Source organism: Nelumbo lutea, chromosome 2 (assembly GCF_056320005.1).
Source record: "Nelumbo lutea isolate HS-2025 chromosome 2, American lotus-T2T, whole genome shotgun sequence".
NCBI lineage: Eukaryota > Viridiplantae > Streptophyta > Magnoliopsida > Proteales > Nelumbonaceae > Nelumbo > Nelumbo lutea.
The window spans coordinates 14,784,278-14,854,895 of record NC_142685.1 but is presented as its reverse complement, the minus strand read 5'-3'; the positions used below and the strand labels follow the sequence as shown (position 1 = coordinate 14,854,895).

The window sequence follows — 70,618 nt, the reverse complement described above, 5'->3', positions numbered from 1 at the left end:
TTGGTCATTGAGTGTCCAACACGACTCCTAATCTGTTCACGTTCTAACATTGCCTTAGTCCTTGCATGGCTTGCAACTACCATTCCCTTGATGGCATTAGATAGCTCACCATTACACCTTTTTCTCAACTCACATTGATTTTGGTTTCCTTTGACATGCTCATCTCTATCCATATCTTCACCAAAATCTGATATTACCCCAACTTGAGTTGGACTAGGCTCCACTAGTGTATCAAGTGTAGAGGGTTTATTAAGAGCCTCTTCATCATCAGTGCTCACCACACCCCTTTTGGCAAATGATGATGCTACAGCTTGGGCAGTGGTGTCACCAAAAATAATGCATAAACTATTATACTTGGGACACTCTACCTTGTGGAACCTTTTTGCTTCAGGATTGGTCTATTGAAAAGAAAACTTGTTTCTAATAGTAATATAAAATGGTTGGAAGAATAAAGAGCCTGTAGGGAAAAGAAGCACATTGATATAGTCTTCCATACATCATTTGTAGTTGTCATTGTCTGAAGTTTGCTATCCCACCCTACCGAGGTTGGGATATCCCTAAGTTTTTAAACGTACAATATCATGTCCTTAGGCCTTTGAACTTATTTCTAAATTGTTTGAGGTCATATTTCAACTTTGTTTGGAGATAATACTCCAAAGAGATTGATTTCCATGCAATTCTAGTAAAGGTAGTGGTATTTCTATCTCCCTTCTTCACTTGATCTATCATAATATCAACATAAATATTCTTTAGCTCAATAGTCCAATTGACTTGACTAGTAGGTGCCTCATCAATATCAAAGTTTTAAAAGGCTAAAGGCGTAATGGCCAAAAAGGTGAGGCATAAGACTCAAGGCAGTAATCCTCAAAAATTAAATAAAGTTTATAAATGATAAAAAAAAAAACATATAATATATCAATTTAGAATGATAGAAGGTACACATCCATAAGATCCTCTCTGCAGCTTCAAAGTGAGTTGTCCTAGGATTGTGCATGAACTGATTAAGGACACCCACTGCATAAGCAATATCGGGCCTAGTCATAAACAAATACAGGAGTCTCCCTATAAGTCTCTGGAACTTTTTCACATCTTTCAAAAACTCTCCCCGACTGTCTCCCAGATGATGATTAGATTCAATTGGTGAGCATATTTCCGTTGGAAAATAAAGATGCCCTTATGAGAGCGAACAACTTCAATCCAAAGGAAATAACGTAAGGGACCTAGATGTTTCACCTCAAATTAAGTGGCTTTTGCTTTTTGGACTTTGGCAGAAACAACCACTACCAATCAAACAAATCAAATTTTGTTGCTTTAGGACTTTCCAAAGCCGAAAATCCAAAAGCAAAAGCTTATCCAAATACCAATTAATGCTTCAATTCCTATACCCTTAATTCGATAGAAAGTCAAAGATATGATAAATTCACATTGCTTTTTCCAAGTAACTCAACATGAACAATAAAGATTTGATGAAGTCCAGTACTAGCTTATCATCGCCATTGTCCCATAAAAAAATGGATTTTCGGTGCAAACAAAGCATGTTTGGGCCTTCATCAATTCAAAAATCGAAGTTTTGTTAAAGAAACCATTACATTTCACAACAACGCAATGAAATTAAAGATCATTCCATATTTAGAATATACCTTGAAATCCCTAATATAAAGTAAAATAACAAAAGAGGAAGAAGTAACAATCAGCCCAGCTCAGAATTTCACGGGCAGTATGTGGTTTACAGGGGGGAGAGGGCTAGTTGTAGGAGGGGCCGGAGGTCAGAATATTTCCGTATTTCTTCAATTTTCAATTGCTCAAAGCAAAGTACGGGAGAAACGAACCCCAATAAGCCAATTTGGCGCCCTCAGTTGAAACTCACTCGCTATCCGTTGGTCTTCAACAACAGACAATGTATGTGATTAGAACGATAAAAAATGGAGTAATAAAATGCCATCGCGAGGGCTTATTGGTAATTCTAAAATATTTTACTCCTAAAGCGTGAAAGGCTGAAACCGGAGTCCGGAGAGAGGGTCTCGATTCCATCATGCTGCAAAGCTTCTGAAAAAAGCAAGCAAAGGTTGAAGTCATTGATTTTAGATATTTGTTGGGTCTAGACTGATTATTCCATCTGTCATCTATGTTCATAAACCAATTTAACGGCTCTGATGAGTTAAGGACTTCAACGGTCAACGCCAACGAAATGTAACGATGCGGTCGGGATAACATCATAACACTACTACTTCTACTTGTCTAGCGCTCTCTCTAGCAGTCTAGCTGGGCCGGAGGGGCTGTCCTTTGAGAGAGTCGAGTGTGTGTAGATTCCTGACACGTGCCCCTTAACTCCTATAAACGGATGCAAACCTATTTATATTCCCCTCTTTATTCTCCTTCTCTCGTCCGCGCCTCCTCTTCTTCATCTGCTTCTTTCGAGTGCCACTTGAGAACCGAACCCTAGTCGCAGACCTGCAATTATCACTCTCTACGCCTCTTTCGTCCCAATCTTTTTTGAATTGCTTATCCGATTCTTTCTTCTGATGATTTCTTATCGTCTTTGTCGCTGAAAAGTCCACTTTCAGGAGAGCCATTTTTTATTATTTATTTAATTAGCAAATATGTCTTCCACGACGAGCCAAGTTTACATCCAGGTCATAGAAGACGTCATCGACAAGGTTCGGAACGATTTTATCAATGGAGGCCCTGGTGAGGGTGTTCTCGATGAGCTTCAAGCGGTAATTCCTAAAATTCTTTGTTTTGTTATGTTATCTAATAAGGGTTTTCCTTGAAGCCATTAGTTTCAGTTTCTTTTCCTCTGAAAATTTAGATATCTTACTTGAATTCCTTGAATTATAGGCTTTTATGGTCCTACTATCTCGAAGGTTTTGATTGTTTTCTTCCGGACTGTATGAATTTATCGGACTTTTTTTTATGTTATAATTCCTTCTTTCCAGTTTATTTTAGATTCTTTTTTGTCATCGAGTTTTTCTAAACTTTTTTGGTTTTTTTATTCCAGCTCTGGGAAATGAAAATGATGCAATTTGGTGCTATATGTGGTCCTATAGAGAGGTCATCTCTACCTAAGGCGGCTACCGGTGGTGCCATAACTCCAGTTCATGATCTTAATATGCCCTACGAAGGGACTGAGGAGTACGAAACTCCTACAGCCGATATGCTTTTTCCACCTGTGAGTTTCTCCTATATATGCCGATTTTGAAGAAATTTCGTGGTTTAACAATTTTGTTGGGTTTTCCAATGCAGACTCCTTTACAGACTCCCATTCAAACTCCTTTACCTGGAACTGTAGATAACACTGTGTATAACCTTCCTGGACCAAATGACTATCCTACTCCACATGATACTGGCGGTGCCACTGACGTCAAAGTTGGAAGACCTAGTCCTTACATGGTAAGCCTCATTATAATGTTTCCTTTTTCAGCTTCTAGGTTCCTACTTAGCTCTTTTTTTTTTCGGCATTACATATTATACATTCCAAAGGGGATTAAGGGGTGGGGACAGAGCAGGGTGCACGGGAGGTCCGCTGACCTTACCATGGAGAGCTTGCAGTTATGTAGGTTTGATCCCACACCTCCATATTGGGAGGGATGTTGATTGCTGAATGACCATCTTAGCTACTGGGTCATCGGCTAGGGTTCTATTTTAGCTCAATGATGGCTTGCAGATGACCCAAGAAAATGGGAACGAAGATGAACTAAAGAGTCGGCTAAATAGAACACATTTCTCGACTTTTCATTTATGGCTTATTATGCATCTAATTATCCTTATTGTAGATTGGTTCTGTTATACGTATGATGGCTTCTGGTTCATTTCATTGTAAAATAAATAACAACTCTTCACTCTTGTTGATGCAGCAACCACCTTCTCCCTGGATGAATCAAAGACCTCTTGGTGTGGATGTTAATGTTGGTAAGTATAATAGTGCCCCTTTGCTCACTACCTTCATCGACTCTATTAATTAATATTGTTTCTATATTGCAGCTTATGTTGAAGGGCGGGATGAAGCGGAAAGAGGAAATTCACACCAGCCAATGACACAGGTATCCCTGTTCTTCTTTGTGGAACATGTTTGCGTTCCTTCTATTGTGAACCTTCCCTAGTTTTCCCTGGTTGATGAACTAGTAGCATATATCTGAAACTGATGAAGTGATACCACTAAACTTAATTACTAGTCCTGACTTTGGGGTCAAATCCAGGACTTCTTTATATCTTCAGGAAAGCGGAAACGTGAGGATTTTGCTCCACATTTTCACACTGGTCCATACATACCACAACAAGATGGAGCTGGAGATGTGAAGATGGAGGGTTCTCAAGCAGAAGTACTGTTTCATCCCATAGATTAAATTAGTTTGCTGCTATGGTTTTAACTGATTGCTAGTATCTTTTCTGACTATCTTATTACTTGCAAATCACAGTACTGGTCTATTATTTACATTAAGCATTGTGGGCTGAGCTTGCCTTTGCTAATAGGAAATACCTATCATTGTTTGATTGACTGGCATGCTTACCCCTGTCTGCGTGAAAGTGATGGTAGTAAAGAGGTGGAAATTTAATAATATAATTTGCAGAAGCTATAAGTTATTGCATTTTATGGTGCACTTCAATGACTTGATAAGAATGATTTTAGAAGGTTGTGGAAATAAGCTGCTAAATGAATGATAAAGAAATCACATTATAATCTTAAGGTTTCTTTTACCCGTAAAATCCTAGGGTGTTTTGAGACCCCTTAGGCCATTGCTTTTTTGGAGAGAACAAAGCACATGGCCTTTTCATTCCCCTATTGTGTTTACTCTTTTCCTGTAATTCTTGAGAAAATTATTGCATGGCTAATTAGGTAAAGTTTAATGTCTCTATTCCCTTGGTGATTATTTTATATATCTATGAAACTCTTGAGTGTTTTTCTCCATTTCCTAGATGACACTGGATATATTAGAAAACTTGTGCACCAATGAAGTTGTATCTTTGTTTTAATACCTCCATGCAATTTGCAAGGGGTGTTAGATGGATATATGTAATACGCATTTAACACTTGAGGAAAATAACCTTATGTAGACCTCTTTCTTTATTGTGTAGTTAGGTTATTCTGTGCTACATTCTTTTTTTTTTTGTTAAACTATTGATACTTAAAAAATTGATTTATTTATTTTAATAATAAACAAGTAAAAAACATTACAAAAATAAAAAGAGAAGGTCATGGAAATTTCTTGAACTTAACATTAAATTTTTACCAAATTGAATGATCATTACTGATTTAATTTTTAGAAAGGTTATGTTGTTTTGTAAGAATGGCCTAATAATAGTTGAACCTCAACACTGATATTGTTATAAGAATGGTCTATTAGGGTATTGCACATTTGTTGGCACCTTATAACATAGATGTTGTGAGGTGTATTTTACTCTATATATTTTGATGTAGGGGGGTATTCTTGTCCTTTTACCTAATTTTATATTCTCTTTAATATAATAGGGTTTTGTGGGCATTTCCATTTACCCAAGACAAATTCCTCTTCATCTCTCTTTCTCTGGTTCTCTTCTTTCTTCTTTTCCTCCATTTCTCTTACTAGATCTTCTCTGATAGGTTTCATGGTATCAGAGTTGTTTGATGAAGTGGTCTAGTGTTTGATCCCCATTGCCTCTATTATAATTAATTAAATTTCAGTACAAGGTATGGGTGGGCCTGTGCTCGTCCACTCTTCAAGCTTGGTGGGCTTTCATGTGAAGGGGTGTGTTAGAGAGAGTAAAAACTATTCAAGGGGTGTGTTGAACAGTTCCCTAACTTGTTAGAGAAAGTGCATACTTGACTTACTCAGGGATACCAAAAAGATGGGATGTAAACTAGCCAAGGATCAAAGTTTTGATACAATACGCCCCGTATCGGGCATATCGTATCGTATCTTTTGGGTTCCGAAACACCTATTTTAGAGGTGTTTTGGGAACCCTTTCTTTTTTAATAAAAAATACATAAAAACCTATATAAAAACCAATTTTTGAAAGTCCATGGTTTTTAGTACCAATACACCTCTGGCGATATACAGAGGTGTATTGATACTTTGAACCTTGAAACTAGCAAGCACTCCTATCGACTTAAATCTTAAACTTTGAAACTATGAGAGGGAGACATTATTAGGTGTTCAGCAATGTCAGAGAACTATTGGGAAGCTTCTATACATTTATATATAACTCAGCCACATTTGCAATTGGTGTCTTGAGCCAGCATATGCTTATGCACTCGCCAAAGTCGTCTCATCTCAAGGCTGCAAAATGAGTTCTTTCCTACTTGAAGAGACATCCTGGTAGGGGCCTTCTCTTCACCAAACAAAGCCATGCTCCGGTGGAGGGTTTTATTGATGCTGATTGGGTAGACTATTGATAATGGGAAGTCCACCACCAGTTGTTGTACCTTTGTAGGGGGCAGCTTGGTTACTTGGAAGAGTAATAAGCAAATTGTGGTAGCAAAGTCAAGTGCAGAAGCAGGGTATATTGCCATGTCTCAAGGAGTAACTAAAATTTTAAGAACCTTCTTACAAAGTTGGGATTTTGGAATTTTGAACTTATGTATTTGTAGTTTTGTACCATGACAACAAGGTTTCCATCAGTATCGCTCATAACCTGGTTCTCCATGAGGACCAAACATATTGAAGTTGGCAAACACTTGTTTTGTTAAAGGGTTGAAAGGGGTGAAATATGTGTACCTTTCGTTGGCTCAAAAGAGCAAGTGGCTGATGCTTTTACAAAGAGTGTGTCTACCATGTGCCATGAAGAGTTATGTAACAAGTTGGGTATGCCGGTATGCATGATATATACAGCCCAACTTGAGGGGGAGTGTTATGAAGTGTATTTTATTCTATGTATTTTGGTGCAGGGGTATTCTTGTTATTTTACCTTTTTATATTCTCTTTTATATAATAGGTTGTTGTGGGCGTTACCACTTACCCAAACAGATTCTTCTCAAATCTCTAACTTTCTCTGGTTCTCTTCTCTTCTCCTCTATTTATCTTACTAGATCTTCTTTGACAGATTACAATGGAGAAACAAAAAACAGTCAGTGATTGTTAGGATGCCTCATCCCTACTATATGGGGCCGGCTACATGAATCCTGTTTTGCCATTACATTCTGTTTAGCGTCATATCCTTTTTTACCACTTCAACCCATGTCCTTTGTTTCTTTACCCACCCCGTCCAAAAGGAGGTTGTTAGGATGAATGCTGAACTAAATATAGAGAAATGGCTAATGTGACATGCTAATTTCTCTAGTTGTAGTAGGGGTGATTATTTCTAGCCCAGCCTTGCTTAACCCACAATTTTCCAGGCTTGGGCCTAGATTTTGTGTCCAGGCCTAGGCTTCCATCAGGCCTGAAAATATGCAGCCAGGCCTGGAGGCATGGATGCCTCTGAGCAATGCTACTGCTACCATAGAGGAGGCATACATCTCCTTGTGCTCAGGAGGCTTATGCCTCTTGCACGAACTACACCTCATGACTTCAAGTAGTGAAAAACTTCATGTCATGCCTCCACATTTTAGAACGTTGCACATAATATATATTATATGTAATATTTCATATTTTATAAAATATAACATATATTTATGCATATATTATATATCTTATAATATAAAACCACCCTAGGTTGAAGGCTTTGGAAATCTGGGTGTTCTGTAGAAGGATTCATACACTTATTTATGTATAAGAAGAATTGTGATAATAAAGCTTTCATTATTGATCAAAAAAAAAAAAACAAAGCTTTCATTAGTATCCTTCTTATTCCTAAACAAGATGACTGAATTGAAGGTATGGAAGTGAAACATTTCATTCAAGAGAATCTTGTCTCAAAGAAGATCTGTTTATTGTGTTTGTGAACACATCAATTTGTCAATGTATTAACTGAAGCATTTAGGAAGCCTCAATTGACCAATGGTCTCTGTAATATGGGTATGTGTGATATCTAGATACGGAAGCGAACAAAGAACACAAACACAGATAAGGGAAATGGGGATACAACTGTCCATTTCCTAAAATCTTGAAGATGACTATGGGTACAGTTATCCCATGTAATATGTTAACATCATGCATTTATATCTAGTTTTTGAAACTAAATGTCATTACTCAAGACTAATGTCTTGCGAAATTTAGTTAAAGTTCAAATGAGTGCAGATTTTTTGTAATATGATTTGTTAAAGCATACCATTTTACATATTTTAAAAATGGTAACACACGTATAGGCATATGGAGATCATAGTGTGTATGTGTGAGTGAGAGTTGTATTGGTACTATTGTATATTCATGTCTTACGAAATAAAAGAAAGGAATATAATATATTAGAGATGCTCCCTATTCTTTGACTTTTTTCCTCTTTTTTTTTTCCTCTACTTTCTCTTCTTTATAATTTTATCAATTTCATCTCCAAATTTCTATTGTGAAAAAAAGATGTGTCAGTTTATGCCCTCACTTCGAGGAGAGGTTTTGTATTTATTATTTGGTTCTTTATTTTGGATATAGGGGACTATAGACCATAAAATGGATAATTTTTCCATTTTTTTACATCCTTAATAGAGGTTTTTCATTACTCATTCAAAAAAAGTATATACAATAAACACAAGTCTTGGTCAACTTGTATCACCACATAAAGTAGGCCCTCCTTGACTAACATGTTTGACCATCTAACCACTCCAAGGACATAAAGCAAAATGGTATTTAGCCTACATCTCTTAAAAAACAATACCTGGCAAGCACTGGGCAAGCTAGCTGCATCACGAAGTCAGTTTTACTGTTGAGATGCCAAGAGTAATGGTGATGTATCAATAGTGATAAAAAAGCCATTACCCGATATTAGTCCCAACTATCTGGGGTTTTGGGAGGGGTAGACTGGATATGGACCTATCCTTTGTTTTTTTTTTGTCAGCACAAAGTGGCCAGTTTTAGACTCAAACCTGGCTTCTCAGCCTTGTCAGACTTAGATGTTACCATTACACCAAACAATGGCACCTTGACATATCGATGGTCACTAAGATACAAAAGTTGTATATATGCTAGAAAAGAGACAATAAAAATACCAACTGCATCTCTAAAGGGGATTAATAGGACTTAACTAATTGAACTAAAACAAGAAGTTGAGGTGGGGATCCATGTTCTGAAGGGCAATTACCTAATGCCTGTCCCAATACTCCCAACTATGGAGGAATAGACTGGATATAGACCTAACTTTTGACAAATTTTGCACATATGGCCGCTCTCATACTTAAAGCCATGTTCTCATGCTTGTCAGCCCAAGATTACATCAATGCACCAAACAATTGTCCCTAGGTGGGGATCTATGTTCTCTTGTCAGTAAATGTAGAGAAGTTGGGATAATGGTGGCAAAGCATTGAACAGGTTTCAACACTCTTGCCCAAAGAGAAGGCATGCTAGTATGTTCCATCATTGAATCAGATGAAAAAACATCCAGCAATTTATCCTTTGTCTAATCAAAGAAAAACAGCAAAAGAAAGAGAGAATCAGTGTTAAGAGGAAGAGAGAAGAAGAGGGAGAAGGAGAGGAGTAAATCTTACTATTCTCTCCAGCCCCTAATTACTTTTATTAACATAATTTGAAATTAATGAGTTAATTTACAAGATTACCCTCTATAGGGCATCTACTTATAAACTCAAGGAGAAAAAGGCTAACAGGCCCACAAGATTAGAGGCCTATTAACTCAAAAACTAATAACCAAAAGAACATAAAGGAACTATGGCCCATCCGGCCCAATATTTCTACCTTCATGTATGGCCATATGGGAGATGGACATCACCTTAAAATGAATTCCAAACTTGGTCAAGTTTGATCTACTTTTAACCTTCAGATAACATGTATTAACATGATTGTTTGCTCCATTTTGTTTTTAATTTTGTGCTTCATTATTACAACTATGGTTCCTTGGTGGAACTCCATTAGATTTAGGCTATATTATGTTGATGTTTGGTATCATAAGCATAAATTCATAAAATAGTTCTGCTATGCAACTTGTTTTATCATTTAATGTGCAGTGGATATTCTTGAAATCTACTCTGCTTGCATGTTGAAAGTTGTTGTGTCTGCCTATTGCTGAAATTTTTTGTTTGATAAAACTTCTACATAATCTTATGGGTACATCATTGGGTTTCAGGCAGGTCAGGTGAGAAATTCACCAAATAGATTTGGCAAAGTGATGGCAAATGGTTTGCTATTAAGTCAAATTATGACAGCTTCAAAGATTCCACAATATGATGGGCCAACTCCAGATGGATATGAGTACATTGTAACCACACCAGGGGTAAGCTATGCTTTTCCACCTCTCTATGCTTGTATCTGCATATGGATGTATGTATTCATGCTTTTTTACCTGCAGAACTACAAACCAGTGTATTCTCAAGCAACAAATGTTACATGTATGCATCATGGTGACCTTACCTGTTGTTCCAGCCACAACTCTAAAATGTCCCTTTTTGTGGACAGTTTTTAAATAAAAGGTTGTAATATTGCATAGTCAATTTATTTGGGGATAGTGTCAATACAAGGTGGATAGCTGGTGAAGTATGTACATTAAGTTCTTGCTGACCTGGGATTGAATCCAGCCTTCACCCTCACCTTTCTCTAGAGTTGTCAATTAGGGGCAGGTTAATCAGGTAAAGTACTCTGCCCCTATTAGGACAGGTTTGGTGTGAATTGTATCAGGTTTTGGTTAGATTTGGGTTGTGAAATGTTAACCAGTCACTTGTTCAGATTGAGGTGTAGATATCAAATTGTCTTATCTTTCATTGCCTATTATTTTTATTCATGTTTTCATAATTTTATCTTGCCCTGTGTTATCCCCTAGGCCCTGATAACACCATAGCATGCTCCTTTCATGGGACATGTTTTTGGAAACTCTTTTAGGGTACATATATATGCATGTATATATGTAACATATGTGAGGGAGGTTGGAGACGGTTGGACCTATCTCATTCCTGTTTATACAACCAGACCCAATAGGAACCGTTACCCAACCCAAGCCCACCCATTTAAGCTTGACCCAGTGGTTGTCAACCCATATCTGATATGCTGAATGAAGCTGCCACATCCACCTCTACTTATAAGTGGGTTGTTGAACAGGTTGGGTCAGGAATTGCATAGGTAACCTAGAATTTGTGGTTAGGTTCCAAAGCACTTCCACAGAATCTCACATCATGGATGTGAACCAAACTAATATGATCCATGCTTATCAGTTCAAGTTTTGAAGTCTTTGAGGGTTCAAGGCAGTATGCATGCTGGTTGAACCCTAACAAATGAGAAAAATAATAAAAAGAAACTAGTATTTTAACTTAAACTGAATAGTTTAGTTTGATAGTGTCTATTTTATTATTATAATCTTAAGAATAAAAAAGTATCCAAGGGCACCATGTAAAAAACATCTTGGCAATTAAGCGAGGCGACCCTCCACGAGCGCCTTGTTGCGTAGGCGTCACCTTGGCGGCTATGATCTGAAATGGAATAAAAAGGAAAACATGTGCTGTAGTAGTTGAGAGAAAGTGAGAGGGTCAGGAGGGTGGGGGAGATGAGTTCACAAATCTGGGTAGTGCTGCTCACAGTTGGGTTGTCTCTCTTGGCTAGTGCCATCATTCTCAAAGAGATGTCTGAGATGAGAATGAATAGTTGAATAAGTTATTAGGGTTTGTAGAATGTGAGATTTTTTTGGTAATATACACAAACAAATTGGATCAGATTGGCCTATATCTGAATTCAATCTGATAACATAATGGATCATATTTCTTAATCCAATTCATTTAGATTAAGTGGAAATCCAAATCTGGCAATAGTTGGATAGGATTTGAATTCAAATCAGATCAGGTCCAACTCATTTGCAGCCATAAGATAATTAGAGAGGAGAAAAGATAATTAGTAGGTAAAGGTCTGTCAATTAATCAGGTCATACTGGGTCGGACCCAATAAGCCTGATTAATTTAGCATCAGTTCTAGGTCTATTACTTACAAACCCTATAAGGTCTGGTTGTTTTCTAATTGGTTTGGGACTAGGTCTAGCTGACCCTGACTGACCTGACCCATTAACCACGCTAATTAGGACTGGTGGTTGTTTGAATGACCAGGTAAAGAAATAACCTGATGTTTAGACAGTTAAAGTTGATAAGCATGGTTTTGTTATACAACTTTTGGATCGTTGTCCTTTGATCATGCATATAATGCCATTGGTTGGATGAGATATTCAGCTTCAACTTTGGATTTTAGCCCCACCTTTTATGTAGTTGAGCATTTGATTTTTGGGTCATTAGCCACTTGTTTTGTGAGTTCATTCCCTTTCTTACCTTGCTGAAATATCTTTTTGACTTGAAGTTATACCCTTATCAAGGAGTCGCAAGTGAAGACTACAATACAGTGAACACACCATCTCTCCATGGTAAACACTTTTTTTTTTTTTTGGATATATCTCCCTCTGGAATTCATATCATATTGACGTATTAGCTATGAGACTACTAGTTTTTTGGGAAGCAAGTAATCGAAGGTTATCTTTGTTGCACATGTTTAGATATACAAGTAGGTACGCCGGCTGTTGGTGCACAAAATGAAGGTGGGGATGGTGATGATGATGATGATGAGCCACCCTTAAATGAAAATGATGATGATGATGATTTGGATGATGTGGATCAAGGAGAGGAACCAAACATGCAGCAGTTGGTTCTGGCTCAATTTGAAAAGGTAAACTTTTCAGTTTATATTATTACTAGCAAGTAAACCCATGCAATGCATAGGGTTGATTAGAAATTTGGTTAGGTTTAAGTTGGCAAATTTGGGTTTTTGACATCAGTTAGGTTTGAGGCTCGGTTCCATGTTTATATTAAGAGAGTCAAAAGGGGTCAAGAGAGGTTTAAGAGGAAACAAGGGATTTAATGGGGGAGGGAGATGTTACAAACATTGGGGGGGTAGTTTTAAGAATGATTTTATTAGAGAGAATAATGTTGAATCTTATTAGAGAAAATTAAGACCTAAGAGTTTTTATTGTGATTTCTTGTATTTTAATTTAATAATTCAATCCAAAAGTAGATAACCATGTATGTGAGAAATGAGAGGAGGTTCGTGTGAGATCTATGGTGACAGGACCCCTCACCTCCCATCTTTCCCCTTTCTAATATAGATATAGAAGTAAAAATTACTGGAAGTGATGACTGCGGTTTAATGGATCATATAACAACAACATATCTGGGTTGGTAGGTGACACGGACAAAAAGCAAGTGGAAATGCACACTCAAGGATGGCGTTATGCACATAAAGGATAAGGATATCCTCTTCAACAAGGTGCACTTTCTGGATGTATTCTATATCCTGTTTACTGTTCTCTTGCTTGTGGGTACTTTTATCTGGTGCTAAATTTTTGCAGGCAACTGGAGAATTTGACTTCTGAGTTATTTTGGCACGAAGAGGAATCCACCAAGCAGTTGCGATTTTGGAGGTTTGCATTCTTGTCGTCAGTTGACTGAAGAGAGATGTCCGAAGGGAAAATTGATGCCTACAGGAGTTGAAGGTTGGCTGGATGTTTGTACACAAGGAAAAGCCTTTTTCAATAGTTTAAGGAACGACTATGCTTCGGTTTATTATTCCTGTCGTTAAATGCGTATTGCCATATGCGTTGTATATTTGGAGTTTTTTCTTTTTCCTAGTAAAATTATAACGAACTCCCCACGCGCACACATTCTGTTTCTGAATTGTTTTGGTTGCGATATGATGCCGCATGTCTTGTTTATCATCTACTGAACTTTATTGTGCTGTTGTAGCTGTGTGTTTTCTTGAAAATTGAAAGTAGGGATGCAAGATAAGATGACGACGCCTAAAAACTAAAAAGAACCAGATGAAAACAATTTGGACTGCTACGGTTCTATCCTCTGTCAACTGTTAACTGCTCAACTTTTTTTTTTTTTTTGTTGTTGTAAAACAGAATATATTAAGTAAAGAAGTCTGAGTATAACTGAAAACCAGCTCCAAAACCTCAGCTTGGACGGCAGAAGACAACAAAGTAGGTCCAAAATAAGCTGCTAAGCAAGTCCTCGTAGAATCCCTGACTACAGCTCCAAAACTACTAAAATTAGTCTTCTAAAGCCTCCGTCCACGTTCACCTTGATAACCCTTTCCTCAAATTCTGTCATGGGCTGCAATTGCCTGTTAACATTTGATAAATTATATGCAAAGACGAATTAGCCTAAAAAAAATGCAAGCGTTCATAACTTTTCAGAAAAAAAAAGGAACAAATTAAAAATCCAAGTTACAAAAGAAATGTTACTTGGGTAGCAGTAGCAGTCCATGCAAGCATCGAAAGTGCTGGCATACGCATACCACAGCTTGCTTGCTTAACTACAGTTACAGATGGCATGGGAAGCAACAGTATTCACACAACCTGCATACATCTGAACTTACCACTGATCTTCTCTACAGGGAGTTTCCACTTTCCACATGAAATATTTCTTTGTAATGATGTTAGGCTGGTTAGTGTGATCATTTTCCTTGGACACCAAAGATCTTGCAACATGGCACGCTGATCTGAATCTGATCTTACGCTAAATTTCCTTTTGCCATCGAGCACCGGGAGGCGGGAGAAGGGTCCTTAGACACATTTCACGTTCACGTTCTGCTTAGGGAAACAGGGTCCGCAGTGTTATCATCCATGAACCAATCCTATATGATAACTCAAACTGTGTCTAAAATTAATTTCATATGCTTTTTCTTGTTTTTATTGTGACAACTGGCTGTCACTCAAAATAAGTCCATATAGACATCTACAACTAGAGGGCTAGAAATCATCTAATTAGCTAATTTTTACTGGAGATTCTGCTTCTGGTAAAAGAAAGCATCCGTTATTGAAGACTAAGACCAAGAAATCCTTTTTACGTTGATTGTAGGGGGAATGATTTAGCAGAATCAGATACTGTTAAAACAAGAATTTCATGACTGCCCTTTATCGCTAGTTGTTCATAGCTGACACCCTCTACAGCGTGTTCACCTCCGCTCCTTCCTTACATAGCCCATGTTATCATGTTAAGCACTCATACAATATGGATGACGTGGTTTTGTTATCCACGATGGAAGGAGCATTTCCCTCCATGAAAGTGCTGAAGTTGATGAATCCTGAACCATTCAAAAAGTTTTAGTTGAGAGCAAGACGATTGCGCCTGCATATCTTGGTTCGGATGACCCTTAGATCTTAGTATTACACATGCAAATTCAGGTTGTGATGGCTTAAACATGTTCGCCCCATATCTTTGGACACAGTCAGTTGCAACCAAAATTAAAATAATAAAAACTCAAAAAGAAACTTCAACATATAAATATTTATTATAGACTTTGGATTGCTTTCTTTCTGAAATCCAACTTCAAACTGCTTTTATGCCAAGGTTGATTTCATTTAAACCTTTTAATCAAATTGTTTTTTTTTATTATTTATTATAATGATTATTAACTTTTTAAAATTAGAAAAGGTATGGAATTTGGTAGCTTTACTTTTACTTGATCAAATCTTTATATATTTCCAATTGGTTCCATAGTTTTTATTTGAATGGGGTAAATTTTGAAAAGAAAAGAATTTAAATCTAATATGAATTGTGAATAACCCTTTGAGGACTTTAGAAAATAAGTGGATTAAATTGTTCATCCACATTGTAGTTATGGTCCTTTAACAAATCATAACTCACAAGTGGTAGCTCTGAAGTCCTCTTTTTACTTAGGCTCTGTTTGGTTTGTGGGATTAGGGGTCTAGAATTGGAATTAGTTGGATGGAATCGGAATTTCATTCCCATTCCTTCTGGAATGGCATTCTCCCATTTGAAAGAATGATCATTTCCTGCCCCTCCCTTAGGAATGAAATTTCATTCCTACTGATTTCAATTCTTATTCCCATTCCTGTCTGAATCAAACAGACTATGTGAATGGATCATTCTGATTCTGATTCTGATTCTGATTCCAATTCCAACTATGAATCAATTGGATACTTTCATTTAGATTACCCAAAAGACATGATAAAAAAATCTTGATTCGTAAAAGTGGTAACCAATAAAGTAGTATTTATTAAAATTCACATGAGATTTTGATTGGTCAAAGATCTTTTAGTTACATTATAGGTTTTCCCTCTACTTAGAACAGTTTCAGCTTAAAAATGCTACCACCTTGTACTTAGGCGGTGGTGATACTTAGCCCCTCAAATTTTGTTTTGCAACAAAAAACAGCCTAGCTATTCTCAGTTTCAGTTTGAATTCTGGGTTTTCAATTTTTCACAACCACCCTATTTGATGGCGCAAGAGCAAAAGCTATAAGAATGATGGAAATCCGAAAATGGATATGCTTAATCACAAATTCACAATATCTCTTTGCCAAGGGTTTGGAAGCACTGTAACCAAATTCAAAAGAGATTATATTTTAAAAATGACCTTCTTCATTGTTTTGATGGCTTTTCTTTCAGTCCATAGAACTTAAATGAACAATTTAGTAATTTTACCTTTATCATCAACTCTCTTAACAGAACGCTGAAATCCAAAAAATTTCATGGGGGTGGGGTGCAACCGGACTGGACACAGAACCGTTTTAGGGACCAGCTCTCGGATCAAACAGTCCAATCATCTGGTTCAAATAGATGGCCTGTTCTAATTTAAAAAATAAAAAATAATAATAATAATTAAATTAAAAAAAGGTCAAAAATTGTTATTTGGGTTGACGATTTTACTGCATGAGTAAACATTGATCAAATCAATGGTTTTAGGGTGAAACAGAATCAGTTGCCTGACCAGTTCCCGGATCAACCGGTCTAACCATTCTGTCCAGTCCGATTTTCAAAACTATGTTGTGACCAAGCAATTTTGGGGGCTAAGTGTCATCAGCCTTAAGAACAGGGTGGCAGTCTGTAATTTATTCTAAATATTTACCATAGTATATTGATACTCTGTATTGTTTTCCATTCTAGACAAATGTCTAGAAATTTTCTTTACCAAAAACAAAAATCTTATGAGGCCTTCTTACTGGAAAATAAATTAGAGGAAACCAAAGAAAGAGAAGAAGCAAAATAGCATATAAATGGGCGTCAAGACATGGCGAAATTTCCTCATATTCCAAGAACAATATCAAAATTGATCGTTGGTTGCATCCTTGACTCAATTAATGCTAGGCAAAAAAGAGGAGGAGAGGAAAAAAGTTCCAAACTACTACCACAACATAACACTAATAAAGCTTGAAATTAAAGGAGAAACAAGAGAAAATGAAAATGAAGCTAGGCTGATCAGGGTTGATGCGCAACCACACATTGTGAGTTGAAGAGATGAAGAAGAGAAGCAGGTTCTGGCAAGGGAGTGATAGCCGGATGTTGCCACCCGCCAGGCGGTGTAGGCACATATTTGTGTTCATAGCTACTGTGGTGAGGCCCATTTCTTTCTTCTGAAGCCTTGTCTTCTTCAACCTCTGGCAACGTCAACGTGGGTGGGGACAGGATAAGGGGAGATAGCAACGGAATTGCACAATTTGAAAACATGTCTGGCGAGGGAGCTATGCCACTGGAGACAGGGCGATCGACTTGAAGCTTCGTGGGGGCATGCTTTTTTAGCCTGCTTGGGGCCTTCTCTTCTGATTTGCTCTCGCCACCCTTCTGATGAATGTGAAAGCTGTTCTTGTGGGTCGCCATTCTTGAAAATTAAAATGAGAGGTTTTTGTTATATATGTTCTCTCTCTCTCACCCCTTGTTCTTCTTCCTCGTCAAAAAATTTAAAGGTTTTATTACTGAGAAAAGAAAAAAGGATAGTGAGAGACTTGTCCTGCAAAGCGGGTAATGTGGGTTCGGTTAAGAAACAAGGTGGGAAAGAGGATGCATGCTTGTTTGTTTTGAAGGGTAACGGCTATTTGATGAATATTTCGCGAATCCCTAATTTGGGCTGCTGTTCGTTACTACATCTGTCAAACTTAGTAATATATTTGTTCTGATCTTTGCTTTCCCAAATTGGTTCTTCTCCCTCCCTCTCCTTCTCCCTCTCCATCATGGGCTGTGAGTGAGAGAGAGAGAGAGAGACAGGGAGGTCTAGGCGTTGGCAATTTGGCATTATTTGGAATTGGGCCTTTCAACTTTAATGTCTACATGTTCGAATTTGCCACGTGGCTATTGCTTTGACCACGTCAGATATGGGAGAACGTATTCAATTCAGAAAAAGAGTTGTGTCATTTAGCAAGGTGTTCCACTTCCACGTTTTGTGTTGAAAAGTCCAACACCTTTTCCTGTCCTAATCCCGACTCGGCGACTCCCGATATCAAGAATCAATCGATCAAACTACATGATCAAGAAAAGTATCTCGCGATTTACTGATCCTAGACACTTGAGAGCTGGGAGGTGGAGAAGCGACCATCATCCGACTCAAATAAATGCAGATTTCAGGCTCGACTTTCCAATAAGAGAGAGAGAGAGAGAGTGTGTGTGTGTCGGAAGTGTTAGCCACCGTATGATCTATTTTTCTGATTTCTGATCATTGAATTCCAATCCGGTGGTGTACGGTCATGGCTTACAGTGGTTCGACTCAACCTCTGTTGAGTCTCTTCAGCCTTCCACAACCATACCAGACTTACCAATCCAGGAAGATACAATTGCTCTCTTCTTCCTTGAATCGACAGCACTCGAGATTCAGGTCGAAAAATCATAATTTGAAGGGTACCTTTCCAACCGTGAAAAGTCCTTTATTTACGAGAATGCCTTTACTCCCTGGAGGTGGAGGCCGACTTAGACACAAGGTGGAAGGAAAATGAAGCAATTTTTTCGCTCAAGAAAAATGCAGTACCTGATTATTAATTATTTATAGTTATTTCTTCCTTTCTTTTTTTTTCTAATTACTTTTTGTGTTGTTTTCTTCTTCTTTCTTTTGAATTATTTACTGATAGGTTGGTGCCCATAAAGAAGAATCCTCTGCAGAGTCCAAATCGCTTGTTTCTGGCGTTGCATCCCAACAAGAGGATTTTGCTTGGTCTTCTGTCATTTTTCCGTGTGTTGTTACTACTTCACCTTTTTCCCTCTCTTAATTTCCTCTTTTTTCTGATAATTGGACATGATCATCGAGCTATTGCTTGTAAATTTGAACAGAATCTCAATTTAAAGGATATGGGATAGAATACCGTATAACATGATTGATTAAATTTAATTTGTCGTTTGCATTTCCTTTACTGTAATCTGGATTAGAGGAAGAGATAAATGCAAGTGGTAAACTGCTCCATGATCGAAGATAGAAAAACGTGTTTCTGTGAATCAATAAGTCGAGCATGAGGTGCTCACTTTTTTTTTTTCTCTTTCAAAACAGCGTCTAGTACACGTCTATGTTTCACTGTCAAATGGTTACTTGTTCTTTTGATGCTTAACAAGTTGCTGAAGGATTATTTTATTAAAATTTAGGTTTTTGTTCCCGGCCTTGGGGGGTTTACTATTCGGGTATGACATCGGCGCCACTTCTGGAGCTACCATATCTTTGCAGGTGTGTGTATGTATGTATTTCTTTTTGTGTAGTTAGTCTATTTGGGGGATGTTCGCCAGTATGTATGATTTTTATTTTGAAAGGCCAAATCATAAAGGACTATATTGTTTAATCGATATTCTGTGGTTCTGGTTATGTTATAGTCACCCGAACTTAGTGGCACGACATGGTTCAACCTTTCAGCTGTACAGCTTGGTCTTGTGGTATGGATTCTACACTTAGCATATCAGTAATGATTTTTTCTTTTTTATATTCTACTTTGAGAATTAATTGGTTCTTAATTAGGCCCTTTATTCCTTAATCAAATGTAGGTTAGTGGTTCACTTTATGGAGCTCTTCTTGGTTCCATTCTTGTCTTCCCGACTGCTGATTTTCTTGGTATTTGTCCTGTTTGTCCATTATCTGTAAATAAAATTGGAATTACATAAACGTTTCTAACTGAACATCCTGAAATGGATTTTGTAAAGGAAGGAGAAGGGAACTTATTTTGGCAGCCTCACTATATATTCTTGGAGGTTTGATTACTGGCTTTGCTCCAGACCTTGGTGTTCTTATAGTAGGGCGGGTTCTCTATGGCCTTGGTATAGGTCTGGTGAGCTTCTAATTTTCTTTTTCTCTTATGTTGTTTGTGTGTGCCTAAGTACAGAGAAACTTCTTTTTTTTTTTCCTCATAGACATCTAAATTCTAAACTCATTTCTGAACAGGCCATGCATGGAGCTCCTCTTTATATTGCAGAGACTAGCCCATCTCAGATTCGTGGAACTCTTATATCTTTAAAGGAACTGTTCATAGTTCTTGGCATACTGGTATTTCTTTCGATTAGAAGGAAATTGTAGTCATTTTGTTCATTTATACTGGTCTTGTCAAATGGGTTTACATAGAAGTTTTGTTTCTTTGCAGTTGGGTTATCTTGTTGGAAGTGTTCAGATTGATGCAGTTGGAGGATGGCGCTACATGTATGGGCTTAGTGCCCCAATTGCAGCTTTAATGGGTTTAGGCACGTGGAGTCTCCCACCATCTCCACGCTGGTTACTTCTAAGGGCAGTTCAAGGTAAAGGGTCTTTACAGGAATACAAAGATAAGGCTATCCAAGCTATCAGAAAGCTAAGAGGTTGGGGAGCTGATGATAAACTATCTGAGAAACAAGTAGAAGATACTCTCTTCTCTCTGAAATCTGCATATGCGGATGATGAGTCAGAAGGCAGTTTCTGGGAGGTGTTTCAAGGATCAAGTTTAAAGGCTTTTATAATTGGGGGAGGTTTGGTCCTTTTTCAGCAGGTAAATTTTATTTTATTTTTTACATTAAAGTACTCAAGCTACTTGTGATCTAACTATTTAGTTCTAGGATTTCCCTCCTTTTTATGCATTGAATATGTCCATGGATAACATAAGGAGAACTCTGAATTAATGAGCTAATGCCATAATTTGACAGATAACAGGGCAACCAAGTGTTTTGTACTATGCAGGTTCCATTCTTCAGGTAGTTCACAACCCAAAATCTTTTAAAGCTCAGGATCCTAATATTTCTTTAAGCACTGATTGGTCCATCAATATACTGATTCTTTTTCATGTCTCAGAGTGCTGGGTTTTCTGCTGCTGCTGATGCTGCACGTGTTTCTGTTGTCATTGGTACATTCAAGGTATGATTATGCCCTCTTGTATAAACTTTTCTGGATTTTCATTGTTGTTAATGCTGTGTACAACAACTTTGCTAGCAAGAAATTCTCTGACTTTTGCCAATATCAGTGCATAACCTACTTTGCAAAATTTCATATTTTGATCGTTCTTGTATTTAAAGTCTACAAGGAGTAATCATTGTTCTTTTGAACTTCCTCCAGTTGCTGATGACAGGGGTGGCAGTCCTAAAAGTTGATGATCTTGGGAGACGGCCCTTATTGATTGGAGGTGTTAGTGGCATTGTATGTGTCTTCTTGCTCTTGTTATGCTTTTCTTCTCTATTCTGTGTTATGATGTTATTAATCAATGAAGAAGGTAATAAGAGGTTCTTTCTTGTGTTCCCCATATTGTAGGCACTTTCTTTGTTCCTTCTCTCGGCATACTATAAATTTCTGGGGGGCTTTCCTATTGTTGCTGTAGCTGCTCTACTCCTTTATGTTGGCTGCTACCAGGTAGCTACCTTGTCTTTTAATTTGGTTTGCATTACTGCTCTCTCTCTCTCTCTCTTCTTTTTTTTTTTTTCTCCCCTACCCCCTTTTCTTCATCTAAGTTTTATTTGTTGGAGAATGCCTTTTGTCCCCGTTAAAATATGGTTACATTTGTAACATAATATGGTTATTTTTGTTTTAAGATATCATATCATTGCCCATTTCTTCACATAATCATCCCCAATAAAATCAGTTTCTCTGTAAATATGATCAAGAATAAGTATATATTTGTGATTGTTGTGCTCTTTAAACAAACTTTCAGATATCTTTTGGGCCAATTAGTTGGCTCATGGTGTCTGAGATATTCCCACTTCGCACAAGAGGACGTGGACTTAGTCTTGCAGTTCTCACAAACTTTGGTTCAAATGCTATTGTAACCTTTGCTTTCTCCCCACTGAAGGTATTTAGATTTATTGCATTCAGAACTAGTGCTTTTCTGTTTTTCCCCATTATAGTTTAGTTGATAATAAGCTTTACATTCACCAAACTTCTGTAATTCCACAGGAGCTTCTGGGGGCAGAGAATCTTTTCCTCCTGTTTGGGGGCATTGCTTTGCTGTCACTATTATTTGCCATTGTTTTTGTTCCAGAGACAAAAGGTTTGTCGTTAGAAGAAATTGAATCCAAAATCCTGAAGTAAAAATATACAATTCTCCTCCACTTGTTCAAGATAAACAGGATGGGATAACTATGGATCATCTTACACCATGGATATTTGTGCATCATGCATCCATGTTTTGTGCCATAATATTGTGAACTGTGAAGTGGAGAGTCGTGCTGTATTAGTAAATTCCATTGGGGAAACTGTTTTATTTTTAGAGATAGGACATACATAGGGAAGAATGAAAATAGTTAAAGCTGAAAACAGTAACTAAAAGATTTCTTCCATGGAAAATTTAAATTCATGGCTTGCATTTATAGAGAAGTTCTGAAAATTGGAGAAGGAACTGAACTGTCGGAGGCAGGCATGGATAATTTGTGTTTTTTTTTTTTTTTGCTTTTATTTTTTTACAAGAAAAACTTATGATTGGATAGGGCAATGAATACAGGAAACACATGTGAGATGTTAGGGTAAATCTGTGATGCCGGAAAGGTATGGCATTGGAAGAATTTTAAGGTGAATTTTGATGAATACCACATGATCGGTTACCACTTTAATGATACTGATTTATTGGTTACAAGTCTTTCAGGTATCATGTCTTTCCACTATCATTTGAACCTGAAATGTGAAGGTTTCAACAGTTGGAACTAACCAATGTTGTAACTTGTAGGATAGGACTGGATGGTTGGACTGTCAGTACTGGGAACCAACAGCCAACTACGGTTCTGGTTGGCTGGTTCTTAGAAATGTTGGCTTCGTCAAACTTACAATATGTATAGGTTTCTGAACCACTGAATGTTTACAGGGTCTTAGGCATGATTTTCAAAACCGGACTGGACCAGACGGTTGGACTGGAAAAACCGGGAACTGGTCAGGTGGCCGGTTTTGGTTTTTCCCAAAACTGGATTTTCTTAAAAAACCGTTGATATTGGTCAGTAAATCGCTGACCCGGCTGGTTAACCATTCGAATAGTTTTGACCATTATTTATTTATTTTTTAATTTTTTGTCAGAATGGGCTAACCATTCGGTTAACGGTTGGACCGTTTGACCCGGTAACGGGACCCCTGACTGGTTCGGTTTTAAAAACCATGGTATTAGGTGTCTTTAGGTTCAAAAATAATAACCCCACCTAACATATCTATGGTTTATTTTTGGTAAAATAAATTGAGTTTCATTGAACTGAGAAAAAGAAGATGACAAAGAGATAGAGTTCGTCAGTTCGGAACTTCGGATCCACCCAATTAGCCAGTCAAACCGGCATAGCATCTATGAAAATGCCCGACTCTTTTAAACCTCTACGAGCTGGGCTATGCGCCAAAAAATTTGACAAAATTTTAAAATGAAAGAGTTTTGGTTTCGGGCGGGTATCAAACTATCAACACTGTGAACCATGCGTATATGTGAGCCCCTCTTAATTGTTGATTTGAAAGATAATTACAAACATTTTCATTTTTTTTTTTTTTTTGCCTGATCAAGTTTTTTTGGTTACTTTTATTTGAACAAGTAGAACTAATCAACCCATGACCTGGACGGGACACCGAAAAGGTTATCCTTATCCATCACGTTTAAGGGTCCGTTTGGCTTTCTGTCAGAATTAGAATCAATTTCAAAAATCCTTTCAAATTGAAATTGGAATGGTCTATTCGCCCATCTGTTTTGTTCAGATGCGAATTAAGATCAAAATTGAAAATGACTGAAGTGAGATTCTTGTTCCGAAGGGAGAGGGAGGAAATAACCATTTCTTTAAATGCAAAAATGTCATTCCAAGAATGAGAATCAGATTTTGATTTCCTCCAACCAAACATTAGAATCCGAATGGATCATTCTGATTTTAATTTCAGACCCCTATTCTCACAAACCAAATGGACTCTAATAATAGCATAGCTATTAACCTTAACTGCACCGACCAAACCTCATGATTTCATGAATTGCATTCTTGCATCAGATTTGATCCTGGGCTTGAGCTTTATCTACATTACGGACTTACATTTTAATTTCAGACCAAACCTCATGATTTCATGAATTGCATTCTTGCATCAGATTTGATCCTGGGCTTGAGCTTTATCTACATTACGGACTTACATTTTAAATTTCCATCACCCACTTATTTAACTTTGGCGAGAACCAAAATTTTCACAAAACCATAGAGCGTCCTGCAAAGGCTGCAATGGTGCAGGGTTCCCTACTTAGAGAGAGCGACTGGCAATGATTTCAAAGTTTTTTATTTTTCTGAATGAGTATTGTAGATGTAATGAAGAGATTGTAGCAGAAAGAAACATCAACTAAAGTGATTGATGTTTAATTGGATTAGTATAGAGGAGAGCAGATAAAGTTGGTAGGAAATCCGAACTGGTTTTAGAAACCCCAAGTAATATTGTTGAAGATTCATTTATGGAATCCTCTATAGGAGGGCAGTCTAAGATTTCCTCCGCCTAAAACTATTATCGTGGGACTCCCATAATAACCACAAGATTTGGAAGGAGAACTGCTTTATCTCCTCCCAATTAAGTCCCAAGTACTTCATCGCTGCGCATGCTCATGTTAAGAAGAATATTAATTATAAAATTTGAAAATGCATGGTTGCCTCACACAGAGAAGGGCTTTTAACCACAGGATTGGCGTTGTAGACAGATGAGGCCTTGCAAGTTGCAAGTTGCAAGTTGGGGGGCTCGATTGTGTTTAGCAGACGCTTACCATAAACCATCCTTTATCTTGTTTGTCGCATATGGTTTCTTCCGAATGGGACGAAAATAAAGGAGTCTATTGGCTGTGATGCAACCACGTAGACGTAGTTAGTTTATTGGTTGAAGATAGACATGAAGTTGGTGAGTTGGATATGTTGCTTGCAGATTGCTCCAAATTAATTTATAGTAATTAATTACAAGTTGGTATTTGCTACTTCTGGAATTTGGAATTTGGCATTGTATTGGTGCTCATATCTGCACTAACCCATTTTTAACTTCAACATAAGCACCTTGTGATGACATTTCCAATTTTCCATTACCTAAGTGCGTTTGTGGTCAGGTAATTTACCTAATTAATTGTCAACTCCATTACCTCCAATAAAACAGTTCAAAGGTATATATATATACTTAACCTCCTACTAATCAAAACTAGTTGAAGAAATGAAAAAGAAGATAGAAGGCCTATTCTATATATTCTGTTGGAATTCTAATCTAATGTACTAAATCAATCCCATTGTTTTGGAAATTGGAGCAATAGAAATAAACAACTTTAACCTGGGGTGTGGTATTTACTATTTAGTGAAAAATATGGGTCAGTTGCATGCATTAGATGATGAATAGGAACGATCTTGTGCCTTACACGTAGCAGTTACGGACAAATGGATGTTCATGTTCTCCCATCTTCTCTCATACAATTATGGAGTATGTGGTAATAAAATAACCAGATTTTTAGTGGAGAAGACGAAACCTTGGACTCTAACCCCAAAACCCACTTACAGTGTCGAGAGGCCTCCCGTTTTTGTACACTATTTATCCCAGAAGAGCACACGCCCTCGGAGGCTGCCACATGTCATCGGCCAATCTCCATTGTGTGGCCGTTAGGAATTCGTAAGCTGAGCCACAGGATTTCAAATGGCTCGTCTCGAGAGTCAAGACTCTCAACACTCACAAACTCAGCTACTATTATAAAGCCTTTACTGTTCGTTACTTTATTTCCTCAGACAAACCCTGCGGTTTCAGTTCGTTCGTGCTCTCTTGGGCGCCTTGATTCCATCTTACCGGCCCGTAGGGTTCCGTACGAAAAAATGGCTACCGCTGTCCCAACCGTCGGAGCTGTTAATAGGGCACCGGTACAGTGGTTTTCCCGCCCTTTCTCCTTTTGTTCTTGGGTTCTTCTTGCTCCATGGTTGCTTGTTATCTCCTTTCTACATTGTTTTTGTTGTACATCTATTTTGCTTTATGGGTTTATGTATTTGGTTTTAAAAGATTCGAATTCCTGAACTTTGCTTTATTTTCTTTTTCACATTAAGGAATTTTGTGTTTTCAAGGGTGATCATTTGAATTCACAGCCTTCGACTTGATTTATGAGAATTAGGTTTTCTGGGTTTGATTTAAATTCGGTATAAAGACGGGGTTACCTTTGATGCAGTTGAGCTTGCACAGCTCTGGTGCTGGAACATCAGTGCCTAGCTCAGCCTTCTTCGGAAACTGTTTGAAGAAGGTAAATTCTGGGTTCAGTCAGCCAAAGGTTTCATCGGGAAACTTCAAGGTGGTCGCGGAAGTCGATGAGTCAAAGCAGACCAACAAAGACAGATGGAGGGGCCTTGTTTACGACATATCCGATGACCAGCAAGACATCACCAGAGGAAAGGGTATGGTGGATTCCCTCTTCCAAGCTCCCCAGGATGATGGAACTCACTACGCCGTCATGAGTTCCTACGAGTACATCAGCACTGGTCTTCGACAGTACGTGATCCTTTTTTGTTTGCATTCGTGCAAATGGGTATTTCTTGATCATCACATTTCAGGAACCCGGGGCTTCAATCTTTAATCACAAGCTGGTAAAATCTGTTGCAGATACAATTTGGACAACAACATGGGCGGATTCTACATAGCTCCTGCTTTCATGGACAAGCTTGTTGTTCACATCACCAAGAACTTCATGACCTTGCCTAACATCAAGGTCACGTACTATCTCTACTTCTCCCAAGTTCTGTTTCTGGTTCTTTTTTTCTTTTTCTCAAGGACCGAAATATTTGAACCATTCCATTGAATCAATGCACTACAGGTTCCACTTATCTTGGGTATTTGGGGAGGGAAAGGTCAAGGAAAATCCTTCCAGTGTGAGCTCGTCTTTGCCAAGATGGGAATCAAGTGAGTAAATCGTCCTCTGTCTCAGTGTCTTGTCCTGTTTAGGCTATTTTATATAGTAATACTTATAACGAATTGGGCATTATCCTAAATCTATGGAGGAACTGAGGTTTAAAATAGAAGTTCATTCTGGCACGCTTACTTATTAGAGCTTTTATGGTAACGGAATTTCAGCCCAATCATGATGAGTGCCGGAGAGTTGGAAAGTGGAAACGCCGGAGAGCCGGCGAAACTGATCAGGCAAAGGTACCGTGAGGCAGCAGACATCATCGCCAAGGGAAAGATGTGCTGCCTCTTCATCAACGATCTTGATGCGGGAGCGGGTAGGCTTGGTGGAACCACCCAATACACAGTGAACAACCAGATGGTGAACGCCACCCTCATGAACATTGCTGATAACCCAACAAACGTTCAGCTCCCCGGTATGTACAACAAAGAGGAGAATGCTCGTGTGCCCATCATCGTTACTGGTAACGACTTCTCCACATTGTATGCCCCTCTCATCCGTGATGGTCGTATGGAGAAATTCTACTGGGCTCCCACCCGCGATGACAGAATTGGGGTCTGCACTGGTATCTTCAGGACCGACAATGTTCCCAAGGACGACATCGTCAAACTTGTTGACACCTTCCCAGGACAGTCCATTGGTAAGTAAGCTTCACCTTGATTTAGGTTTAGAAGAAACTAATTATAGACTGAATTTATCATGTTGCTTTGGGTGCAGACTTCTTTGGTGCCCTCAGAGCCAGAGTTTACGATGATGAGGTGAGGAAGTGGATCTCAGGTGTGGGAGTGGAAACCATTGGAAAGAAGCTGGTGAACTCAAAGGAGGGACCCCCAACATTCGAGCAGCCGCAGATGACCCTTGAGAAGCTGCTCGAGTATGGAAACATGCTTGTCCAAGAACAGGAGAATGTGAAGAGAGTTCAATTGGCTGACAAGTACTTGAGCGAGGCAGCTCTTGGAGAAGCCAACGAAGATGCTATTAAGAGAGGAACTTTCTATGGTTAGCACCCTTAATCCTATTACACGCCTTGATGGGAGGTTTGCCTCTGCCTTCTACACAATTATTGAACGAAGATGTAGGAATTTAACACTGTCTGTTTATTAATTAAGGTTTGTTTGTTTGTTGTTGATTTGGTTGCAGGCCAAGCTGCCCAGCAAGTGAACGTTCCTGTTCCTGAGGGTTGCACCGACCCTTCTGCTAAAAACTTTGATCCAACGGCTAGGAGCGACGATGGTAGCTGCCTTTATTAAATTCTAGGTGTGGTGTAGGAACTGAGATGTCCAACAAATGATGGGAAGATTGGAATTGGGTGATATTTTTATGGATTAATTACCCTGTAATTTTGTGTTGTTATGTACACTTTGTTCACTAGTGTTAGTGTTAAGACTTTATTAAAATGCGCGCTTCCTTGATGGGTTTTACCTACTTCTGTTGCATTGCCAATCTCCAGTGAATCAAGTAGTCTGTATGTTAGGCTGCGTTTGTTTGCGATTTAAATGCACACCGGTGTAAAACTCCACTCGGTTGGCGTTTGTTTGCAGTGTAAATAAGGATTAGTGTAAAGGTACAGTTTTACATCGATGACCACATTTTTCAAATTTCAATGGTTTACAAATTTTAAACTGATTGGTGTTGAAATCCACCAGTGTCCCTTTACACCGGTGGACTTTTACACTGCAAACAAATGCAGCCTTAAAGATTAATATTACATTTATTATAAGCTAATAGATTGAATTTAATATATATATATATATAAGTTGGGATCCATGCAATGCACATGCCTTATTAGACAAAACTGAAATAGAAATAGCCTTATGAAATTCAAGCAGTTCAATCCAAGCCAATTCAAGTAATATTATATTTTGAGTTATGTTTAAATGTTCTGTTCACAATCCAAATTGATACCCTAGTAAGAGTGGTAAATCTCATATATGGTGTCAATAGGTAAAGTTAAATGGTAAATTTAACTTGACTCACCCCTACATGATCAGGTTAGGATCAGACTTATTTTATAAATACGATCATCCTTGCTTACATGGCCCATATATACATACCAAAACCTTTTTTTAAATTAGGGTACATTGCTGAAACATCCCCTGAAATTTCTGATTGTTATTGAAACCTCCTCTCAAGTTTGGTAATTGCAATTAGCTCTCTGAACTTTCTAAGGCCTAGAGGTGTAAAGTGGGCCTGTGCTGCGGGCCGGGCTGGCCCTTGGGCCGAGACTTGGGCCACGTTGGATCGTGCATTGGGTCAAAGCTATTTATTTAAAGAAATGACAAAAAAACTCAAAATTTTAATTTTAGTATGTGCAATAATTAAATAAATTAGTAAAATAAAATTAAAAATTATTTTATTAATATATTATATACTATATATTATTATATATTTATAAATATATAAATAATATATATGGGCCATACTGGCCCATGAATAGTACAGCCCTCTCGATCATGTCATATCGTACTAGCCGATAGACCTAAAACCCTAGGCCCAACACAACCCACATGATCATACTGGACTTGATGCAGGCCATGGACTATCGTGCCAAACCGCGGATGGCACGGCCCAATAAGACCCCCTTTATTAAAATCCTTTAAACATTATAACATAATTGCGACAAACGGGCTATAAAATCTATAATAATGCCCCACTACACCAGTCATATTAACACGTCACATATATTAGGTCCATCCAGTCTTGGGAAGTCGTCTAAACAAAATGACTCTCCTCCAAAAGTTTGACCTTTTGAGCTATTATATGAGCCGATCTAATAACAGTTGTTGGTTTATAGACAAAGATAAGGGGGATCCTATTGCATCTATATGAGCAGCCAAAGCCAAAAGTCCACCATATATCCTGCTTTCCTTTCAACCCCAGCACGACATTCTTAGCATCTGAAATTAGTTTCCACCGGTTCTTCACAGCAACATCACAAACTAGGTGATGTTTATATAATGCATATATGTTTATATAATATAAATACTATATATATATATATATTTATATATAATATTTGGATAATATGTGATATATATTAAAAATATATACAATATACATGTAAATCTATATACCAATAGATTCAATTATCTCAGTTTTTTTTCTAAATTAATTGAAAGCTGAATCATTTCTTTAATTTTTCAAAAATACTGAATCATTCGATTCAGTTCACTGCATTTTTTATTCGATTTGATTTTTTTATTTTTCGGTTTTTTTATGAGCACCTTTAGCTGCTGCGACTCATTCAGTCGTATTATATAAATGCATGTTAAATTCATAGAAAAATGTTCACCAATGTTCCCAATACACCTGTTTACAGGTGTTTCGGGGGTACAGGTGTATCAGGACATTTATTTTAATAAAAAAAAAAGCACTTAAAAAACATGTTCAATGTCCAAAAATCAAGTTTTGAAACAAACAAAAAAAAACTAACTAAAAAAAGGATAAATTACAGATAAATACCTTATATTTGAGATAGTGAAAGATAGGAATTCTGAACTTTCAATTAAAACACTTGAATACGTTAAACTCTAAAAAATAGACATTTGGGTCTATATGTTAATATTCCGTTAATTAAATATTATATAATATCAAAAATACCTTTTTTTATGTATTTTTTAAATTATTTTACCGAATAAAATCATCCCTAAAGAATGCCGTTATTGAAAAAATTGAATATATTATTTGCCGTCCATATGAAAACGTCATGACGGAGAAACATTTGATTAACTAACAATGATATCAGAAATACACAATAAGGATATTTTTGATATTATATAATGCCTAACTATCAGAATTGTAATAGATGGACCTATGTATCTATATCTATCTGTCGCTACCCTCAAATTACAGGGCACCTATATGTAATTTCAAGAGGCTAGAGTCTTCCCTGCGGTCCTCTGTCAAACAATTCTTTTTGTCTTCAACTCTGAAGTTCGATTTAGGGTGGGTCCTGTATGCGTGTCATACTGTCATATACTTCGATAGGCACTCTCATCATTTGTTTTTTCAAGTGTTCGATTCAATCAATCAATCAATAATCCTCAGTTTAGCACTGCTCTCTCACTTAGCCATCACGAGATTCCAAAATTACCCACCCCATTTGGAGAAGCCGAGAAGGTTTATTTGGTTAATAACAAATATCCAGTGAAGGCAAATGGAATTTTCTTCCCTTAATTTTGAACCCTACGTCACGTCTGGTTTCCGGTTTCCCACCGAGAAGAAAGTGAAACATCTATTGCCTTCTTCGCATTCGCAATCCAAAGATCGAATAGGTAGAGAACAGAGTTGGAAGCTGATGGAGCGCGATCTGGCTGTTCTTAGCTGTCCGCTGCCTTGCTTTCGAACGAGGTAGCAGAGATCCTGAAATGGGAGAGATGGGAAAGCTCTGGGGGGAACTCGGTGTAGAGGCTCCAAAGCTCAAGTTAGAATCTTTCAAAAGCAAGGTAATACCAGATAGTGCAAAGTTTTTGCATACCTCTCTTATCGGGGGGGTAGGGGGCTCTTATAGTCGCTTCGCGTACTCGTCCCGAGGCCCTTGTCAGATCGGGTATGATTACTCTGGCGCTTGTCAACTCGGTTGTCGTCCCTTCTGCTGAGACAGAACCGTCACTACCTAACTGTCTAACTGGAGATGGCGGCATTAGTGGCGGTGGCAGGTGGCCGTTTAGAGCGGCTGCCAAAACGTCAGATCCCAAGTCAGTCAGGTGTGGTGCCCTCGGGCACGGAATTCCCTGGTGCCAGGCATGGTACGACTTGTTTGGCTTTGGTGCCTAGAAGATGATGCCATGTGCTGAGCGAGGCGGTCTTGAGCTCGGAGGTATCCCGAACTGTAACAAGGTGGGTCAGTTCGGCGAAGTGTGTCCCGAGCTGTTACAAGGTGGCAGTTCGGCGAAGTCTACCCCGAGCTGTTACAAGGTGGTAGTTCGGCGAAGTCTATCCCGAGTTGTTACAAGGTGGTAGTTCGGCGAAGTCTATCCCGAGCTGTTACAAGTGGTAGTTCGGCGAAGTCTATCCCGAGCTGTTACAAGGTGGTAGTTCGGCGAAGTCTATCCCGAGCTGTTACAAGATGGTAGTTCGGCGAAGTCTATCCCGAGCTGTTACAAGGTGGGTTAGTTCGGCGGAGTGTGCCCTTGTTGCCGCCTAGTCTTGACCCCTTTTGCCGAGCCGTCGTTTCTGCCACGTGTCTCATAATAAAGAGGTCGGGCCAAATTTTCCTTTATCAATTGCCCCCCACTCCTTGCGCTGAGGGCCTTGCCGTGGTGCGGGGAGTTTTCACGAGGTGGTTGTAGATTTGTCCCGTCCTTCAAACCTTCATTGTACGAGACGCTTTTGCTAGGGTTTTTTCGGTTTTCGAGAAGGTTGGAAACGTGCCTTACTCAAAAACGCTGGTGGTTGTGACCGTGCGTTTTAAATTTCAAACCAACTCGCGCCGCTGGGACGTGACAGCGGGTCATTTCAAAAAGGCACGCCACTGCTGTACGTACGCCGTCGACTGTCAGGGAGACGTGCGGCGCGTCAGATTCGAAGAGATGCGTGTCGAAGCGACGTTGGTTTCAAAAAGACGTGCTGACGTTTCGCTTTTTTCAGAAAGACGTGCGCCAATCACGTCTCGACTTTAAGGGTTGCGCGGTTGGTAAGAACGTGGGCCGTCGGATCGTCTTCAGTTTGCACGGTCGATTCTTGGTTACTGTAGCTATAAATAGTGGGGGACCCCGGTTGGTTTGTCACTTCTGCGGTTGTCTATCGAGTTCGCGTCCAACCTTCCAACTTGCGTCTCTCTTCCGGCTCGCGTCAAGGCTGGTTATACAGTCTTCACGGTTCTTTAGCTTGTTCTTCAAACTTTCCGGTGAGTACTTTCTTGAACCTATCTTTTCCCAATGTCTAGCTTTGATAGCTCAGACGATTCTTCGAGTAGGGCCGACGTAGGTTCCACCAACCGAGCCGCGTCCCCAGACTGCCTTAGTGACCCCAAGGTGGAGCTTGAAGACTATGAACTAGTGGGCTGAGTTGCTTCGGGCAGTTTGGCGTCTACCTCCCGCCGAGGTCGGATGCTAGACAGGTTTGGTCCTTCGACCATGACGCCTGAGGGGCTTCAATCCATACTTCTGTCCTACAATCTTCCTGGGGGGTACACATATTTCGTTCCTTCGGGTAGCTTTCCTTGGGAACACGGTCCCGACGAGATCGTGATTTTTCGAGAGCAGCTCGCCGCAGGGTTACGACTTCCTTTCCATCCCCTCCTCGTCGAAGTCATAAACCACTTCGGTGTCACCATTGGCCAGCTTCATCCGAACTCTATTCGGAACCTGGTGGGGACAATATCCCTTTTTTGCGAGCAAAATTTCCCCTTGGATTTAGAGATATTCTCCTCTATCTTGATGCTCAAGAGACAGGCGGGTCCTCTTCCTGGGGGGAGACGGGCGTACTACCTTACTCCTCGCCTGGGTTTTAAGCTTCTGCACGATCTCCCTAACAAGGTCCCGGCGTGGAAGCGGGACTATTTCGGCGTGCGAAGTGCACAAGGATGACCCTTTCAGACCGGGTGGGGTGAGGCCGCTCCCGACTCGGGCGTAACTCTTGATAAAGAGACGGTGAAGGGTCTCCGGCAGTGGGCCCGGCAAGGCTTAAAGTGCCACCACTACTTAACGGAGGCTAAGTTTTTTGCAGCCGGCCTGAGTTCGGGTAGGTTTCTGGCTATGCGGTTTCTTGCTTGCTCTGTTCCTTCGTTTTTTCTGATGTCAAACTCGTTCTGCAGGTGTGATGGATACGAAGAGAACTCGCGGCGGGCGTTTGTTCCAAGGTATGAAGAGGAGGAAGCGGGTCGCCAAGCGAACTCGTACCGAGCTGCCCCTGGATGAGGAGCCCCGAGCCCCTGACCATACGATAGAGGATCTGCCCAGGGAGCCCGAAGTGACTCCACCGGTGCACGAGACTGCCGGGGCACCTTTCGCTGAAACCACTCATACGGGCGCTCCTGCGTACTCAAGTGCTCCTCACTCCGGGTCTGCTCATACGTGGGCTGGGCCCTTAGGCTCGGGAGCTCAAGGGGAGTTTAGGAGCGTGTTGATGCCGAACTACGCTCTTCAAAAAAGTAGGAATGCTACTTTCCCCGAGGAGGTCGCGGCGTGGACCGATCTTCCCTTGAATCAGGTCGCTTGCCGCGCCGTAACACATGCCATGGTGGTAAGTGAGATGCCGTCTTCCTTTTTTATTATGTTGCTTCTGCTGTTATTTGCTCACTTGTTTCTTTTGGTAGGTGAATTCTTCAATTCATGCCTTGGCTGCCCAAGTGGAGAGGAGCTCGCGACAGGCGCGAGCTGCTGAGGCTGCTACTCATGCGGCTGAAGAAGCCTTCCGTGCTGTAGAGGCAAATACTCGGGCTGCTGAGGCGGCTGCTTACGCTGCTGAAAAGGCTGCTCGCGTCGCGATGGCCAGACAGGCGAGGTCTCAGCGTGACGCCGAGGCCATGGGGGTAGTTGTCAAGCACATGGCGGACTTAAAGTTGGATTTGCAGCATCAAGTCGAGTATCTTCAGGAGGACATTAGGGAGAGAACACAGATTTTCTCCCAAGGCATTGAAGATGCCAAAAAGAAGGCAGTTGAAGACTATATTGCCTCCCCGCGTTTTGACGATCTGATGGTGGACTCTTACAAGAGGGGGTTCAAGTTGAGCCTGTGGATGATCCGGAATACATACCCCGACCTTGATGTAAGTGCCATAACCACTTTGCGCATAACACAGGAGATGGCCAATGCTACCGATGGCGAGCCGGACTCTGAAGGAGAGGCAGGGCCTTCGGGTGTTGTTGAAGTGCCTTCCGATGGCGAAGAAGTTGCTCCGGGCATGTAATTTTTTTTTTTTTGCCGAAGTACTGTTTCTTGCAATGGAGTGTCTTTTTCCCTTTGCTCATCTTCCCCGAGCTGTTTCTTTGCCGAGTTTTTAGATTTTCGTGGTCTTTTATGCCGCGAACTGATTTTTTGCCGAGCTGATAATGTGTTGAAGTTCCTCGGCTTGCCTTGTGGTAGGGCCTGACTTTGTCCACTTCGCTAGGTGGTTTATAGGTAGTATCGCTTCAAGTTCACGATGTTCCACGTTCGGGGTACTCGTTTGCCTTCCAAGGTTTCGAGTTCATACGCGCCCCCGAGCGCTGTTTTTACTTTATAGGGACCTTCCCAATTAGGTCCAAGCTTGCCGACGCCGGGTTCGGGCACCATAATTTTTCGGAGGACCAGGTCGCCGACTCAGAAGCTTCGTCGCTTTACTCTGCTATTGTAGTAGTGGGCTACCTGCTGCTGGTATGCCGCTATTCGGATGTGCGCGAGGTCCCTTACCTCGTCCAGTAGGTCGAGGTTGGTGCGTAACTCATCTCCGTTCGTCCGATCATCGTATGATTCTAATCGCAACGTTGGTATTTCGATTTCCTCCGGGATCACCGCTTCAGTGCCGTAGGTGAGGTTGAAGGGGGTTTCTCCCATGGCTGCTTTTTCGATCGTTCGGTGAGCCCATAAGACACTTGGTAGCTCTTCGGCCCACAATCCCTTAGCTCGATCCAGACGTGCTTTCAGTCCGCGTAGGATGGCTCTGTTCATTACTTCCGTCTGACCGTTTGCCTGTGGGTGCGCGACTGACGTGAAATTTTGCCGAATCCCCATGTCCTGGCACCACTCTTGGAACTTGATATCCTCGAACTGTTTGCCGTTGTCGGAAATTAGAACCCGAGGTAATCCTAAGCGACATACTATGTTCTTCCAAAATAAGTTCTGTATGTTTCGCGCCGTAACAGTTGCCAGAGGTTCGACTTTTATCCACTTCGTAAAATAATCTACCGCAACAACTAAGAATTTTCGCCTGCCTGCTGCTGGTGGGAATGGCCCGATGAGGTCGATGCCCCATTGTGCAAAGGGCCACGGGCTGGCGAGGTATTTGAGGTCGGAGGCAGGTTGATGGTGGATGTTAGCGTGCTTCTGACACTTGTCGCATTTTCTGACGAGCTCGACAGCTTCTGCCTTCATCGTTGGCCAATAGTATCCTTGTCGAAGTGCCTTTTGGGCGAGTGCTCTGCCCCCCAAGTGTCCGCCGCACAGGCCTTCATGAGTGTCGCAGAGTACAAACTCGGCTTCGGTAGGTCGCAGGCACCGCAAATAGGGGAGCGTGTACGATCGTCGGTATAACCGTTCGTGTATTATGACATATTTGGCCGCCTGGCACTGCACCCTTTTGGCGGCATTGCGTTCTACAGGGAGGGTTCCGTCTATCAGGAAGCTCGCGAGTGGATCGATCCAGCTCGGCTCTGCTTCTAAGATGGGAGCGACCTCCTCTGTCCCCCCGAGAATACTAGGCCGAGGTAAGTCCTCTATGTACACGGTTCTCATATTGTTGTGACTCGTGCTGGCTAACCGGGACAGGGCATCGGCCTCAGTGTTTTCGGACCTCGGGATTTGCCTGATGATGTGTGACTGGAAGTTGAGCAGGGCTTCTTTTACTTTGGCCAAATATGCGATCATGGAGAGATCACGTGCTCCGTACTCACCGGTAACTTGGTTTACCACGAGCTGAGAATCGCTGCAGATGACCAAGTGTTTTGCCTTTAACTTTCGCGCTAGGTCCAGCCCGGCGATTAGTGCTTCGTACTCTGCCTCGTTGTTGGATGTCGCGAACTCAAAGCGTAGCGCGTACTCTACTTTTGTGCCGCTCGGGCCGCACAAGACTATTCCAGCTCCGCTGCCCTACCAGTTCGAGGAACCATCCACGTGAAGAATCCAGGGCTCCTCATCCCAATTCGCTCTTCGCCTGATCAGGAGAGATGCCACACTGGATGCTACTTCACGGGGTTCGAACTCTATGGGCTCAGGAGCTCCGGGTTCGCCGCAAATGGGGGCCTCGGGCTCGACCTGCGGGGCTTCGTGGTTGAAAGTGCACTCGGCGATAAAATCTGCCAAAGCTTGGGCCTTGATAGCGGTTCTCGGTTTATACTGGAGATCGTACTCGCTGAGTTCGATGGCCCATTTCGTTAGTCGACCGGAGACATCGGGTTTGAGTAAAACTTGTCTGAGAGGCTTGTCAGTTAGGACGATGACTGTATGAGCCTGGAAGTACGGGCGGAGTTTCCGAGCTGCTATTACTAGGGCGTATGCTAGTTTTTCTATCTCCGGGTACCTTGCCTCTGCTCCCTGCAAAATCTTACTAACATAATATATGGGTCGTTGGACCCGGTCTGTTTCCTTTATTAGTACCGAACTGACCGCCTCGTCGCTCGCCGAGAGGTACAGTTGTAAGACCTCGCCCACCTCGGGCCGGGCTAAGGTTGGTATACTAGAGAGGTAACCTTTTAGTTCGTCGAACGCGAACTGGCAGTCCTGGGTCCATTCGAACCCTTTGCCTTTGACTGCCTTGAAGAAGGGTAGGCAGCGGTCTGCTGACTTGGATAAGAAGCGGCTTAGAGCGGCTATGCGTCCGTTTAGCCTCTGGACCTCTTTTACTTTCTGAGGTGGTTTCATATCTAGAACGGCCTTTACTTTGTCCGGGTTGGCCTCAATACCGCGCCGATTGACAATGTAGCCTAGGAACTTGTGCGAGGTGACGCCGAAGACACACTTGTTGGGATTCAACTTCATGCTAAAGTGTCACAGGATTTGGAAAACAGAATCTAAGTCTTGTATTAACTCTTGTGAAAACTGAGTTTTGACGACCATGTCGTCTACATAGCACTCTATCTTCGTAACAATCAGGGGCCGAAACAGCTTATTTACAAGTCTTTGGAAAGTTGCCCCGGCGTTTTTTAGTCCGAAGGGCATGACTTTGTAGCAATACAGGTCGAACTCGGTAATGAAGCTGGTTTTTTCCTCGTCGGATGGGTCCATCCTAACTTGGTTGTAGCCCGATTAGGCGTCCAGGAAGCTTAGCAACTCGTTTCCCGAGGTCGCGTCCACTAGGCGGTCAATTCTGGGGAGGGGGAAGCAGTCTTTCGGGCAAGCTCGGATCAGGTCGGTATAGTCGACGCACATGCGCCACTTGCCGTTTGCCTTTTTTACCAACACCGGGTTGACCACCCAGCTCGGGTAGTGGACTTCCCTTATGAAGTTTGCTGCGAGGAGCTTCTCAACCTCCTCGTCAACCGCTCTCCAGCGTTCTGGGGCTAAGTTGCGTTTCTTCTGTCTAACGGGTCTGACTACAGGGTCAGTATTAAGCTTGTGAGTTATCAGTCCGGGGCTAATGCCGGGCATGTCGGCCACGGACCAGGCAAAAATATCTAAATTTTGGAGTAAAAAACTTACCAGTTCGGCTCGTAGGGGATCTTTGATGGAAGCTCTGATGCTTAGTGTGCGAGCTGGGTCCGTAGCTGAAGCCTGGATTGCGACTGTTTCCTCCGTGGGCGAAGCTCGCTCATCACCTTGCTCCACCGGCCGCTCTAGCTCGAGGTCGTCGGCCGTTTTGGTTTTTCCCTTTAGGGCGGCAACGTAGCACTTGCGGGACTCGAGCTGGTCACCCCGCGCTACCCCTATACCAAAGTCCGTAGGGAACTTCATGGCCAAATAGTAGGTGGAGACCGCCGCCCGTAGGACATGCGTGATCGGCCGCCCTATTATGGCATTGTATGGGGAGGGGGTCGCGACTACCAGGAAATCATGGTTGAGTATGACCGCACAAGGCCATGTGCCGACTTCCACAGGGACAGTTATTTTCCCGAGGGGCCAAACTTCCTCTCCGCTTAAACCTACCAGGGGAGTGTTCGTGGGCTTCAGCTCGCTCCTCTTTAACTGTAGCTGGTCAAATGCCGATTTGAAGAGGATGTCCGCTGAGCTGCCCGAATCTACGAGCACGCGCCTGACCTCGAAATCGCTAATCCTTAGCTTAATGACAAGCGCGTCATCATGGGGGTAGTGGACTCCTCGCGCATCGTCCTCCGTGAAAAAGATTGGCTCTTCGGTCTTTGGCCTCTTTGGGGGGTTCCTTTCTTCGAGGGCCACTTCGCGAACTGAAGTCCGGGCTGCTGCCGAGGTACACCCCGCTACTACGGGTCCTCCCACTACATGGATGGTTCCCCGAACTAGCCTCTCTTCCGGAGGCTGCTTCTGCAACGGTTCGGCAGGTCTGTTGCTAGACTCGGGCGCATCCTTTTCTTGCTCCCCTTGCCGACGTGCTTTATTGTTATTGTTGTGCTGTACAAAATTTCTCAAGTATCCGCGACGGATGAGTCCCTCTATCTCGTCGCGGAGGTTATTACACTGTTCGGTGCTATGACCATGGTCTCGATGGAAACTACAATACAAATTCTTGTTTCTATCGTTCGGATTTCCCTTCAGGCGAGGTGGCCACTTAACGTACGGAGCGTCTTTGATCGTCATTAAGATCTCTGTCCGCCTCGTGTTCAACGGCGTGTAGTCCGTCCGAACTGCTAAGGGGGCCCGGAAGGACTGGTTCGGCTTCGGCTCCCAGGTCGGGTTTTTTCTACTCACCGGGTTGGAGGGCTCGCCTTCTCTCTTTCTTTTCTCGTTCCCGCCTTCGGTTCGTTGGTTGATCTCTTCCTCAGTCCTCATGAACTTATCCGCGAGTTTGAGGAATTCAGCCACGGTCGCGGGCTGGTTGGCCACCATGTGCCATTTGAACTCTTTGTGCGTCACCCCTCTTTTGGCCACCGCGAGCTGCACTGCGGGGTCCAACCGTGGTATTTGCAAGCATGCCTCGTTGAACCGCTTGATGTAGCCCCGAATAGACTCTCCTTCTCTTTGGACCACTCCGAAGATGGTTTCCTCTGTTCTGGGGCACCGTCGGCTGGTGACGAAGTGTGTTGTGAAGACTTGTACGAACTGGGCCCAGCACTTTATCGACCCGGGGGCCAGGTTCCTGTACCAAGTGCGGGATACCCCCCTGAGGGTGGTGGTAAAGGGGACGTTTGTGGTAGGTGAGTTTACGGGTGCCACTGCTTGTGGCGTGTTCAGGATGGGGATCCCATCCGCCGAAAGGGGGATGGTGAACTGTCCAACGCACACTACGGGGACCTGAAGTTGCTCCCCGGTGGCGTTTGTCTCCGTGCCGCATCCGGTGTTGCTGGAGGAGGCCATGAGTATTGGGATTTTTAAAGAAGAAAGGGGGTATCGAAGTTTGGAGGGAGGCTTTTTGAAGCGTTTCCCACAGACGGCGCCAATTGATGGAGCGCGATCCGGCTGGTCTTAGCTGTCCGCTGCCTTGCTTTCGAACGAGGTAGTAGGGATCCTGAAACGGGAGAGATGGGAAAGCTCCAGGGGGGACCCGGTGTAGAGGCTCCGAAGCTCAAGTTAGAATCTTTCAAAAGCAAGGTAATACCAGATAGCGCAAAGTTTTTGCATACCTCTCTTATCGGGGGGGGGCAGGCGGCTCTTATAGTCGCTTCGCATACTCGTCCCGAGGCCCTTGTCAGATCGAGTATGATTACTCTGGCGCTTGTCAACTCGGTTGTCGTCCCTTCTGTTGAGACAGAACCGTCACTGCCTAACTGTCTAACTGGAGATGGCGACGTCAGTGGCGATGGCAGGTGGTTGTTTAGAGTGGCTGCCAAAACGTCAGATCCCAAGTCAGTCAGGCGTGGCGCCCTCGGGCACGGAATTCCCTGGTGCCAGGCATGGTACGACTTGTTTGGCTTTGGTGCCTAGAAGATGATGCCAAGTGCTGAGCGAGGCGGTCTTGAGCTCGGAGGTATCCCGAACTGTAACAAGGTGGGTCAGTTCGGTGAAGTGTGTCCCGAGCTGTTACAAGGTGGCAGTTCGGCGAAGTCTACCCCGAGCTGTTACAAGGTGGTAGTTCGACGAAGTCTATCCCGAGCTGTTACAAGATGGTAGTTCGGGGAAGTCTATCCCGAGCTGTTACAAGGCGCAGTTGGGCGAAGTCTACCCCGAGTTGTTACAAGGTGGTAGTTCGGCGAAGTCTATACCGAGCTGTTACAAGGTGGGTTAGTTCGGCGGAGTGTGCCCTTGTTGCCGCCTAGGTTTGACCCCTTTTGCCGAACCGTCGTTTCTGCCACGTGTCTCATAATAAAAAGGTCGGGCCAAATTTTCCTTTATCAGAACCGTTTCGTTAATCTGTTGCTTGTATTTTTGCTTCAACTAAAATCATTTAAAACGTACAAAGCAATTATTTATGTATTTTTCATTCTTTTGAAAAAACTCATATATCTAACAAGGATGTGATGTTAGAAATACATGTTATAAAAAATTGTGACCAATCAACCAATATCATAAACCTTTTAACCAATCAGGTGCATTTTATCAAATAATTCATGAACGGGTTTTGTTGTCAAAACTCTTCTGGTATCATATACGTCTTTCTGGCATCTAATATAGAATTTCCCAAATTGACTATGGGAACAGCCTATTAGCTCAGTTTCAATTTGAGAAGAATATAAATACAAATATGTACAATATAAAATACATACAAAAATAATGTAAAATATAAGCTTTAGTACTCTACAAATTTGTATTTATACTCTTTCCAAATTAATCCTAAGAGGTTTAGACGACGAACCTATTAAATGTGGCAATTTGCTGACCTATGCCGGCAGTGATGACCATGACTATAGGTCCACTGGCACTCAAATGGCCCCCATGCCACATGCCTAATGCTTATGCCTTCGGATGCCAATATGAACATGTTAAACTTACTTCAGATTGTCAACTAATTAGTAAAAGTTTCTGTGTATAATATCTAAATGACCAGGTTAAATTTCAAGTGGAATTTGGATTCGGGTTAAACTTCACATTTCCATACAGCAGATTATTTCCTTCACAATTTGTAAACCATGTAGCATGATTGACCTACGAGGCTACGACAATGATTATAGTTGGGGGGAGGGGGGATCCAAAGCTCTTGCTAGCTAGATTGTTTCAAGGGAAAATTAAAGATCCCTGTGGATAATTACTACAAGCAGCTAAATGGGGTGGAGAAATCAGAAATTCAAGTGATCTAAAGAAACCAAGGCTGCGTTTGGAAATGAAGTAAATACAAATTTGTAAGGTGTAAATTGATATTCTACCGATTTTGTTAAATATAAATTAGTTCACCTTTTTTATGTTTGATTTACTCTCTTCTTGTTTGGCACCAATGATGTAAATCAATCAGGAGACTTTTGTCAGCATTTGGAAACTTATACCGGTGAAAAAAGTATTGAATGGTTCTCCAGGCATTCTGACCATTGGATTTCTTGCAGGACCACCATAAAATCTGAAACAAAACAAATATAACTCCACTCCACCCTATCCTTTGCATCTCTGTTCATTGAGCAAACATGGACCTGAAGGAACTGTACGGCTGTACCCACATAATGGAGGAATTGTACCCACTTTTATCATCAAGTACTTTGACCTAAGCGTGTCAATGGACCAGTTTTGGGTTGGAGTCCATCCAAATCAAAATCCATTTGAAAGGATTGGATGGATCAATAAGACATATTAAATTTGGACAGACTGGACGGACCAATATGACATATTGGATTGGACCCGGTCCATCCATAATGAATTTATATTGGACTGAGTCGATATCTGGTCCATTGATAAAAGATAAGAACATTGGTGTCATTGGACTAGGTTTGAGTTGAAACTAATCTAAATTAACAGGAATTTGAACAAATTGGACAGCCTTTGGACCAGTCCAAAATACTCATTGGATTAGATTGGACCAGGTCCATTTGTAATAAATTCACATTGGACTGGACCGGATTGGACCAAATCCAGTCCGATTGACACCCCTACTTGAACCGAAAACATGACCCCTCCATATCTTCGAGATCCCTTTTAATCACTTGAAGGATTTGAGAGGTTAACACATTTGTTGGGATGAAGCCACTCCCATCCGCCCAAGGGGATTCCGACAATCCTAGAAAGATCTCCGCTGAGATGCTTGAAGTCCATTGGTTCCAAGAGCTATTTAGGCTATTGGTGGTGTTACCGGAACTGTATTGACGAGGGTGGTTGTTATAGAATTGAACCCAAATATAATTGAACAGCCCGGTATTTAGGGCATCGTTGAGATACCTACCATGAAAAGGGCACTGAGTAACTGTCTAATATACCTTCCTCCCTCGATTGCTGTACCTAGATAGGTACCTAGCCAGGTCATCCCAATGTTCAGCCTTTCCTCTCTCGATGTTGAAATCTATGTCGTCGAACACAGCATCACCGGATGCAACGATTAGGAATCTCCGGCCATGAGTTCTTAGGCTGTAGGAGTAAGTGTGATGCTCTTCTTGTGCATAGTCAAATGCTCGAGCACTCAAACAGATGATCGGACTTTCAGATCTCAAACGCTGTGACGAGATGGGAAAATAGCCATTACTCAGGAGCACTGTTCTGGTGGATGAAGATAAACCCCTGACCTGTTTTCCTTGATGAAAGGAGCGTGAAATTTTACTTTGAAAAAATGGAGGTAGTTTTTCAACCTAAGATTGATGTAAATCCTTGCATTATTACATTGATTTTAGGGGTATTTTTACAACATTTCTAAATACGTGCAATTATGGACCAGGATGTAATAATGCACTAAATCAGGATTTGCATCGCTTTCAGACGCAACCTAAATGATAAAACTGAACAATCAAAATATCAAATTACCACGAAATCCAATGGGCCCTTTTAAATCTTTAATTCGTTGCTTACAGAAATAGAAGAAATCAAAAGCTTCAATTATTACCCAATTCATTCGCAAGCTATCAACGTTGAAAATCACACATCATGTATCCAAAACGAATTCTCCGAGGACTCTCCTCCAAACCATAAAGGTGCCAGCGTTAGTATAGGAGATTAGATTTCGCCTCACAAAATTGGTCCTCACAACATTTTCATTTACGGAAAGGTATTTCCCATGCTCAGTTGAAATAATTGTGGGAATGGTGTGAGGACCAAATTTATGAGGACTAAATCCGGATTCATACATCGGGACAGGAAGAGATGGTCCAAGGTGGTTAGTTTGTACTGTTCAAGTGCATGGATAGTTTTAGGCCCAATTTGATCACAGCCCATGTGGTTGTTTTTAGAATTCGCACTTTCCAATTCGTTAAAGTCCACCTTTTAAGCCCATAGTTTACTTGGCTATTCATCAACCATTTTGGGCTTGGTCCAAACTTGAAACAAAAACTGCGAGGCCCGTTGAGAATCCAGTCCTCCTTTTCTTGGGCAATGTAGCACAGGAAATTTTCCGTCAGCCCATTTGATGGTTAATGATTTTTCTTTTCTTTTTTCTTTTCACGTTTTGAAGAGATTAAATTATTGTAAATTACAAGCGTATTTTGGAAGTGCTTAAAAGTAATGTAACGGGTTTGATTATGATATGAAAAAGATATGATATCCAAAAAACAATTGACTGATAAATCAGAATCATAAATCTGATAGAGAATATGGTATTATTTATCAAAATTCATGGGTGTATTTTGATTGGTTAAAACTCTTTTCACATCATATTCTTTCCTGCATCATAGATTTTCCCCTAACTGTATTCTTATAACGGCTGGGATGTGTGGAAATGGCTTTTTTGCTTAGCGTGTGTTGCTTTTAACTGCCAACATGTGTCCCTTCTCCATTTCTCTCTCGGCTCCCTTTCTTCATTGGCTCTCTCTCTCTCTCTCTCGTACGCCTGAATTAACCAATCGCCTCTGCCTCTCTCTCTCTCTTCAGACTTACAAAGACTTCATTGACCTCTTCTGTCTCTCTCTAGACTTCACCTGAGGAGAAGCTTGCCTCCCCTGACTCTCTCTCTCTCTCTTCTCTTTCTTATTCCCCTCATCTTATTTCCTCTCTTTTGATTCGTCTTCTCAAGATTTTCACTTTTTTCTATTCATGGAAAGTGTAAAAATTTAACTTTGCATTGTTTGGTTTTATTGAGATGAAAAAGTGTAAAAGGGCACCGAAATGGCACTGTTCACCTTCCTCCTTCATTCGATTGAGACAAACAGAGGCGATGGAACCCCCTTCATCTCCCACCTCTTCCACTCTCTTTCTCCTCTCTTCTTCTTATTCTTCTTCTCATTTCAACCTCTCTATTTATTCTCGATTGCCACTATAACTCGGTTATTCTCAATTCCCCATGACACAGAGACACAGATAGAAGAAGAAGAGGTAGTGAGTGGGATTGTCCGACTGAAATGGAAGAAGACGAGATCAGTGTTGAAGAATTGAAGGTAGAGGATGTGATCAAGTGTGATATAGACGAGATCTATCTTCCTTCTCTGCAGCACATGCCATGTATCTTCGCTCCCTTCGAGGTACTGATTATGCTCTGCTGCAGTTCGCTAACGCTGAAACCAGTCTCCACCGTCATCACGATCCCCAACACCACCTACCCTTGTTCTCCCTTCCCCACCATTTCCGCTACCAACTCCGCCACCCCCTCCACTAGTACCTATGAGCCCAAGTTCCGATAATTGGACTTCTGTCACTGCCTTGCTGGCTCTACCTCCTCCTCCTCCACCGCCACCTTCAAGTTGGGATTTCTGGGATCCATTTGTCCCCGCTTCATCAAGGTAGCAGAAACTTTGCTGTTAGTGTACGTGAGACCTTCGGCATGGTCATTTTCTCGAGTTTTTCCACCAGGGTCGCAGTATTTTGGTGCAATTCTAAATTCACGATTTTGAAATCTCGCATCTCACGTTTTTCTCATTCCATCCTCTTCTTTCTCACAAAACAAATATGAAAAAAAAAATATTTTTAAAATATTCCACAAACCAAATGGAGCCCAAAGGTCTCGGACTGACCCACTTCTTCACTGAGGATGGGAGAGGGTTACATCGATAACCCATTACCAAGAAAAGTTCCCAGCTCTCTTGCCTGCAGAAGTTTCGAACAGGTATCATTAATTTTTTTTATTGTTGTTTTGTGGTATCAATTAATGCTTCTTTCTTTGTTTTCTTCTGTATTCTGATCGTTGTAATCCAAACGTAAATTTTGACGTTCAATTTCTCGATTGTTGGCCTTCACAGGTTTTTACCATTGCCTCATCTTCAACATTTCTCGATTGTTGGCCTTCACAGGTTTTTACCATTGCCTCATCTTCAACATTTCTCGATTGTTGGCCTTCACAGGTTTTTACCATTGACTCATCTTCAACATTTCTCGATTGTTGGCCTTCACAGGCTTTCACCATTGACTTATCTTCAATATTCGCATCGCTAGCGAATCTTGAGGTCCAGTCTTTCTCTCTCTCGTTCCTCTCCCTCCTCGCCCCCATCTCACCTCTATCTCGAGCCAGACTCCCTACTTGCTCCCTCTCCCTCAAAGCCTCTCTCTCTCTCTCTCTCTCTCTCTCTCTCTCTCTCTCTCTCTCTATTTAGGTTTTTCTACTTTACCTGTGTTCGGTTCTTCTCATTCTTCTTCTTGGACGATAAGGACATGGCTTACTACTCCAGACCGTTTGGCTTTCACTCTCGTGTCAAGTTTCTGTTGCCTCGAAGCCCTAACCGGCAATCACAGTAGTTTTCACCCTCTCTTCTCTGCCTTTCTCTCGGCGAGAAACCCTAAAATGGTTTCCTTCTTGTTTTTTGTGTTGCCAATTAAGGTTTCTTCACTTTCTTTTTTATTTCTTTTCTTTTTTTTATATAATTTCCCTTTGGAGCTACATTGATACCAGGTTTTGTTTTTCCAAAATTATTCTTAATCGAGAATTCCAATTTCCTTGGTTATTTGTTGTGAGTTGTGATTGTTCTGTTTTTATCCTCCATTTTTCTTTGTTGAGGAGGTGGTTAAGAGTATTCAGCGCTGCAACAAAGGGTATGTCTTATTATATTGCCGGAATAATTTCTTTTCGAATTTCTTACAGTGAAGTGCCTTCCGTGTTTCAATGGTTAACACGAAAATTGCTAAACATATCAATATTATGTATAAGTGACAATCAGGATGGTTGTTAACCAACTTTGCAAACCATCTTGTGGAGACCCATGATTATCACTTCTCAAGTAGCTTGGCTTTTGGGTTATAGCAAGGCATGAGTGCCACACAAAGAGCTGTACATTGAAGCCACCTATGAGCATGACAATCAGAAGAACGATAAGGATAAGTGGATGAACTAAATGACTTATTGCTTTGTCTTTTTATCTAGTTTTTTATTTTTTTTTATTGAGTTGATTTTTCCCTCTTTTGCAAGATTTGTGCTTACTAAGTGTGGCTGGATTATGGCTATTTCTGGATTGAGCTTACAAGACTTCCAATGGCTTCATTTATTTTTCTGGTTTTATCTTAGTTATGTAATTAGTAAATTTGCACGTGGCAATTTTATATGATAAAGATAGTAATATACATCTAAATTATTTTAAATTTTGTATATATTTCTATGTATATAAAATAATTTTATATTAAAGATGTCCCAAATGTTTTCTACAAATATTATGCAACTTTTTGTTTTTGTCTTTCTTTAATTTCTATTATTTAACTATTATTATTATGGCTTGACCCATTTGACTTCAATGATTGAATTGCATATCCACCACCTAAACAGAAGGACAATTTCATTTTTTTGGTTCAATTTTGAGAAAAAAATATGAGATTTATTGTTAAAAGTATTGGATATAGATATAATAATAGAATTTATTGGTGAGCAAATATCTTCAATATATCATTTAATAAGATAGAATAGGCGTTGGCCCCTCATATATATGACTTAATGAGAGGAATTTGAATGAAGTGAAAAATAATAGTACAAAATACATTTTTTGCCCTCACAATTAAAAAAGTGACTAAATTCAAATTACAATTTTTATATTTCCATGTGCATAAAAATAATTCTTATTTAAGACACTTGTTTTTGTTTAATATGATGAATATACAATATTAGAGATGCACTTAAATGTTTTCTTTTTTTGCAAAATTTATGTATTTTTTTCAGTTTTATTATTTTTTAATTTTTATTGTTTTATTATTTTTTAATTTTATTGTTTAATTATGGCATCAAATATTGTCACATTTGAATTAAAAGTTCAGTTGTTTATCTGGACCAAATAGGAAATCAATTTCATTTTTTTTTTGTTTTAAAAATTGTGTTTCATTTCCATTATAAATATAAATAATTCTTGTTTATGACACTTATTTTTGTTTACTATGATTAATATAAAATATCAGAGAAATGGCCCACATGGATTCACCCAATTGACCCCTTTGGTCAAATTGGCTTATCCACCACTTGGATCGAATGATAGTTTCATTTTATTTTTGGTTAATTTTAAAAAATTATAAATTGCTGAAACCTACCTTGAAGTTCTTGACCGTTGGTGAAATCTCCCGTGAAGTTTGGTAATTGCAATCGCTTCCCTTGAACTTTCCAATACAATTACAAGTAGACCCTCTCTCTTAGAATCCTCTAACAAGAGGCACACAAACTTTATGAACAACATAAAAAGGTTTAAAATTGGAACTTTTTGAGGGATTTATATGAAGGGAGAATTTGGAAAATAAACATTTTAGTTGAAGTAACAAAATGTTTATTTTGGACATTTTCATGCCTCTTGTTAGGGGATTATAAGAGAAGGGGTCTACTTGTAGCTATGTTAAAAGGTTCAGGGGAGGTGATTGCAATTACCAAATTTTAGGGAAAGTTTTAGCAATGGTCAAAAACTTCAAGGGAGGTTTTAGCATTTTATCCTTTAAAAACATGGGTTTCATATTGTTAAAATGTATTTGATAAAGATTTAATTATTAGAATGTATTAAATAAAAAATACCTAAACTTAAATATAATGCTTAATGAGAAAGGAATTAAATAAGGTGAAAATTTGTAAGGGATATCACATTATTAGCCTTCAGAATTAAAGAGGAACTACATTCAAAGATAAGGGTAGTTTGGTAAAAAAGAAAGTTCCACACCCTCATTGATACTTTTAAGTATAAATAAATATACTATACACAATAGGGCCATTTACTAAAACACCCCTTATAGTTTGCAATAAATTTACTTAACCAACATTCCATTAGATGAAAGTAGAAAATGATAGTTTTAACCCTGACATCCATTCAGATAAATTTAAGGAAAAGAAACTAAAAATAGAAGTGCCATTTTTGCCCCTATTAAAACATGGGCGACTACTCTATTCTTCTTCATTTGATCAATTTTGTCCTCTATGCAAAAGTGTTATGGGTACTTTTGGAATAAGCAACCATGGACCCGTATCCTTGAACATTTTCCACTCAATTTAAGGGTATTTTTGGAATAAACAACCATATACATGTCTTTAGGCTTGTCCGGTCTACAACAAAAGCAATGGAAAAACTAATAGATTAGCCACTCCAACCATTAAGTCAGCTAAAAACTTAGCTTCTAGGGTTTCCCTCTGTAAATGGACGGTGCCCTAGCTGATATTATACGTTATATAATATCACACGTGTATGAATTTTGACAGAACAGTAATGGACGATAACAACAGAAATAAAACTAGTCAATTGTTAGAAATAACAGGGATGGTTTAAGATAATAGTTAAACAGTAAAAGTATAGTTTGTAGTAGTTTAAGAAATTTGCTCATTAGTATTTTATCACTAGAATGTGGTGGAAAGGGAGAGGACTATAGAGAAAGAAAAGAAGGAATGGCTTTATTGACTCGAGTCATGTGGCGGTATAAATGATCAACAAACAATATAAGGAGAGAGAGGGAGAAGGTTCGATTAGGTAAGGAAAGAGAGGAGAGGCCATCTAATCAAATGCATTTTATACTTAAATTTTGAATTTAAGATTTAAGGTAAGGATTTAATATTCACGATTTAGATACATAGATCAAAAGAAGGTTGGAGCGAACTAAAGCCCTTATTAATGATTGCATAAGCCCATAAGAAAAGTTCTTTTTTTTTTTTGGGTAAATTACAAAGACCCCCCTGTATTATGGCGTCTATGACAAAGGCCTCATGTACTTTGTTTTCTGACAAAGACCCCCCTGTACTATGGGGTCTATGACAAAGGCCTCATGTACTTTGTTTTCTGACAAAGACCCCTTTATACTTTGGTCGTGAGACAAAGACCCATTTCCCGTTAACTCGGCTAAGAAAGGGGTCATTTGATGAAAATGCCCTCTGTACAATCAAATTACCATTTTCAAAATGAGAAAAATAGACATCCCACCCCTTATTCACTATTTTTTAATAGATTTTCACTTTTGACCTAAACCCTGCCTAAATTCCAGCCGAGAACCCTCATGTAATCCATCACAATTCCTTTGAGTCTGACCTTCGCTAGAGTTTGCGCCAATATCACACAGAACATAGAAGAAAGGAAGCAGAATATCACATTGTTTCTGGGGAAGAAAAACTGTGTAGCCGTTGCTGGAGAAGAAGATCTCTTTTCACTGTCACTAGTGAAGAAGATCTCTTTCCAATAGGTGGATGTGTCAAAATATGATACATTGGTTCTGAGAAGAGTGAAAACAGAGGCCTATATTTTACCTTCACAAATGGAGCTAGGTTTCAAGGCAGTACAAGAATATTTGAAATAGAGGGTATCTGCAAAGCTTTTGGAATAAGTGAAAGATTTAATGAGCACCTTCTGCATTTGGATAAAGAGGATAAAATCCATTGAAACAAGAGTTAAACCAGTTCCACTGATTACTGATAATAATTGTAACTAAATATGTAAGGAAAACATTTGATGAAGCAGCAAGGATGTAAGGAAAACAAAAATTCCAGATCCTGTTGCAGCAAGAACAAGACAATCTTGGTGAGCTAACTAAACCTCTATGGCTTCCTTTTGGAAACTCTTCAATGATGATAACCCAAAATACTTGTTTAATATTTAATTGACTTTCTGCTCCCAGTCTGGTCCTAACACTTGGTCTTGTGTACTATAATATGGATGTAGGGATGATTGAGGAGATAGTGATTTACCATTTTGATCCATATTAGGAAGAGATGCTTCCTGCTTTTTTTCCCTAAAGGCCATATTTGAACCAGAATGGGATGTATTGGATGCATCATGAATCTTGCTTCTTTTGGTTCTACCTGATGATTGGAGATGCTCCATGATGCTAGACTGTTTCATCCGGCCCAAAGATTTTGAAGATTCGAATAACCCTTTCATCTGAACTGTGTGCATTACTGGTAGAACTTTTTGAATCACATGATACACCTGTTTTCTTTCTGCAAGAATCATTCAAGAGGAACTCAATAGCATTGTCTAGTGATGGACCAACAGCTTCTATAGCTTCTGTAACTTTACAAAAGTCAAATCTCATCTCAATCAGTTCTGCTCTGCAATCACATGGTGAGCAGATACATCATTCCCATCCATGGTAGTGAATCTTTCATCCAAATTGAAATGAAACGAAAAACACATTTCATGTTGAATATCAAGTGGTAGGAACCATCTAACTTCAAATGAATTATTGTCTTAAAAATTAGATTTGATTATTGTTTAGGCTGCATTTGGAAACGATGCAAATGGAGTGTAAATCTCTGTTCAGGGTAAATTTTCACTCTAGTTCACTTTTGCCTGTGTTTGGCAACATTACATTTATGTATTGACAAATGATAGAAAACACATTTTCCAATGCATATTTACATTGATAATAAGACCTAAAAATACATCAATAAAAAAGAAGTAAATTTGCATTCAAGTGGGCCTTTTATTAAAAAAGACATGATTTATTGGAATTCGTGTTTGCATACATAGCAGTTAAAAGTCTGTTTGGTAAGAAAGTAAATTTATCAATGCAAAACTAACCCAATGTTGCAATTTATACGAGCTGTTTTACACTCTTTATATTTGCATTCACACTTATTTGCATCGTTTCCAAACGCAGCCTTAATATCATAGGTGCATATGCAATTGAGATACAAAACCAATATTCCATTATTCTATGTTCAGTAGTATGTTTCATTCAAATAATCTATACATTTGATAACTGTACAAAGCCAACCTATAACTAGGACCATAAACATGAACAAAGTCCTCCAACATTAATGGAATGTTGACTATCTTAAGCATGGCTTTACAATCAGTGTAAAAGTCCATGTTATTCAACACTCAAGCCCAATGTATAACAACCTGTTATGGACATGGCCATTAGTTGAGTCATGAGATGTCCAGACTGAGGTATTGAACAGTTGTTGGAATTCCACATATTTTTTTTTGGAAACATACGGTCAGGTTTTCAAAATTCATAGAGAAAGATCACCATTAAGAATGATCGATCAATTTCTTTTTTCCTGCAATCCCAATATTCGCAAACATTTGTCAATTCTCACCTTAGCCCCTGCTGGTTTGTGAATCATCTATTATATCCGAACAGGAACTATCTTGTTTTCCATTGAACAAGTTTCGAATGGCAAGAGATAACCATGGCTTAGTATCCATATTATGGTAACTATAGCTAGCTTCGCTTGGCCTCTGCCCAAAGTGATCACCGTTGTAGCTAACTTCACTATGAAGAATTCCTTGCCACTGAAACTTGATTGCCCGGAAGAAATAAATAAAGGTTAAGACAACGTATAGAAAAATGAAAAAAAGGGGTAAAATTATCTGAATAAGGGGATTAAAATTTGTTGCAATAGTGGACAAAATCTTTTTGGACAGATGAATAGAAAAGGGTGTTTGTCCCACGGCCAAAGTACAAGGGTCTTTATTGCAAAATAAAATACAGTATGAAGAATTCCAATGCATTTGTATAGACTATTGATTCTGTCTTGATGCTGCAGAATTCTCACAATCAAACACGGGAAAGTATAGTCCGAATCCATCCATGAATTTCGAACTTATCCCTGTTCTGCACTAATGAGGTGGTATGTGCTGTATCGTATGGTGTCCATCCCTGGCCATGACCCTTGTGGACTGAGGTGCAGGAGGAGTTGTCTTCTATCTCCTTTGGTTGGTCCTTGCAGCTGTAAAAAACAAAAAAAAAACACCAGAATACCTTAGAATCATATATCATCGCTGTGGTTCATACCCATCAGCCCATATCATGATATCAACCAACAGGCCACCATTTAAATATTCATTTATGACACAGATACCATTAGGCACTACATCAGCAAAATTCCATTAAACACCTACCCATTTTAAAAAAACTTTAAAATAAAGCCTAAAAATGCATATAAACGGTGGTTTGCTTTTATAAACATTGATAGATACAAATGCAATTAATAAAGCATTTAGTGATAAGCATTTGTATGTGACACTGTTTATTCAATAAACGTAAAAATAAGTTAATAACCAAAACATACGGAATGAAAAGAGCTATTGTAATTGGGTTGGGGAAGGGTTTACTCATCAGGCCCACATCTTGATTCTTGACACATCACGTGATCAATCTATCATGTAAGTGGAGTAGTATTGGGACCAGTGTTCCTTTCAACTTCAAGCCCCATGTGTAATGTGTTGTTCTACCAAAAAAGCCCCATGTGTTCTGCTGCGCCCAAGTCGGGTTGCTACTACTAATTGTAAGTAATAACTAATAACCCTTTGATCGTAGTACTTGTGTTTCCTTTTCCAAGTGTTTTTTGTGACCCATCTTTCAGTTCGCCTTACACCGATCCTTATACATCACGGTCAAATTCTTAAATTACCCTTGACATAGCAAAAGCAAAGAAAAATAAAATAAAATCAGAATTTAGTTGGGAGAATGACAGTTCAGTCTAAGGTCAGAATATTTAGGCCTAAAATACTGTTGGGATGGGTGTCATTCTGCTCCTTTGGAATTGATGTGCGGCTTGTGGTGTATAGTGCACCGTTTTTGACATTTTGAATATTTATTACTCTACAGTAAAAATAAAAAATTTGCATTGTACCTATCCCTACTTTATTTATTTATGATAAAGCTCTTTTCTTGTTTTTTATTAACTTTAATAGTATATAATATATAGTCCGGCCCTGTTACGTATTCGACCTTCATTTCCAGCTTCACCCCATGTTTTTCCAGTGAGTATGATTAATTTGATGATAATTGGAATTGAAGTAGTTCAGATCAAGTCAGTCATCATCCAACTGCAAGAGCATGTGCCTGAATCACACATGAGCGCCTCACACAGATACATCCACCATAGATTGGGAACATCTCCATCTCCCGTGAATGATAACCAATAAGTACGGAAAATGTTCCCGGTGCATCCATGATAGGATGTGCGTGTGAGGCGCCAAGTCTCAATCACAGCACCCTCCCTTAGTCCTATGACATGTTTGCTTCTGTTTTTGTCTTTTGCCTTGATGTTTCAACCAAAGAAAACCACTTTCTTCAGTCATGATCTGTTGCTCTTCCTCTAAATTTCTTTCTATGTGCATAGCCCACACATCTTCTTCACTTTGTCGCGCCGATAACCCCTAAATCTCAACTTCCAAGGTTTTTCTAATTTAAATGGCGATGCATCTTGCGTGTCTCTGGCTTTTTATTTTCTTCTTGTGGAACCCGGTTTTCTCCCAGTTCGATGAGATCTTCTATGGTGGATTCGGTGGAGTTGGCACCAACATAAGCTTGAACGGAGTTGCTCGGATCCAGAACGGCGGGATTCTTCAATTAACCAACCAGACGAGTCGTTTAGTGGGTCACGCCTTCTACCCGTCTCCTCTCCGATTCAAAAACTCCACCGACGGCACAGCTTTCTCTTTCTCTACTTCTTTCGCATTTGCCATAGTTCCCGAGTATCCAAAGCTTGGTGGGCATGGCCTCGCTTTCACAATTGCTCCGACGAAAGAGCTCAAAGGAGCACTTCCGAGCCAGTATCTCGGCCTGCTCAATGCTACTGACGTCGGAAACTTCTCCAACCATGTTTTCGCTGTGGAATTCGACACAGTTCAGGACTTTGAGTTTGAGGACGTCAACGACAATCATATTGGGATCGACATCAATGACTTGAGGTCAAATGCCTCTATTACCGCCGCTTATTACACCAATATCTCAACAAAGGAAAACCTTAATCTCAAAAGTGGCAAGACGATTCAGGCGTGGATAGATTATGATTCGGTGAATCATCTTCTCAATGTAACGCTTTCGCCTTCTTCTTCTTCAAAACCCAGTAGCCCAATACTCTCTTCCAATTTGGATCTATCCCCTATCCTCCGCGACACCATGTTTGTGGGCTTCTCCGCCTCCACGGGTCTGCTAGCCAGTTCCCATTACGTCTTCGGATGGAGCTTTAAGATGAACGGAGCTGCTCCATCCCTCGACCTCTCTTCCCTTCCTTCGCTCCCCGGTCCAAAAAAGAAAAACACGGCCATGACGATAGGCGTGTCCGTCTCAGCAACTCTTGTCATGATTGCAGCAATCTCCATTGCAGTGTATCTCATCTGGAAGATCAGGAACGCAGACGGAATCGAGGAATGGGAATTCTCTGTAGGCCCACATCGGTTCTCCTACAAGGAACTCAAGCTCGCAACCAAGGGTTTTAGGGACAAGGAACTGCTTGGGTTTGGTGGTTTCGGTAAAGTTTACAAGGGAATATTACCAAATTCGAAAACCCAAGTCGCAGTTAAACGAATCTCGAATGAATCAAGACAAGGATTACGGGAATTCGTCTCTGAGATCTCGAGCATTGGTCGTCTTCGACACAAAAACCTCGTCCAATTACAAGGATGGTGTCGCAGACGAGGGGATCTCCTCCTCGTCTACGACTTCATGCCCAATGGGAGCTTGGATAGATTCCTCTTCGACAGACCCAAATCGATTCTCAGCTGGGAGCAGAGATTCAAGGTTCTCAAAGGCGTAGCTTCAGGTTTGTTGTACTTGCACGAAGAATGGGAACAGGTGGTAATTCATAGAGATGTTAAAGCGAGCAACGTGTTGTTGGATGGCGAATTAAACGGTCGACTTGGAGATTTCGGACTCGCTAGGCTGCACGAACATGGATCGAACCCAACCACGACACGGGTGGTGGGCACACTGGGATACCTAGCGCCGGAGCTAACCCGTACAGGGAAGGCCACAACTTTGGAAGGGGAAGTCAAGTTGCCGGAAGAGTTGAGCGCGCCAGGGGACAACCAAGCGGAGAAGAACGAAGTGGGGTTTGATGATTTTATTCATTCTTACCCATCTTCGTCTGAGAAGGTGAGTTCGTAGTCTTTAATGGGAGATGAAGATAAGCGGAAATTCCACCCTCGACGCCACTTCCATCTCTTCTTTCTGGCAGAGATTGTTTCGATAACGAGTGAGATCATTTTATCGATTTATTTATTTTGGTTGTTTGTTTTTTTTTTTTTTAGTAATCTCTTGCGGCATTATATCTTTTTTATTTTTTGTGTGTGTTTGATTCTAAATGAGTTTAACTAACGGTATGTAAATCAAAAAGCTGAAACATGGATGGTTTTGGTTGTTATTGTTGATTTCTTTATTGTTCATTTGTTGATTGAAGTTGTTTTAAAAGATTAACTTCTTCCTTTTTCAATTGAATTTGTGTGAGAAATTGGAATTGAAGCCGGCGGAAATTGTTTTCAAGAGGGAGATTATTTTAATATAAAACCAAACTCTGAGTAGTGAAAGTGAAAACAGATTTGAGCGTTTGGTTTGAGATATTGGTAATTGCTGTTCATGAACACAGACTAAAAATGGTCTTTCACACTTAATCTTATAGTGGGCTTCACCATTAATATCAGAACAGTCAAAGAAGACAGAGTATCACCGAGTAAAAGTGGGTACAAATCACTGATGCATGACCAACAATTCAACATAAAGAAACAAAAACAACACTCTCTATCTGTATTAGATCTATGGAGTTTAAAACGAATGAAAAGCAAAAAACGACACACCACTGATGACTCGACACTCAACAGAGGCGCAGTAAAGTGGGGCTGTTTTCGATCATTAGATACTATTTTTTTTTTTTTGTAAATAAAACAAAGAACAAAACTCTTTTTTTGGTAAGTTAAACAAAGAACTAAACTATCGAACCCGGGTCATCCAGCCAAAGGGCCCTAAAAAGCCATGGGGCCCGGCTTCACAACTCTATGCGATCAAGCATCATTATATTGTGATTGATTAATGTAACAAGTAAAGGAAATTCAAACTCATGATTTTGATATATGATTGGTATCTGAAAACAGAAGGTTTCCTGCTACTATAGTTTTTTTTAATTGTACTTTCCTGATACAGTAGGTGATCACTAAGAAACTAGAGAACCGAGGAAGGTTTAGGAATGAAAGCAAGATGATTTATTGACTCGGTAAAAAAAGGATGATTTTGGCTTTTGGAATTCATATCTGAATTTGAAGGTTCTTGAACCTGAGCTTTATTTCTCTAAGGTAAAGGCATAAAGCTACTCCATCTAGAGTAACATATTCTCAACATCCTCTTTGGAATGCATGGAGGCAAGAGCCACTGGTCACAGGGTTTCATAAGAACAATCATCAGATTGGAACAGCATTTTAATTTTTACATTTTTAGCTAACATATTCCCTCAGATGCCATTCATTGAATGGCAGAGCCTTATGGATCCCCATTTGATATGAAATAGACAGAGAAAAGACGGTTAATACCATTCTTCAACACAAATAGTGCTCCTCAATCAGATGTCAATTTGTTAATATATCTCGAAAAGTAAAAGAGAAAATAAAATCACTTGCAAGCACTCCCTCCCGGATATCCTCCACAAGCATTTGAAACCTTGTACCAGTTCTTGATTGCTTAGTCTTATTTCCTATTTCAGATCTCCATTTTCCTCCTCTGGAAAACAAGAGCCCAATCTCTCTTTCAACTTCACTATAGAATATGAAAACATCAGCTGTGAATAAGATAGGATTTGTTCAGGTAAACACAACTCACAAAACCAAATGAGACCTGCGGCTTCTTCTTGTTTTCATTGTGCATAACTGGTTTTCCCTATGGGTCAACACATATATGGGCTTTGAAGCTCCTCTCCATGGGTTTGCCTCCAATACTAGAAATAAAGAAAACATGTTATAGATGTTGAAGTAGAAACAAATAAACACAAATGTTTAAAATGTTTTCAGTTCCTTTATGGATCTGCATGCTAAGAGCCTGAGAATACTAAAATATCACCAAAGAGGAAAAGTGAACCCATACTCTTCACCAGTGGGAGAAGTTGATAAAATCAACCATTACAAGGAGTCAAATAACATATCAAGCAGTTGAATTTATTTATTGCTGGAGATGTCAACACACGCTAAAGAACTGGATTTATTTGAGTGCTGTTTTTAAATGGTCACATATTAAAATTAAATACAGCAAAGCTCATTTGCCAAAGGAAACTACAATGACATAGTATTGGGAGAAAAGGTAAATACACTAGTTTAACTGATTCAATTATAGTACTGTTAAATTCAATCAACAATAGAAGATCCAATTGGAATAGAGTACACGATTCCAAAAACGAAGGCAGTGATTGCAGGAATAATTGGTTTCGGGTTTGAATTGGTTCTGGATAGGCAAGAACCGAAACCAACCAAATCATTAATCGAGACAAAACCACAGAACCAGAACTGTTATAATTGGTTCGGTCGGTTTGGGTCCATTAGGTCGACCCAACCCATTGATAACCCTAATTTAGTTTCCTTTTTGCTAGTAATAATAGTTTGTTAGTAAATTATGCCTAACTAAATAAATACTTTAAAAATAAAATATAAAAGGTGTAAATAAAAATAAATAATGTATTTAATTTTATTAAAAAAATAAATAAATGTTTAGATAACATTTTATTAAATTGAATAAAATAAATAAATGAATAAATAAAATTTTATTGGATTGTTGAACTGTCTCCCATCTCATGCTTTGTGGGCATAAACAATCCTAGGATCAACATCTTAATTAAAAAAATAATTTAGTATGGTATAGTATCAGCAACATAAAATAAAATTAAAAAGTGAAAGAGAAGATATCCCATATACAAATTTTAATCATTGTTTAAGTATGTATGGTATAGTGCTTTTAATTTTAAAGTGAAAGATACAAGAAAATTAAGGTGCAAGTTTTAAAAATGCATAAACCTGAATTTTAAAAGAAATTATAAGTTTTGAAAGACATTAGCTCTAAGCAAAAAAAAATTAGGCTCTATTTGTTTGTAGTGCAAATCTAAACCGAATACAAATTTTGAATCCAATTAGGTTTTGCATTTGTTTATTTGTAACTATGATTTGTTACACCTACTGGTACAAAATTTGTACTTTGCTCATATGCACTCACTGCAATGTTCTTTTTTTTTTTTGGACAATTCTCACTGGCAGTGAAAATTTTGCATCTCAATTCCAAATATTGATACAAAATTTGCACCATCATCGTCATACCTCTATTCTCTCCATATAAAATGGGGACAAAATCATCTAGCTTCCTACAACACCCAAACAAAAAATTCTCATCCCATCTTCCATTATCTTTTATATAAAGCAGGGAACACTTCATTTTAATTCCTATTTGTTTCTCACAAACAAATAATAAAAATTAAAATCTGAAGCAAAAAAGTAAACCAAATTTTACACACAGCCTATTTGCACACCCATGCATTTACACCAGTGCAAATGGAATTTGCACTGCAAACAAACTGAGCCTTAAGCACAAAATATAAAACAAATTCAAATTCAGAGTGAAAGCAAACAGATGCAGAATATCAAAGTGCTTCAAGCACTTGATAATCAAGTAGTGTGAAACTCTCAATGTATTTGTATATCCTACTTGCATCACCTCAATTAACAAGTGAGATGTTAAATGTCTTGCATTTTCATTTGCACTATGCCATATTTGTGAATTAGTTTCAATCAGATTAATAGATCTCTAGATTCACATATATGGCACAACGTGAAATATAGTTAAGTCCCAAACATGAAAAATTATTGGAACTGCCAAGTGGAATTTTTGGTACAGACTTCTTAATAGGCAAATAAATGTACATGTCGGTATTAAATTTTTAATCTAAATATCCAGGATTTAGACAACTATCAAATGCAACAAGATAATAAAATATACAAGCTTTGTTGTGCAAGCAAAAAAAGAAAAGCAAGAAAGATAGGGAAAAAATAAAAAAAGTGCTTCCATTGAAAGAAAGCCATAACTTAGATAAAACCACAAAGACTGCATATATGAGACCCTTTGACATCTATACTGGCACTTAAAAGTATGAATATGCATAATGTCTCCAGGACACAATTGCTTTCAGTGGCATCTCCCCAAGGATATTCCACATCTCCCAATGCATAATACCTTACACTAATAAAGGTATCATCTTGAAATATATTTAGAACTTAGGCATTCAAGGACTCCCACATCTATCCCATAGGATCTCTTAAAATCAACTATAGCATAGAGTCACTGCACACCACCACCATTCCAATAAAAAAAAAGAAAAAAAAAAGGTAGAAAAGAAAAGAAGGCAGCTAGGAAATTTCCAATGAGTACCATTTGGCCTTAACTTCCCTATCTCCAATCTTATCGATTACCAACATGAAACATGGGTACCAATAGCCATGCACTATTGATTCATGTTACAATTTCTGGGTCTGTAAGTTTGCAAAGCATAAAATAAAAAGTTAAAACACAATTTCTGGGTCTTTTAGGTCTCAAAGCATGAAAATAAAGACAGATACAAAGAAATGAGGTAGAACACAGTTTGTGGGTCTGTTAGTTGTCAAAGTATGAAATAAAAACACCTAAGAACTCAGAATTCCGTAAGAAATGTATAGCTCCAATTATATTTTTCATTCTTAAGAAAATGGAAATAATGTCTGCCATGTTTACATATATAACTTCGTTGCCTAATTAGCAAGCTACTCATGTGCATTGCATAAATTTATTTATCAAGAAAACTGATACAACTTTCTTACCTTATGCAAGACTTCAGCACACCAACCACGAACTTGCCTCTAAGCCCAAAGATGGAGATGTTCCCTCTTTCTCCTCAACTTAAATCTGAAAGATCACAAAGCAAATATATTAAAATAACAAACAAAAGCATCAGAAAATTTAACAAAAAGGAAGATACAGAGAGACAACAAAAGATGAAATCATGTTTCGGCCCTATATCACTGAAGTCCCTATAAACACCCCAACCCGATTTAAGCAGAGAAACCCTAAAATCATGATTTCATCTGAATACAAAACAAATGAGAACTAAAACCCTATTCAATTGAACTAAAAATTTTAAAAAACAAATCATCCAAAACATCGAAAAAGGAACAAAAATCAAAACTGATGATGAAATGATTGAACTATTAAAAAGTTTATAACTTTTGTCTTTTAATAAGCTTTTGTGGAGGGGAGCTAAAAACGTTTAAAAGAAAATAGTGAAATTATTATTATTACAAACTGATATAGAAATGTGCAATGCAAAATTATCACTTAAAAGAAACAAAAGCATTCCATGGGGGGGGGAGTAATTGAAACCTATATCTTTATATGAGAAATGCAATGGAATTAAATCACAAAGACACCAACCCGTAATTAATTTAACATACCATTAGTCACACAATTGACAATTTGACATGGGCGGCTAGTGGATGGATTGGTTAGCCTTCAACATCCATCTCCAACACAAACCAACCTAATGCATCCATTGGCAACCCCTAATGAAAATACATAGGTCCAATTAAATTAAATCATAAATTACAAAGGTAGTGGAAATAAAGAAAACTAAGAAATATCAAAGAAAATAAAAGCCAAATATAAATGCCAAGAAATAAAAATACCTTGCAAAAGCACAAATCAAATAAGCAACAAAAATACCCTACAAAACACAAATCAAATAACCAAGCAAGCAAGAAACAATTTAATAAACCGGAATCAAATAAGCAACAAATAATTAAATAGATAACAAATTAAGGGTAAACATGAACCATACAGAAAGAAGAAGCCCTTTCTTAAGCAGAGACCTAATCATGATCCATGGAGGTAACTTGAGGAACAGAAACCCCAACATGTTAAATATGTAGAAATTGCATAAACAAGGGTTAAAGCAATGACATGTGAAATAAATATACAATAGAAAACTTTCTTAAATTTCCAAACGTTCCAAAATGCAAAAAAACAGAGGTGAACCAAATGAAAATAGTGGTCAAAAAACTTTCTCCTGTACCTGTTTAGTAATAGACCAAAACGAATAAAAGCAAGGAACATAGATGTACCATGTAGGAACCCTAGGAAAAAACTAAACAACTGGCAAATCGGAGTACAAACTACAAAAGAAAAGTTGAAACACCAACAGAAACCAGCAACTCTACAATAAGCGTAGCCTGCAATAAAAACCAAAAGAGACATTTAAAAAAAAAATGGATAACAAATTAAATCAACAAACAAAAATGTGAATGGGATTTTTTTGGTAGAATAATGGAAATTAAATCAGAAAATATAAAGATAGTGGAAATTAAATCAAAAGTTACCAAAGACATTTGTTAGCAAGAAGGTCATCGTCGGGCACTAGTGCTAGTACAAGAAATAAAACCCAAAAACCAGCTACAAAACCAAAAATTCAAGTCAAGAAATTTTGAAAAAAAATAACAAACATGAAAAGGAAAATTTTCAAAAGAACGTAACCAGATTGAGATAACAAATAGTAATACTAAGAACCCAAATGCAACAAATTATGCAAGAAAGTCCAACCAAACCCCTACAATACAAAAGCAAATAGTATTACTATCCATTACAATGGAAATCAACCTTTCTACCTCTAGAATAGAGGAAATAATGTCAGCAAAAACCCCTGCAATCGGAAAACAAAGAGAACCAGCAAGATTAAGGGAAGAAACCCTACAATAAAAAAACAAACAGTTATACTCTTCATGGCACCATAAACCCAAATCCTCGGCACAAAAATAGAGAAAATCATGAACACAAAATAAAATAAAATAAAAAAACCAAACCTACTAGATTCAAAGTAGCGACAAACCCATTTTCAGTCCTTCACTTTATCAACTGAGCTAAAATCAGGGGAAAAGAGGGTTTCATTTAGAACAAACAATAAGAAACAAAAAATAAGAAACCCGAATTGCTAGACTTAGGGTTTCTTCAACGGAGAAGGCTGCTCAAGCATGCAAATAAGAAACCACAGAAAAAAAAAAAAAAAAAAAGCTGAAAAAGATAAAAGAGGAGAGTGAGGGAAGTGATGAAATAGGAAAAGAGGTAGAGTGGAAAGAGGAAGCGGAGAAAGAAAGAGGGGACAGTGGGAAGATAAACAAGGAAGAGAGCAGAGAAAAGTGGAGCATGTGAAAAAATAAGAAACCCGAACTGCTAGATTTTCTTCTTCCCAGACCTATACTTGGGGTTTCTTCAACGGAGAAGGCTGCTCAAGCATGCAAATAAGAAACCACCACAAAAGAAAAAAAAAAAAAAGCTATGAAAGATAGAGGAGGAGAGTGAGGGAAGTGATGAAACAGGAAGAGAGGTAGAGTGTTATTCATGCAATGCGAGCTACAGTGCATGTTTGCATGCGATCTACTCGCACGGTTGGGTTGCTCTCTTGTGCGATCATTGATCTACTCACACGAGTTGATTCCTTTACACGGAGAGAACATCCCAATCTATATGAGATATATATGGACACAAATTACAAAATAAAATATATAATAAAAATTACATTGATATGAGCAATCTGTGATTAATGGTTGAAAATGATAACAGATGACAATTGTTGGCATGTTTCTTGCACTTGATATAGTTGGTATAGACTTCTTCACTCTGCGTTTCATGATTGACTGTGAAGAGTGCTTTTTATGAAGGCCCTTTGTTGATGGTTTGATTTCCCTTGAAAGTTTGAATTCAAGTGTGGAGTAGAGAACTGAAGGCCCTTTCTTGAACTTGAAGTGAAGTTGGAGTTGTAGGAGCTTGTGAGTTTTGATTACTTGCAGGTCTTGAGTGTGTGTGTGCACATGCCATAGAGAAAGAGAGAGATTTCAAGTGTATAGGTGTGATTGTAAAAAAAGCATTTTTTCCCAGGCATTGCTATTTATAGCCCAGGATTAGATCTATCATCGAACCCACACTTTTAACCATTTTTATATGAGTGAGATGATAGTTAGGATTAACTTTCATACACATTCCATTGTGTAATAATTAGTGGTCTTGCAAATGGGTCCCATTATATTACAATATTACATGGGCCTAATCGGTCGTGGTATACTTGAATCCTTGGATTGCTGCTTATGTCTACATTGACTTGGGCTGCTATGGAGGCCCATATTAATATTTGGAGCTGTCATTTAAATTAAGCCCGCTATTTTAACATGACAATTCACATGTCTATGGCTTGAGCATTTGTCAAATTTTGAATGGATCCAAGCCTATTCTAAATAAATTTTTTCAATTTGGGCAACCGATATTGTTAATTTCGAGAAGATCATAACTTACTAGTGAATTGCTATTGCTAACATTTTTGGGTATGACATGTCAATCCATTCAGTCCCTTGCTTGTCTTTTTCATCAAAAGGATATTGAGGATAATTACTCTTTTACCCTACACTCATGGTAAAGTGTCATGGCCAAGAACATTTCCAACAGCCTAGGCTGTTGGTTCCCAATAACCAAAGTTTTTTCACTCAAGGTTCAAAGTATTGATATGATATGAGTTTCGGCCAAATCGTATTGATACTTAGAAATGACTGAAACTCTATTTTTTTAGTTTTTTTTATTTTGGTTTTTTGGGAAGCTTTTAGCATGCTTTTTATTATTAAAAAAAAATTGGTACAATACGATACACCCAATACTTTGAACCATGTTTCCACTTGGTAGGGGCTCAGGTGAATTTGGTAGGGCTGGTTTTAAAAGTCTTCCCACTCATATTTTTTAATATTTTGGTACAGAAATTGGATGCCATTATAATTGTAAAAATAAACTTTCAATGAGGAATAACATTTTTCTTTTCTTCTTTGACCCTTTTTTTTTTGTTTTTTTCAGTATAAATATTAGCTGTATATCATCATTTATTTCACTTCTTATATCATAATTTTTGTTACTTCCAGTCTTTTATTTCACTTAAACAACTTCAAGATATCCTCTAAGAACCATAAGATTCTAAGTATCATAGAGCATAATACGGAAATCCAGGTATTGTAAATTTTCAGTCCATGATACTCACTTTTATCTTTTTTGGCCATTAGAAATCAAATCTATTTTAACCGTTACTATACTTTAGAAGGTGATAAAATCAAGGTGGTAAGGTCTCCTACTGGTTGTAGGGGAGACTTACTTGGGATCGAATCCTGCTTGCACTTGGGGGGGTTATGGGTTGGGGATGGGCTGCCCCCATTGTGTAGCTCTTCAAAAGATATTGAGAAAAAAAAAATGATGAAACATCCATAAGTTTTGCATTTAGAGTACGATGGACTCAAAAATTACACGCCAATATATTATGATATTTTGAACCTTGCTAATAAGATGAGGCATCTCAATAGAAGACAATTAGGGTAGGTTCACAGTTGGAATCAAAATCAGAAACAAAATACTTTGAAATCAGAATTGCAATGATCTATTTCTATGGTCTGTTTGGTTCAAACAAAAATTGGAATAGAAATTAGAATCAGTTGAAATGGGATTTTATTCCCAAAAGAGGAGAATGTATGACCCATTCCCTCAAATGGGGGAATATCATTTCACCAGAAATGAGAATGGAATTCCAATTCTATCCAACCAAACAGTTGTAATCGGAATGACCCATTCCAATTCCGATTCCAAACCCTTATTCCCACGAACCAAAAGTGGCCCTTAATGTAGCACATTACACATAAGAGCACCATGTGGCTGCAGGAGTTCATGCTAATTGTAGGATTCAATGGAATCAGGTCAAGTCAATATTTCAAGAAATTAATAATTCTTAGTTTCTTCCTTTTGGTTGTACATTGTGTTTTTTGTTTTAATTTTACTGATACGGTTGCTAAGTCCTTTCTTGTCCCAAATGAAAGCAGAAATATACAAGTTAAGACGCTCTACAATATTCCCATTTGAATGGTCTACCCATTTTATCCTAGCCCCGAAATTTCCCTATTTGAATCGTCTACCTTTTCAAATCCGACCACCTAGTCTTGCTTTCACAAATCAATAATCTCTCTCTCGGGACTCAGCAGATCACATCTACTGAAAAAGAAATGGTAAATGACAACTGGTGTGTTTAGCTGTTCTTTGATTAAAGTTTAAAAGCCTTCCCTCCTAAACTTGAATCAGGGGAAAGACTAAGGAGTAATGTAATATTTCATCCCGGACATGACCAAAATTGTCAGGACAAAGAGGTTGACTAGTCGAGTCAACTATTGTCAACACCATTATGAAGTTGGGCAGTCGCGTGTTCTTGTCCACTTGTTTCATACGTTATAAATAAAACACTTATTTAATTATCGAAATTACTTCATTTGACAACTGCATCACACCAACTCTTCACCAAACTATCCGGCCCTTTACAATTTTTTGTAGATGAATTTTCTTCAATGGGCTTTTTGCCTTTTGTTGGGGCATGACCAGTGGGTCTGGTTTGCATAGTTCATATATTATATTTCAATGACTATTCAGTCCACCTTTTGATGGGTCCCAAATAGATATAATATTTTGGACGATCATGATGAATTTTAACCGTTTGATTTGGTTTGCTCATTGTTTTTCTGAGCTCTTTAGCAACTATGAAGCAAACTGTTCTGCGGTGGTGCAAGTGATTAAATTGAGTTTCTTTGGAATAATCTCGGATGAGTGAGTAGTGACACAACTGGTGGGCCTTAGGACAACAATTGGCCCATGCCCACCTGTGACCAACCGTTTGGACAGTAAGCCCGCGCCTAAGGTTGAAACTTGAAAAGAATTTTGTATGGAATGGGATTTGGGTGAAGAAAAGTCTTCGGGCAAACGGACACGTGGCAGAAGATTACCAATGTAAATTGGTCCCCGGCCCAGTTCCTAGTTCGTAGTTCCCACGTGGAGTGGAAAATTTTGCATTCTAGAATGTCTGCTCGGCTGTGATTAGTTTGAGTCAATCAATACAGCAAAAGTATCAAAATATCGAGTGTTGGTAATGTATCGCCGTATAGAGCCGAGTCTTAGCTTAGCTTTAGACCCTTAGTCAGTTAGTTGAAATAACAATTTGGAATCACACCAATCACTCAATCAGGCGGAAAAGACAAACCGGATTGAGACTCAAGGACTGCAACTCTGCAAGTGAAGTGACTGCCAGTAATTCATTCATTCAACTCTTTTGAATTCTTCTCTCTACGGACATGAATACTAAGAGTTGCATGAATTCCTTGTTTAGTAGGATTTTTCTCTTCTATGGATAAATTAGTTAGATAATCATTATCCTCCAATCTCTCTTTTTCAACCATAAATATTGCTCATGGTTCTGGTAAACTCACCATCTTTGAATCATTCTCAAAATCTTCTTATTTCAAACTTACTGGAATTCCCTGACTGGTGTGCCTGGTTCATTGGAAAGCTGAGCTTCTCGACGAAGAGTCAGAATCCCCGTACTGTATGAGCCGCTCGAATTAATCCCTCGTTTGATGAATAATCCAGTTAGAAGATACCCATCTCAGCTTGCATCGATCATGTTGCATGTGAAACTTGGACGGCCTCTGTTTCTGCTTCTGCTCCTGTCTTTTGCTGCCTCTGAAGATTCTGATTTTACCTACAATGGCTTCCAAGGTGTTAACTTGACCCTGGACGGAATCGCGCAGATCACACCGACTGGCCTGTTGATGCTGACCAACAAAACCAAACAAAAGCAAGGCCATGCTTTCTACCCTTTTCCAATCCATTTCAAGAATCCCGGATCGGATGACGGTAATGTTTTCTCATTCTCTACCACTTTCGTATTCGGAATTATTCCCCCATACCCAGAACTAAGTGGTCACGGAATCGCTTTCGTGATCGCACCTTCAAGAGCTCTGCCGGGAGCTCTACCAAGCCAGTATATTGGCCTCTTCAATGAGTCTAGCAACGGTGATTCGAACAACCATGTTGTCGCCGTTGAGATCGATACCATCCAGAGCAAAGAATTCTCTGATATCAACGATAATCATGTCGGTATTGATATTAACAGTTTAAATTCTTCTGTATCCGCCCCGGCCTATTATACAGATCTTAATGGTGTCGGTCAGAACCTAACCCTCATAAGTGGAAAGCCTATGCAACTTTGGATAGAATATAATGGCGAGGAAAAGAAGATTAATGTGACATTAGCTCCGTTTAACGTAGATAAACCTGATATCCCGCTCCTATCTTTCAAAACCGATCTTTCTTGGATCATGAAAGACCCCATGTACGTTGGGTTTTCATCGTCAACGGGCTCTGTTCTTTCATCTCACTACGTGTTGGGATGGAGCTTTAATCTGAAAGGACCAGCAAAAAAACTCACTCTCTCTCAACTTCCCAAGCTTCCTCGAATAGGACCAAAGGAGAAATCCAAGTTTTTGACAATTGGGTTGCCGATTGTTATCATAGTTTTTGTGTCCACCGTGGTCTACGGAGTCCAATTTATCGTGGCAAGGAAGAGAAAGTTCGCAGAATTAGTTGAAGATTGGGAAATGGAGTACGGGCCTCACAGGTTCAAATACAAGGATCTCTACTTCGCCACCAAGGGGTTCAGAGACAAGGAACTTCTAGGTAGCGGCGGATTTGGTAGGGTCTATAGAGGTATACTGCCCACCTCTAAAATCGAAGTTGCAGTGAAGAGAATCTCCCACGAGTCAAGACAGGGGATGAGAGAATTTGTGGCAGAGGTAGTTAGCATCGGTGGCATGAGACACCGGAACTTGGTACAGCTATTGGGCTATTGTCGGCGTAAAGGAGAGCTCCTTCTGGTCTACGATTATATGCCCAATGGAAGCCTGGACAAGTTCCTCTTCAATCAACCAAAGTGCTTACTGAACTGGAGCCAAAGATTTCGAATCATCAAAGGGGTAGCGTCGGGTCTACGATACTTGCACGAAGAATGGGAGATGGTGGTTGTTCACAGAGACGTCAAGTCCAGTAATGTGTTACTAGATAACGAGATGAATGGAAAGTTGGGAGATTTTGGATTGGCAAGGCTGTATGATCATGGAAGCGATCCTCAAACTACCCACGTGGTGGGGACGGTCGGTTACATGGCACCGGAGCTGACTAGAACCAGCAAGGCTACACCAACCACAGATGTGTTTGCCTTCGGAGCCTTCATGCTTGAAGTGGCTTGTGGGAGAAGGCCAATAGAGCCACGAACGTCGATAGAGGATTTAGTTTTGGTGGATTGGGTGCTCTCGTCTTGGAGTAGAGGGACGATTCTTGAGACGGTGGATCCAAATTTGGGGACTGATTATGTAGTTGAGGAGATGGAATTGGTATTGAAACTGGGCCTAATGTGTTCTCACTCTACTCCGGCAGCTAGGCCGAGCATGCGACAGGTGGTGCAGTTTTTGGGCGGAGATGCTCCTCTTCCGGACCCGTCGTCGCTTGGTCTACGTGTGACTGGTCTAGCATTTGGGCACGTCGTCGGGGAAGGCTTTGACGACTTTTTCATGTCGTATTCTTCTTCTTTTGACAAGACGTTCACTCAAACACAGACATCAGCAGCAGAGTCTCTCATCTCCGCAGGTCGTTGATTATGTACAAATCTGTATATATCTAAATCAGCTGCTCGATGGGATTATTGGTAGCCTAGTACTGTAACATTTTACTAGTTCAGTATGTTTAATTAATCTGGTTGTTGCAGTAGAGATCGTTCTCAACCAGAAAACTGAGAGAAGCGATGGCCCAAATGTCAGTGCACGCTGCAATGTGCTGTCATGTTAGTGTGAGACGAAGCATATCCAGATTCACCAAATGGATAGATAAGATAGGTAGAGGAAGAGCTTTTAGAAAAATAAAGGTAGAAGGGAGAAATTGGAGGCAAGCATGCTCTCCATTATTATCTTCATACTTCATACTGGTGGTTGGTTGGCAATGAATTTCTAGCCCACAAAGGTTGAAATCTATTTGCATTTTAAACGTTAGAAATTGTCTGGTTTGAGAGGACTGATTTTGAAAGCTAGAAGGAAATTAAGTTCCGTTTATTATAAACAATTAAAGTTTCCATCTAAGTCCGGGTTTACATTCATGTATTTTTAAGCGATTCCCATTTTCTGACCTCGATCTTTGTTGAGGAGAAACAACAACCTCCATCCCTGATTCCTGATTCCTGATGGAGACGGGTTTCCCATTGAGGACCTGAATCTCAGAATTCTTGTTTTTTTTTTTTTTAGTAAGAAAAAAAAAGTTAATTTAAAAAGAAATTAGAAATCACCCATCTAAATTGGTATTGCATACGGAATCGGGTCAGGGCAGAGACTTCAATTCCCATTCTTTGTTGATTGAAATTATGTAGAAATGTGATATTATTTGTATTTATTTTAAACTTTTCAAAACCTCCAAAATGGCCCCAGCCACTAATTGATGAATCAACCTTATTAAATATTTTATGGCCTAGGTCTAGTGTGGGCCTTGGCTGAGGTAGTTCTGTCATAAAAAAATATTTAATAAGATTGATCGATCATTCAAGAGTAATTTGGTCATATAAAATACTAAAATGATTATATGGACAATTTCTTGTCACTAATAATGATGATTATTATGATGGAAATCTTAACAAAAGATGAATTTTGGACAATAAGACTTTCTAATGGGGGACTATCCGCCTATCCTGAAGTTTTGAAAAAATCATATTGAATTTAAAATAATATCCCTTAGAAGATTGGTTT

At 39.5% G+C, this 70,618-nt stretch overlaps 4 protein-coding genes, 2 long non-coding RNA genes and 1 pseudogene across 21 annotated transcripts; 6 read left to right on the top strand and 1 right to left on the bottom strand.

The window, feature by feature from the left end:
• The first annotated feature begins 2,264 nt into the window (after window positions 1–2,264).
• LOC148868750 (transcription initiation factor IIA large subunit-like) lies at window positions 2,265–13,750 on the top strand. 2 transcript variants are annotated; one of them, XM_088969624.1, is made up of 11 exons: window positions 2,265–2,717; window positions 2,999–3,169; window positions 3,244–3,390; window positions 3,855–3,909; window positions 3,982–4,040; window positions 4,197–4,319; window positions 10,138–10,284; window positions 12,339–12,402; window positions 12,532–12,701; window positions 13,215–13,298; window positions 13,381–13,750. In XM_088969624.1, exons 1-11 carry the CDS (start codon window positions 2,601–2,603, stop codon window positions 13,402–13,404), a joined length of 1,161 nt encoding a protein of 386 aa, XP_088825750.1. In that variant the 5' UTR covers window positions 2,265–2,600; the 3' UTR covers window positions 13,405–13,750. The 2 variants fall into 2 exon arrangements, with proteins under 2 accessions (XP_088825750.1, XP_088825751.1); XM_088969625.1 differs by having other exon boundaries at window positions 2,381–2,717; window positions 2,839–3,169.
• A 4,214-nt stretch (window positions 13,751–17,964) lies between these two features.
• Window positions 17,965–22,589, top strand: LOC148868749 (Major facilitator superfamily protein). The gene is made up of 14 exons (XM_088968026.1): window positions 17,965–18,746; window positions 18,894–18,994; window positions 19,399–19,477; window positions 19,621–19,680; window positions 19,789–19,855; window positions 19,945–20,069; window positions 20,183–20,284; window positions 20,379–20,756; window positions 20,911–20,958; window positions 21,056–21,118; window positions 21,317–21,397; window positions 21,509–21,607; window positions 21,906–22,043; window positions 22,148–22,589. Exons 1-14 carry the CDS (start codon window positions 18,516–18,518, stop codon window positions 22,280–22,282), a joined length of 1,707 nt encoding a protein of 568 aa, XP_088824152.1. The 5' UTR covers window positions 17,965–18,515; the 3' UTR covers window positions 22,283–22,589.
• A 3,338-nt stretch (window positions 22,590–25,927) lies between these two features.
• Window positions 25,928–28,511, top strand: LOC148868748 (ribulose bisphosphate carboxylase/oxygenase activase, chloroplastic-like). 2 transcript variants are annotated; one of them, XM_088968024.1, is made up of 7 exons: window positions 25,928–26,058; window positions 26,358–26,674; window positions 26,786–26,891; window positions 26,997–27,082; window positions 27,254–27,726; window positions 27,804–28,085; window positions 28,227–28,511. In XM_088968024.1, exons 1-7 carry the CDS (start codon window positions 26,014–26,016, stop codon window positions 28,334–28,336), a joined length of 1,419 nt encoding a protein of 472 aa, XP_088824150.1. In that variant the 5' UTR covers window positions 25,928–26,013; the 3' UTR covers window positions 28,337–28,511. The 2 variants fall into 2 exon arrangements, with proteins under 2 accessions (XP_088824150.1, XP_088824151.1); XM_088968025.1 differs by having other exon boundaries at window positions 27,804–28,123.
• A 16,236-nt stretch (window positions 28,512–44,747) lies between these two features.
• On the top strand, window positions 44,748–47,357 carry LOC148868747 (uncharacterized). Its single transcript, XR_016107873.1, has 2 exons — window positions 44,748–45,894; window positions 46,028–47,357. It is a non-coding gene; the product is annotated as an uncharacterized LOC148868747 (long non-coding RNA).
• Window positions 47,358–52,773: 5,416 nt separating this feature from the next.
• Window positions 52,774–63,370, bottom strand: LOC148868745 (uncharacterized). Of its 13 annotated transcripts, none has more exons than XR_016107513.1 (9): window positions 62,802–63,303; window positions 62,603–62,684; window positions 62,318–62,390; window positions 61,780–62,170; window positions 61,628–61,665; window positions 61,397–61,504; window positions 60,767–60,851; window positions 57,759–57,873; window positions 52,774–52,893 (listed from the first exon to the last, which is right to left on the bottom strand). It is a non-coding gene; the product is annotated as an uncharacterized LOC148868745 (long non-coding RNA). The 13 variants fall into 13 exon arrangements; XR_016107511.1 differs by lacking the exon at window positions 52,774–52,893 and adding an exon at window positions 57,436–57,659 and having other exon boundaries at window positions 62,802–63,339; XR_016107512.1 differs by lacking the exon at window positions 52,774–52,893 and adding an exon at window positions 57,436–57,690 and having other exon boundaries at window positions 57,774–57,873; window positions 62,802–63,324.
• Window positions 53,748–56,323, top strand: LOC148868746 (L-type lectin-domain containing receptor kinase S.4 pseudogene; annotated as a pseudogene). The gene has a single exon (XR_016107508.1). The product of XR_016107508.1 is annotated as an L-type lectin-domain containing receptor kinase S.4 pseudogene (transcript).
• Window positions 63,371–66,928: 3,558 nt separating the features above from the next.
• On the top strand, window positions 66,929–69,878 carry LOC148868744 (L-type lectin-domain containing receptor kinase IV.1-like). The gene has a single exon (XM_088967784.1). It carries the CDS (start codon window positions 67,409–67,411, stop codon window positions 69,482–69,484), a length of 2,076 nt encoding a protein of 691 aa, XP_088823910.1. The 5' UTR covers window positions 66,929–67,408; the 3' UTR covers window positions 69,485–69,878.
• The last annotated feature ends 740 nt before the right edge of the window (window positions 69,879–70,618 follow it).

Coding starts and splice junctions, on each gene's coding strand:
- LOC148868748 (XM_088968024.1), top strand. CDS start 26,014: ATGGCTACCGCTGTCCCAACCGTCGGAGCTGTTAATAGGGCACCG. Junction 27,083..27,253: donor TTTGCCAAGATGGGAATCAA/GTGAGTAAATCG, acceptor ACGGAATTTCAG/CCCAATCATGATGAGTGCCG. Junction 27,727..27,803: donor CTTCCCAGGACAGTCCATTG/GTAAGTAAGCTT, acceptor CTTTGGGTGCAG/ACTTCTTTGGTGCCCTCAGA.
- LOC148868750 (XM_088969624.1), top strand. CDS start 2,601: ATGTCTTCCACGACGAGCCAAGTTTACATCCAGGTCATAGAAGACGTC. Junction 4,320..10,137: donor TGGAGGGTTCTCAAGCAGAA/GTACTGTTTCAT, acceptor ATTGGGTTTCAG/GCAGGTCAGGTGAGAAATTC. Junction 10,285..12,338: donor ACATTGTAACCACACCAGGG/GTAAGCTATGCT, acceptor TTTGACTTGAAG/TTATACCCTTATCAAGGAGT.
- LOC148868744 (XM_088967784.1), top strand. CDS start 67,409: ATGAATAATCCAGTTAGAAGATACCCATCTCAGCTTGCATCGATCATG.
- LOC148868749 (XM_088968026.1), top strand. CDS start 18,516: ATGGCTTACAGTGGTTCGACTCAACCTCTGTTGAGTCTCTTCAGCCTT. Junction 21,608..21,905: donor TTTATGTTGGCTGCTACCAG/GTAGCTACCTTG, acceptor ACAAACTTTCAG/ATATCTTTTGGGCCAATTAG. Junction 22,044..22,147: donor TTGCTTTCTCCCCACTGAAG/GTATTTAGATTT, acceptor GTAATTCCACAG/GAGCTTCTGGGGGCAGAGAA.